Consider the following 72,089-nt stretch of genomic DNA (forward strand, 5'->3'; position numbering starts at 1 on the left):
TACATACAGTTATAAGGTGGTAATTGGATGGAGTTGAGATATTTTGGGGTACGCTATTTGCAATTGGTGGTCTTCCAATTATGTTCTTTGGTTCTGTGTGTCAAATTTAAGTGATCAACGGTACAAATATTAACTTTGCCATAACCGAATACCTGCTACTTTTGTCTACCAATAAATCACAAAATGAGAAGGGCACAAAAAGTGATAATTAAGGAGAAAAATATACAATCATGGACTTCAAAAACTAAAGAAGTGAGAGTACGATCGATCACTCCTCCATAGAAATAAAAATAAAAAGATGTAAGAGTTTGTATTCTTTTTATTTGATTTTGCAGTCAGTTTATCACAATGTGTATTAAATTCGTAATTTTGTAAGTGTCAGAAGTCATTCATGCGAATAAGCCTATTCTACTGTTGATAAGTGATAATCAATTAGAGGACACACGTATGACCGTTATGATTGCATCAAATTGTTAATGAAACTTGGTCGAGGACTCGAGGTCTGATGCATCTCACGCTTGAGAAATTAGTAGACACTGTTAGGTATCTTGCAGACGTGAACGAGTTACCCAAAGAGGAACGAATCTCCAATCTCATTGAGTTCAGGACCCAAATCAATAATAAAGACTCCCCCATTTAGTTTCATACAGATAAAGAGATGGCGTCATTGATATCGTAATCCTTTGCAAATTTATTTTTAATTTTATGTTTTTTTTTTTACAAAGGGAATTTATTTTAACACATTAAAAATCTGAAAATAACACACCAAAGATCTTTACAAAACCATTTTCTTGTTTTCACATTTCGAAGAACTATATTCACTCATTTACTCGCAACTAGCTGGGTTGGAGAAACCAATGAGTTACATTTGAGATAACAAAGTCAATTCAAGTTTAATTAAAATTCAATCCGTCGTCCTCCTCTGTCCGTGAGTAACTTGAGACCTCATAGTTCTCAAACTACTTCATTGGCCACAAAACCACACCCTTGAATGCTACACAATTTACTTATCAAAAATCAATTATAGGTAATTGTGTTGATAGTAAATACAGATTGGTAACAAAGAAAATTGTACGTAATATATTATAATCGACTAACCTACACCAATAAACAGTATGAAAAAATCTTACATACATAGTCTATATAATCTAATCCCTTGCAATCTAATATATTCAATTAGTTGCAAGCTTGTTTAGTTAGGGTAGGGATTAAAAAGTGGTTGTTTATAGAGGGACCGAGCATCTTATCTCCTTAATTACTCCTACTTAAGTCCTAATTAATAAGTGAAGGGCTATTTTTCAGTAGTGATGGCCAAAATTGAAATTCATTTACCAGCCAACTCTATCACAGCCCAGTCCCACGGAGCTTGGCCCCGCTCTAGCTAACTGTTAATGAAAGAGAGAGGTTGTTAAGGTTCCATCCATACGATGGAGAAGTTGTACATGACTCCAACCTGTATATTTATCAAAAATCATAATTACACGGAGGACGATGTAAACCTTAGCCTGCAAGACATTGTGAAAGTTGATTGTGTACTGACAAAGACTTTGAGGGCCCAAATTTAATGTAACAAGACTTCTAAAGATGTAATACTCCCTCTGGTTAAAAAAAGTGTTCACTTAAGAAAATACCAACTCTTAGGCAAAAAAAAAATAAAAAATTGACTAAATTAGCACTAATTAAATAGGTATTGAAATTTGATCGATTAACACTTAATAAGGGTAGATCTGAAAAAATAAAGTTAATTCTTTCTTAATTTGATAAGAAGACGCTCTTTTTCAATCGGAGGGAGTACCTTCCAAAATAAGTCATATAGTAATACTTGCTCCTTTTGTGAACTGTGAAATAATGATTAGGTCCAGAATAAGGTAGAGTTCAACCTAATCCGTTAAAAGTCTATCAGACTTTAGCTATTCAATTTAATTAATGTGCGGTAAAGACGCTGACAGTTTGGACAAAAATACACTGTTTAATAATAAAAACAAATCATATATATATATATATATATATATATATATATATATATATATATATATATAATGAAACCTCCGACAGAGTGAGAGCTGACAACACAGGAAAATTAAGGGTGATGGAGACCGAATTTGAACTTATATATTACGTTTTTTGTTAAGAAAATGATGGATGCAGAAGACATATCTACGCATGATATTCTTTGACGTAGAAGAAACATATAGTAAATGATAAAGTGCCATGAAAATTCATTTGGTGAATACTTAAGATTTCACTTCAATCATCAAAATAAATGTCATAAAATATGTATGAGGAAGCGACCACAAGTTATGACTAAGTTAACCAATATTAAGATGCGATGAGATTTCATTGAATATGCTATTTACAAAGTAGCATTATATTAATTGACAAAATTAATATAATATCAAAATGTAAAACTACTATGCAGAAGCGGTTCAGATAAAAGGATTTAGAATAAGTAGAACAAAGATTTAATACACACTCACACATTTAAATAAAGAAGTTCAAATATCTAGGCTTAGTCTTCTAGAAGACTGATAAGATATATGAGATAGCAGCTAGATTAAAATAAGGGGCTGACAGGAAGAGTATTATGATGTACTACGCCATAAGAAAGATACCTAACAAAGTAAACTTCAAGGTTTACAAGATTTATGTTAATGGAAGTGCAACAGTATATGAGAGTCTCATGATTTGAAATCATTACATGAAATTGCATGTCCAAACGCCTACTAAAGGTTGGCCCTCTAAGGTCCAATATTTCCACAAGATGAATGTTGTAGTACTAGGAAAGCTAAGATAAATGTGAGGTTATACAAGATCTTCATATGCCAGCAGGACCAGAGCACTGAAAGATTTTGGGACAATTTTTGAAGGGACCAAAACTTTTATTTTCTGAATTTACAGTATAATAAAAGTTGTGCATATTATTTTGGCGATTGGCCTGTCAATTATCTTTGCAGAAAGTTTTCAATGTCCCACCAGAAACGATTTGTAGCTTTCCAGCTTATGTTACAGCACGTCTGATCTTGAAAATTTTTAAGATACTACACATTTCATTTTCTAGCAAATACCTGATCATATCTATTTGTCAGAGCATAGCATCTACCATTGACAATGAAATGTATCCGCGAAAAACAAAAATTGAAAGCAATGGCTCTTCCAGAGTTCACATATACAGCATATACAAAATCTCTAGCTTGCAATTGACAAGGATTGGTTTCGTCGACTACTCAGTCAATTAAGGACCATTAGAACATGTGAAATATCTAAGGTTTGTGTTAAAGACAAACGCACACCTACTACCTGGAAATGTTTGTACATGTAAAACCAATAAAGGGTCAAAAATACCCCTTTACTTTGGGAAAAAGGCTAAAAATATCTGTCGTTACGAATTTGGGTCAAAAATACCCTTCATGTTATTAAAGTTTTCAAATATACCCTCGTCCCTCAAAACTTAATAAACCCATCTGCCACCGCCATCTCCACTTATCAACAATTTGTTCAAAAACGGAAATAAGAAACGCCAACCTCAGTTACCAACAAAAACAGTGGCTCTCAATCGCCGTTGATACTTATGCCACCACAGCCGCCGTTCATTTCCGCTGGCGATTTTGTTCGGATACGGAGCGCCCACAACTCCCGTTGCAGCTTGCCCGAGCTAGAAGACGTTGATGTTGAAGTTAAAATTCATTGTATTACAAATCAGGAGGGCAAACGAGTTGTATTAAAATACAATGATTTGTAACCCATACAAAATATGTTAAAAAATGGCTTTCACAAATTGGACACTATCCATGTCGATTGTCTCAATGCTACTGCATTTTTCTGTTCCTCATCAAAGCCATTTTTGGGGTTTCGTCCTGCTCCATCACCATCTTATTAAGTATAATTAGATTCTAATTTTCATTCTTTTTGCTTATGAATTTGGCGTTATAGTTGTATTACTCGTTTGGGGTTGTGTAAAGTGAACGAAATTCAGCTTGAACATGCATTCGGGATTGGCAATGGTGGGGAATTTTGAAGAGATGATGAAGGTTTGGTGTGGGTCCCACGTTTGCCAAGATGTGTTTGGTTGTTATTTATTAAGTTTTGGAGGACAAAAGTATATTTGAAAACTTTAATGACGAAAAGAGTATTTTTGACCCGAATTCGTAACGGCGGATATTTTTAGCCCTTTTCCCAATGTAGAGGGGTATTTTTAACCCTTTTCCCTTATCTTTGGTATATCCCTATGAAAGATACGATGCACATTCGTTTATGGTTTCAGTTCACAAATTCAAACTAATGGAACAACAATTTATTAACTCCAAATGTTGGTGGGAGGTAGCAGATATCCCATTAAATTAGTCAAGGTGCGTACAAGCTGGCCCAGACATCACGGTTATCAAAAAGAAAAAATTGATAAACTCCAAATCCAACAATACTACAAACAGAGGAATGAAAAGAGGCTCGACCATAAGCTAATTAAACAATTGACATGGATGGATTTTCTCGACTACACAGACAACTATTTTCATCAAGTAAGAAGCTTTATAATGGCATCAAGAAGATGCAAAAAATACAAAAGTGATTAAGAGCTCCAATAGAGAAAAGGCCCAAAATAGTCCTTTTAAGTATAGGCTGGGATCCAAAATCATCCCTTAAATATACATTGGAGCACTAATAGTCTTTCAGCTACGCGAAATTGGTGCACATTTGGTCCATACCTACTAGTTCTAACAGATTAGTGACATAAGGTGCATATACTGTTATATATGTGTGTATATTTTTTTAAAGAAAGGTCAGAGTGGTCACTCTCTCCCCAATCTGAAATCAGATAAAAATGTTCCTAATTGCAAAACGGAAACCCGAACACTGCTTATTCAAAATTATCCAGTACTATTCATGCATTTGCTGCTGAATGCAGCTATGACATGAATATGGGGTGCTGATCCAAGACAAGAAAATCTGCTCAACATCGCAGCATAACTACATAAGCATGTGGATGGGAGAAACCAACATAAAAGAATATTTCCATAAGTAAAAGAGTAAGTAAATATGCAAATTCCTGTATGCGAAGTAATTGGCTAAATCAAGTACAAATCCATCTAATTACCTAAACAATCACCTAATGATTAAATGTCAATTTGTGAAACCAATAGCCGTCTTTTGTGTTTAAGAGATGATCCACACGCATGACATTGTGAAATAACGAAGAAGATGTCAACTAGACTCTATAAGAGAAAGACACAATAGAGCTCACAGCAATCTTTCTGTTCTGACCATTATTTCTAAGACTCAGTAGAGCATAAACAAGGGAGATGATGGCACCAATCACTATCAAGGTGTTCATTCATAAAAAAACTTTTGAGGAACAAAGTTTTAATGGTATCATGGTAGACGGAACAAGCTTCTGATAGAGCTCAATTAGTGGAGCAAGTGCCGGAGTGAACAATTGCAGAATGTCACTTGGTCTAAACTCTAAGAGTATCATGAAGACAATTTGAATTGTACTGGGGACTCCCAGCAAATCCAAAGTACAGCAAATATAGCTAATAATAAATAAATAAATAAATAAAAACGCCTAAGTACAGCAAATGGAACGTGGACGGCAATTAGCATTCTTCTCTATTCCTACCTGTCCTGCTATGTGTCCAACTGTCCCCATTACAAATTTGCAAGCCTTAATTCCCAAACAGCTTGATCAGGTATAGATTATTTTTCACACGTGTCATTAAAATGGATTAAGCCATATTTGATTGTAGATGCCAAGAAACAATTTTACCTTATAACGCCTTAGTAACCTGTTGGAGTTGATTACAACTGCTGCTGAGATTGTGACCTACAGCTTCATGTCTCCAAATGAGATATGCTTATTCATTGAATAGGTATATGAGAAGCAAACAAAATTCTAGCTTGTTCTATAGCACAGGCGAAAGCTTACTCTTTTAACTCAAAGTCAAAGTCTGGTTGACTAAGATGGGGTTTATTTTACTGTGCAGCTGGGAAAAATTTTCGGTGTTTTACTGAATGTATAAAGAATCAGTGGTAGAAATAAATCTACTACAACTCAAGTGATCATTCCCCTAAAAGCAACACCATTTCTGAAATTGGAACATGGGGCCTTTATACTCCTAACATCAGCAAGATTTGAAGTGATAAATCTACATATAAAGAGGAACAAACAGAACTTCATAAAGAATTACAGTTATGCCAACACATTCTCTTTGCATTACCTTTTCCCCAAATTACTTCTCCAAAATACTTTCCAGAAAGTGTCCAAGCGCCTTAGTTTGATTGATCAAGCCATGGAACAGTTGTTGCCAATAGTCGAAAGAATTTTCTATTATTCACCACATATTCGTTCGTGTTCCAGTTTTTCCTCCTGGTTGAAAGCACCTTCGCGTCTTCTATCTGGAAACTGCATTGGCAATTATAAAATATATAGTTTGTCATGCATGATTTCGTCGACTGAGAAATAATAATAAAAGAGAAAAACATATGTTTGAAACTACTACTAACATGTTTAATTTCCACTATACTATCAGATGCATGAGTTCTCTCTCTCATATCCTAAAACTCTAACTTAGCCCAATCATACTCATCAGTCAGCGAGTTGTGCAGTGACATCACCAGCACAGCCCGTGTTGAAGGTCTGATGTGCCAAAAGTTGACGACCAAACTAAAACTAATCACAAAAACAGGAACTAGATATGACAAAAAGCCAAATGTAGTTTTTGAGTACCTCAATGAGTTTTGAGATGGAACCCAAAGTCAAGGACAAAGTCTTCAATCGGGGAAGAATCCAAGCAAAACCATCTATAATTTGTTGAGAAGTAGCAGTAGATGATTCAATTTGCAATTCCAGATTCTCAAGATCATTGATTGTTGGAAGTAATATATCAGTTATCTCGTTAGGAAAGATGATATCCTGAAAACCATAAAAAGCAACTCAAAACCATATAAAACCAAAGAATCATATCATTGAAAGCAACTCAAATGTTTTAGAAACCAAGTTCCAATAACCAAAAAAAGAAAAAAGACACCATCAAAAGGTAGTCCTTTTTTTTTTTTTTTCTTTTTCTTTTTCTTGTAAGGCATCAAAGGTATCCCACAAGTTAAAGGAAAAGTAAGCTACTATGCAAACCTTTGTTCCTATTACAGTAATCAAAGGTTTCATTATCTTTAATCCAATTAACCTATTCTTCATGTGTTGCCAAAGGTTATATTTGCAACCATTTTCTTAGCTCTGTCAGTATATACATCCTCTTGCAAGTGTTCGGGAGTTGGGGGCTGGGCAAAAAGAAAATGTAGTATGGCATGTGATCAAGGAACATTGTAAGCATATGGAGGATTGGACATACCCAAGAAAAGGGGGAAACGGTTTACCTGTTCATTTTTGCAAATCAACCTCAAATGCTTGGAATGAGCAAAAGACTCCAACATATCTCTTAAACAAATGTACCAATCATCATTGAGCATTTCGGGGTTTAAATGCAAATGAACAAATTCCAACTCTCGTGAAGCTTCAATTCCAGTAAACAACATAAGACCACCTGTGTACTCAAAGGATTTTAACTTAGGAGCGTCTATTCTTACCTCCTCTACTTCCTCTAGAACGTTCACCACAAAATTTGTCAGATGCTGATGAGAAACTTGTATACAACTACAAGTACCATTTGGCAACACGAGTTTCTCAAGTAGAGGGAATTTGTTTATATAATGCAACAATGTGCTTTCTAGGTTATAAGAATCCTGCAATGACAACTCTCTGACTGTTGTCGGGTAAGTAATCTCTACTTCACACATGCACTCGCACACGAAACTAAATTCAAGGGTTTCAAGATTCTTGGACTCTATTAGTACATTACTATCACAACAAGGAAAATGCAATCCAAAAAATTTCAACCTAGGATTCGAAAGCACCATAGTACACACCGTTGCGGGACACACAATCTCTAACTTTTCAATTCGAGGGCACCCCGCAATGAGATCATTAAAATCATCATCGTCAATACAGACATCATCTAAAAAGAGCGACTTTAAACTAGGAAGCATAAAAGAACAATCTATAATCTCACAATACTCTAGCTTTAACTCAACCAATGTAGCAGCTATAAATTCAATATTACACAACTCAAACCACTCACTATAAGTGGTTCTTAAAATAAGACGTAACGTTTTAACCTTATTTTGCAAGGCAAAATCAATCCAGTTTTCGACCAGGAATTCATCAATAGAATCCTCAACTGTAATTCGAAGATAGAGCGTATCAACTGCACAATCATATTCACACTTGTGACGATTTACCAAGGATTTTTGCAAGTAAATTAAGAAGGCATCTCTTTTATCTTTGTCTGTATCACTGTATTTGTAAAAGTTGGCCCCAAAATCAGTTTCATCCAAATGAATATTAGGGTTAGAAACCCAAATGTTACGCCATAAGTGGGATAAAATACTAATTCTGGCTGCATCTTTAAGTGGAAGGAGGGAGTGAATCTGACGGATAATTTCAATAGGCAAATTGGAAATTATATCTTGTCTTCCTCCAAATTCATGGGCTTTTGTTTTTGGGTCTTTTGGTGATTTCCTCTTTGGGTGGCTCGTTCTTCTTCTCCTTTTTGTCATTTTTTTTTTTTTTGGATAGATTGACAAATGATAGCTTCAATCTGTAGAGAGATTACTCAGTTCAACTTTAATTTGTTGGAAAAAAATTAAGAAGCAGCGGCAAATTAAAAAACCGCGGTTGTCATCTGAAAAGAGCGAACCTCCATATGGACATAATTTTTTTATTTCAATTGGTTTTATGTTATCCTATCTAATCAGCTGTTATTCATTTCCATATATTAATTAATAACTACACTAAACACTCATATAGTATAAGTTAATTACGGGTGGACCCCATGTATTTTAGACTCAAATACGTACATTTTGTTTCCTCCGTCTCATATTACTTGTTCATTTTCCATTTTGCTCCTTTAAGAAATTTTTTAGAAATCATAAATAAAAGATTTACTTTTATTATTTTACTCTTGTCTCTCTAATAAGTTACACTCTAATCAATATTAATTACTTTCAAGAACACTTAATGTTAAGGGTAAGATGAGAAAGATTTAATTAATTCTATTTTTATTTTGTAAGTTGACCAGTAATTTCGGATAAATATTTTAATAATGTGGACAAATAATATGAGATGGAAGCAAGGGCAGATTTAAAGGATAGATTTCTATGTACATATATAAGTTTTGAATATTGTGAATAAATGTAAAAAGTTAGCTCAAGTGCTTCAGGTATTCAAAATTCTCTCTAGCGTCCAAAGTTCAATTCCTAGGGATAAGGGTGTTCATGGTCCGGTTTGACTCGGTTTTTGATTAAAACCAAACCAAACCAATTAAGTCGGTTTTTTCTAATATTCAAACCAAACCATTAAAGTATAAATTCTATCGGTTTCGGTTTTGTCGATTTTATCGGTTTGGTTCGATTTTTGGGGTTTTTTCGGATTTTAAGAATGTATTAATACAGAGAACCTTTGAATCAAATGGTAACTAAATATGGCTTTGACAGTGATCCATTCAAATCTTAATTCATTAACTTTATTTAGGTATAGACGTATGGCCATGGGTATAGGAATTATAGAAGCATAACATTTACTTTTCATGATTGTAGTTACATCTCTATATATAACCTTTTGATATTATGCAGCCCCTTCGAAATTTTTGTTATCTAGATTCATCGTGTTTATGAAGCATTGAAAAGAAGCACAAAAAATTAAAATAAAAAATGATAAACAAAAAGACAAAGTCATCTACCAAATCTTTTTAAATTCCAATTGTGCCGTTTTCTTCCCTTTAATTTGTTACGGATAAAATTTAGCTTATTAGTAGTAATTCGGATCATGTAAATGAGGAATAAAAAAAGCTGAATAAGGGGGAAATTCTATTTTACCTTTAGCAAATTTCTTTTTATTTTACCTTAAACTTAAATGGGCTACACTTTTCTTACTAATTATTTGAATTTGTATTGGACTTAATATATATATATATATATGTATCGGTTTGATTCGGATTTTTTGGTTTAACACCAAACCAAACCAAATGTTATCGGTTTTTTAAAATTTAAAACCAAATCAAGTCAAATCAAGCCAGTTTTCGGTTTATCAAGTCGGTTTGATTGGGTTTATCGGTTCGGATCGATTTTCCGGTCTCATTTGAACACCCCTACCTAGGGACAACATTTTCTTATGTTTAGCTTCTATTATTTTTTTCGAACCTTGAGTGAAAATTTTGGTTCCGCCAATGGACGGAAGCGTATAATAAACGTCTACTTTCAAAGACAACTGCAGCAAAAATGGGGATAACTGATGAGAAACGGCGGCAACAACATCCAATTCGGTGCTCCATTGGGCGTAATTTGTCAATGCTGAGAACCTGGGAACTTATGACGAAGTTTGAGTAGGTCTTTTCGTTAATTTATATTTATGTATAAGCAGCTGCAACATATAGGTTCTATGGTCTAGTGGTCAGGACATTGGACTCTGAATCCAGTAACCCGAGTTCAAATCTCGGTAGAACCTTTTCTTTATGTTTTTACTCATTTTCAAAATGGGGAAAGGGTCAAATTTACCCTTATACTATTGTTTATGGTTTAAATTTACCCTCCGATAAAGCTTCGATTCATATTTACCCTTCCGATAAGAAACTTGTTAAAAATCCAAATAAACAAAAGAAAAAACCTACTCCTAAACTCCACCCCTACCCGTCTCCTAATTGTTCCTGCCATGGCAGTGGAACATTGAATCCCTCTTCTTCCCTCCACCCTCTCCCTTTCTTCTTCAATTTTCAGAGGACTTAACCTCTTCCCTTTTTTTCGATCTCAGTTCTCGGAAGAAAAATGTAAATTTTTTAAAGATTTCCTTTATTGTGTTCAATCACATTAACACATCTATGACGAAAAGAAACCAACCAGGCAGCCATGGAAACTTTAGCTACAGTAAACAAATGCACTAACAAAGTGGAATAAATCTGAGATTTTCTTAAAGATTAAATATTCTTAGCCAAAACTAAATGGAAATCATATCTTTGACATACAAAATCAAGATCATGATATAAGGACTTTGTTGCTGTGCTTCAATTGCAGTATGGACCGGGGCGTGGGGCGAGGGGGTGGGTTGTTCACTGACGGTGAAGGAAGGGAGAGGGAGGGCAGGTTGAGGGGGTTTAGAAATTAGGATTTTTCTTTTTTGTTTTTGCTAAAAGTTTATTTTATTTAACAAATGAGTTAAATGTCATGTGTTTTCATTTAACTGGTCACTTATCACGTCATTGCTTTACGTGTCCATTCCGTTAGTTATAAGGAAATTTTTAAAAAGTGTCTTAACAAGAGGGGTGAATATAAATCCAAACTTTAACGGAAGATAAATTCAAATCATAAACAATAGTATTGGGGTAAATTTGATCCTTTGCCCTTTTCAAAATTAAAATTTTGTCTCATAGAATCAAATTTATTATCAATCAACTTTAAATGCCACGAAATTTTGTAAAATAAAATGGAAAAGATAAAGGATGAAAGACTTATTTCCACTTGAAATGAAAGCAGGGAAGTATCGATTGACGTAAAGAATTTGGTAGATTTTTTTCTTCCAATCTCATCTTATAATAAATATAGATTTACATAACTCATAAATCGTTAAAGAGCTACTTTTTATTTTTCAAGATGTACCTAAACTAAAAGAATCACTTATTTTGTAACAGAGAAAGTACTTTTTAGGTGTTTTCAACTTACAACATCTTATGTGCATATATTTTAAAAAAAGCTGGGGTAAGAGAATTTACTCTAAGAGAGGGGGATTATAAAATGGGAATCGAACTGTCACCAATAAGTATGAGATGGAGTAAAATTTATGACTTACTTGGTTAAATATATAAATTTATACTTTCAATCAAATAATACATAAATTTTATCTCATATTTAACCTTGAAATATCCATCTTATCCCACATACCAAATGATCCTAATGCTTACAAAATGTGTTAATATTTGAGGGGGCTATTTAGATATTTAGCATTAATAACTTGACATGTCATTTTGGTGACCAAAGCTCCCAAAAGTCTCTTTTCTCCCGGAAAAATATACTTCCCTCCATCCCATTTTATATGAAGCCAATTTAAATAGAAGTTTTACGTCCGCGAGGTTCTCTTCTACTGTTTTGTTCTTCTCAGATGACAAGTACCGCCGTTTATATGCCGCTCCTTCTTTGACAGAGAAAGAGAGAGAGAGGTGAAGCTCCTTTTTTTAGTGTTCCAAAAATGCCAAAAAGAAGAAGAAGTCACAGAAAGAGGAAAACAAAAAGAATCCATGAAGTTGGAAATGCAGGAGAAGGTACAGCTTGTAGCGATAGAATTTCCAACTTGCCACTCGAAATCATCCATGTAATTCTTGTTAAGATTCCAACGAGAGATATGGCAAAAACTAGTGTTTTGTCCCAGAGATGGCGAAGAGTTTGGGCTTCTCGCCCAACTATTTATTTGGATGAATTGGTATTTGGGGCCAACTATTTCTCATACACTGAAAGAGACATACAGAAACGAGATGCCTTCTTAACTTACTTGAAAAAATCCTTGGAAATTCGTAAGGAGTATGAAAACAATTCTGCAGTGGACATACTCTTTCTTCAAATGACAGTTGAGAATTCTTCTGCTGCATCCCTGGTCCAAAAATGGATTTATTTTGTCTTAGAAAATAAGGCTAAAGCGTTATGTCTTCATTTAAAAACGACTTACGGTCTGCCTTTCAACTTGCTCGATATTGCTTTCTTTGCTGATACATTACTTTGGTTGGTCATCCATGACTGTGAGATTACAAATTGTTCTTTTATGCTTCCTAATCTAGAGGTACTATTTCTATCTGATGTGTGCATTGAGAATGACGATTTGGTGGATCTCATTGCCGGCTGCCCTCAAATTGAATATTTAAGCATTGATATTTATCCAGATTTAGAAAGGTTAAGCATTGTAGTTTCAAATCCTAACCTGAAATTTTTTACAGTGCATCGTCCTGGTTTTGATAGTAAAATACAAATACAATCCACGAATCTTAAATCTCTTGAATTTAGTTCCACATGTATGGACATGTGTGAAATAGAGATTACGTCCACGACAACAGTGAGAGATTTGACTTTGCGAAATGTTTATTATGACCTAGAAAGGACATCAATGCATTTTATAAACAAATTCCCTCTACTTGAGAAACTCGTAATAGATGGTTACAGTAACATATGTGAAGTTGAGATTACTTCTATGCCAACAGTACGGAATTTGACATTGTATAATGTTTATGACCAAGATACGCCATGGATGCATTTTATAGACAAATTCCCTCTACTTGAGAAACTCGTGATAGATGGTTGCTGTAATTTGCAAACACTTTATGTTTCTCATCAGCATGTGACGAGCTTTGTGGCTAAGGTGTACGATGCAGTAGAGGAGATAAGAATAGATGCTCCTAAGTTAAAATCATTTGAGTTCACGGGTGGCCTCACGTCTTTCACTGGCATAAAAGCTTCACGGGAGCTGAAATTTGTTAAACTCTATCTAAAACCCCATAAGCTTGATGCTCGGTGGTACACCTGGTTAAGAGACCTTTTGAATTCTTTTGCTCATTTCAAGCATTTGAGTTTGATTTGCCAGAATGAACAGGTAATAAACCCCTTTTTTCCCCCTTTTTCTGGGTGTAAAATCCACCATATGTTATGATGTTCCTTTATTGCATGCCATACTACAATTTCTTGATGCCCATGCCCAACTCCCGAACCCTTGCAATAGTATGTTGACAAAAGCTAAGAAAGTGCTTGCGAATAAAAGTTTAGTAACAATGAAGAATAATAGGTCAATTGGATCAAAGATGATAACACCTTTGATTCGAGAAGTGTAATATAGGAAGAAAGGGTTGCATATTAGCTTAATTTCCTTATATCTTATATATTACTTTTGATGGCCTTATAAGAAGAGAAGTTCGTGGTTGCTGTTTCTGTTACTACATATAACTTGGTTTCTAAAACTTTTTTAGTTGCTTTCAACTATGCAATTGTTTGGTTATAAATGATTCAGAGTTGATTTTTTTCCCTGAGAGATTACTTCCAATAATCAATAATCTCAAGAATAGGCCAATTGGATGAAAAATTATGCATAATTTCTTAGTTTTCCTTTTCTAATTTCTATTTGTTTCAACTATTAGATCTTCAAGACATTGTTGCTTTTTGATGGTTGTCAGGCTATTATCTTTCCCGATGAGCTAACTGATATATTACTCCCAACTATAAATGATCTCAAGAATTTGGAATTGAGAATTGATTCCTCTACTGCCACTTTTCAACAAATTTTAGATGGCTTTATTTGGATTCTTCCGGGTTTGAAGACTTTGTCCTTGACTTTGGGTTCCATCCCAAAACTCATTCAGGTACTCAAAAACCCCATTTGGCTTTCTCAGGTATCTAGTTCCTATTTTTGTGATTAACTTTAGTTTGGTCGTCAACTATGGGCACATTGAACCTACAAAACAAGTTGTGGTGGTGATGACTCAGATATGAGTAAGAGTTCATGGATTTGAAAGTATATGGTGAAATCATGTTAGTAGTTGTTTTAAACGTGCGTTTTTCTCTTAAATTATTATTTCTCAGTCTATTAAGCTTATATTTTACTATTGCAAATGCAGTTTCCACAGAGAGGATGATGTGAAGGTGCTTTCAGCCACCAGGAAGAATTGGACCACAAACCAAAAGTTAGAGAATATTAGAGAACTCTTGCGACTATATTGGCAAAACAATGCGCCTGGACACCTTTTTGGAAAATGTTTTTGGAGAAGTAACTTGAGGAAAAAAGGTAATGCAACGAGAATATGTAATTTCTTGGGGAATGTGTAGGGATAACTGTAATTTCCTTATGAAGTTCTGCTTGTTCCTAAATAGTTTTTCAGAGAAGTGCCTTAATTTCCTTCTGTTGATGTGCATAATGCTCTATTATGTCTATTAATATGTCCGATGATTTGCTGTGGCAAAATTGAGGAGAAAATTCGAGCTTGGGGATTGTAGCCTAAACGTGTCTCCATGATCTAGACAAAATACTCATTCTTGCAGCTTCGTCAATAGACAAGTTCTCCTGAATCTGGTGGTTGACATTAATGGGAAGATCGGTAAGTCTATTAATAAGTTCGTCCCCTTCAATTTTCAGTGTCTTAGACTTACAGCGATCCCGAGTTGATTTCATGAAAAGAATTTGAGAGTTATTTGGTAAGGCCATGTGTGTATATATATTTGTATATGAGAAGACTACTCGTGTAATAGGAATTTGACTTTGATTTGGAGAATCAGATCCACAGATGGTATATAATGGTATCAAAAGGAATCCTAGAGAGGGTTTTAGGAAGTTTTTAGGTGCAAGTTATGGTAACTTTATTAAGGGCCTGTTTGGAAAGTCACCCAGGTAATTGGAATTGGGTGTAATTACTGGATTTGCGCGTTTGTTTGTGAGGTAATTCACGAGTTAGGTAGGAATTGAGTGTAATTGAGAGGGTGTAATTACACTCTTCAATTCTCAAGGGGGGCTGAGAATTGGGTGTATTATTCTTCAATTAATTGATGAATGGTAATTACTATATATATATATATATATATATATATATATATGCTTTTTAGTTTATTTCTTTTTAGTTTTTTTTTAATTTCTTTTCCTTTTTAATTTATTTTTATTTTATTTTAATTTCTTTTCTTTTCTAATTTATTTTTTATTTATATATTTTTTTTATATTTACTTTTTAATTATTTGTATTTTTTAAAATATATTTTTCTTTTTATAGAATTTATATTTCAGTCCTTTCTTCTCATTCCCAACCTTTATTTCTTGTGGTTTCATGTAATTGCTCGCATTTTTTTAGTTTTTTTTAATTCATTTAGCATAAGCTGTTAATATTCTAATTTTTCAAACTACATCTCGTAATATTAGAAAGAATGAGTCATTATAGGTGACGTTATTAAAGTAGAATTTCGTTGTGAATGAAGTTATAGACTTATATTTTCCATTTCTTTTGAATTATGGGAGTATTTACTTATGTTGCTTTGAAACTTATTTAAGTAACGTTGGAATTTGATATAAGAGTATTATGTTAAAAAAAAAAAAAATTGGATTTTGAATTTAAGTTATATTTTCTATTTTTAAAATATTTGTTTTAATACTATTAACTTGTTATTTCACATTGCATGTTGTTTATTTTTCACTTACAGTTGATAGAATTATTGTCAAACATTTGAATAGTATGATATTATATTTATAAATATTCTTTTTTTATCAAACATGCAATCCCATGATGTTCTCAACAAAAATGTATGCTTTTAAGTTTTATAATGAATTAAAATTAAAATATTATTAATTTGAAAAAATATATCAATTAGTTTTTACAATATTAGTTACAAATAGATAATTATTAATTAACATATTTTCAAGAAACAATGTATTATTAAATAACTAATTTAATATCATTTATAAAAACATATATTTTTTAAATATTAATTTTAAATTTTTGATAATTAAATTTTGTTTTTAAATTAAACTAATTGTGTAATTACACTTGTGCAATCAAACAACACACTTGTAATTACACTGTAATTATATTATGATAAACAAACAAGTCGTTGTAATTACAGTACTGTGTAATTACTAAGCTGTGTAATTATTAGGGTAGTAATTACACCAATTCTAATTATCAGGTGGCTTTCCAAATAGGCTTTAACTTAATTACTCGATTATTTGAAGTTTTGTATGGTATTTGTAGCCATCTTTTAATGGTCTATTAAGTACCAAGAAACAGTATCAATGGGGTAGTATCTAGTTCTCTAATTTTTGTTTTGTTGTCACTTTCTAAGAAGTATGAAGCTTAGTAGCCAATAATTTGTTATAAAGTCATACGCTTTAACATAGTAATTATTTATTGCCTTGTTTTTGCCATAATCAATGAATATTTGGTTACTTCCTCTAATGTAATTGAATGCTGACGTTTGTAGTGTTGTACTTTAGAAGAAGGATCTACAATGTTTTAATAGAGGATTCCAAATCCTTGCTACAATGTATCAAGAATTTTAAGGTCTCTCTCGTTTTTGTTTGATTTTCTCAAGGTCATTTGCACGAATGCCCCTATCCTGGGGTGGTATTTAATATTTGCCCCTCGAATCAATCTTAATTCCCCAGTTTCACTTAAAACTTTCAATTTCCCTCTTTTAACCTGACCTGACCCACTAAACTAATTTAACCAATATGAAATGACACCCAAATCTCATCTCTCTCTCTCTTCTTTCTCACTTTTACACCAGCCATCACTGAAGCAATTCCCTTTTTTTCAAACGTATAATGGAAGACACCATCGTCAAAACGAAAATCAATTTCATTCAGAATCTTAACTGGTTGTGTCCAAAGGTGTCCTAAGATTGATCTGTGTCATCATTGACTTCTGGGGACTTTAAACTAAGTAAAAAGTTGCTCCTCATAATAGTAAGAATATGTGCCACAAATAGAAAGAAGAAAAAAGTATGCAGTATATGATTCAGTTGCAATATACATATCATCATCACTTGAGTCCAAGACTTTTGTAAGCCAAAAATAAATTTTTGGAACCAAAATAACCAATTAAAAAGAAAAAGAACCAAAATAGGCTTTACGCACAGAATTTGTACGTAAAAGGACCAAAGTGTAGTTTTACATTTAAGTCTTTTTATGTGCGTAAAAGCTCTTAAATATACTCCCATCTCCCCACATCTTGCTTTGGTCACACGATCAAAAAAAAAAAAAGCCATTAAAAGTGCGTTTCCGAGGTCCCATGCGATTAAAAACATCGTTTTCTTGTTGATTTTCAACCCAAAAGTCAATATTTTTTGTATATTGAAGTCGAGGAACAAGTTTCTTCACAATAAAGAAGCGTATAATTCAATTCAAAAATTCAAAATCAAAGCTTCAATCTAGGTATTTTTCTACGATTTTTCTATTACATTATTAATCTAGGCATTACTATTGTGTATTATCTGTGGATATCGACAAAAAAAAAAAACTTTCACGCACTTTTTTTGTGTGCAAAAGGGGGCTGTTTCTGCCCCTTTTTTTAAATTTGTTTATTATTTATTTAGTATTTTTTAATTGTTAGATTAGTTATTTCAATTGTTAGACTAGGTAATTATTTATTTAGTTTTTGTTAAGCCAATTGTTTATTTGTTAATTATTTGATTAGTTAGTTAATTGTTTATTAATTATATGCTAATAATTTGTTAATTGTTTATTTATTAATTATATGCTAATAATTTTTTAATTGTTTGATTAGTTAGTTAATTGTTTATTTATTAATTATATGCTAATTGTTTGCTAGCTACTTGTTAATTTTTTGATTTGTTAATTATTAATCTTTATATCTTTAATTGTTAATTTATTTATTTGCTAATTAGAAATGGAAAATCCTTAGTTAAGGATTCAATCATTTGTACAATTTCTCGGTAAAAGATTACATAACTAATACTACATAGTAGAGATTAATTAAAAAAATAATGATTAATTTAAAATGCGTAAAAAATATACCACTTTAATCCTTACTTCATGTATTAATGATTAACTTAAAATGCCTAAAATAGATAAGATACCTCCATGGAGCCGGGGCCCTTCGACAACAGAGGGGTACTTTATCTACAGCATAAGCATATGTCCCAGTATGTATGGGATGACTCGGTATCCTTTAGTAGAGTGGTCCGTACCCATTCGGGGGAGTCAGCATGGGATATTCTAAAAGCTATTCCCCTACATCCTCGTGTCTCTACGTCGGGGCGGTATCTATCGGTGCATCAAGGTTGGTCGGCTTGTGCATGATAGGGCTCTAGTGACGGCCATGATTGAGCGCTGGCGACCGGAGACCCATACATTTCATCTCCGCACTGGCGAGGCTACCATCACCTTGCAGGATGTTGAGGTGATTTATGGTCTACATATTGATGGATAGGCATTGTATAGAGTGGAGCCTCCACATCTGTCGTATCCTCAGGAGTTGACTGGGCTCACTGGTTTCGTGCCTTAGCAGAGGGATATGCGTGGACGGAGTCGGTTGTTGCGGTCCTCCCTCCGTGCTCACTTGCGCCTCGTACATCTGTAGCATCCGATTGGCGAGGCGACGCCTCAGACTGATGTTGACCGACGTGCTCGCTTATATCTTTTCATCATATTCGGGGGCATCATGTTCCTGAACACGTCGGGTGCGGATATGAGCATGAGGTATCTGCTCTTTATTGAGGATCTAGACCAGCTGGGATGTTACAGTTGGGGCGCCGCTGTCTTGGCTTACATGTACAAAGGATTTGATCGAGCCTCCATGGGCGAGAGGCTCGCGTCGGCTGCATTTAGCCCTCTTCGGGTAATATATTTAAGTGTGTGTAATAAAACACTAAATATATTTTTTCGAAAACGACGGCCCGATAAATAATTTTTTTGATGACTATGACAGATATGTGTGTGGACTAGGTTGAGACCTTTTTAGCCCATAGCTGCTCACCCTCCCGATGACTATGTTGCTGAGGATATGCCATACGCACGGAGATGATCGCGAGGCCGTATCAGAGGTGTAGAGACGCACCATGTCATTCTCCCGTTTAGGGATCAGTTAGACCGCATGACGGCGCCCGAGGTTAGTTTTTTTGATTTAACATTAGTTTGCTATTTTTGTTAGTCTTTTATTGTTAACTAGTTGAATTCTTTTTATAGGCTTTCATATGGACGCCGTATGATTAGATTTTGGGTCAGCTGCAGACGTTTTGTAGGGCTGGTGAGCACATGTGGATGGCACGCTGTCCATTGATCCGTATAGACATTGTTGAGCATCACGCGCCCGACCGCTTGTTACGGCAGTTTGGGCATGTACAGAACATCCCTGGGCTACACGTTGGGAGCACGCCCACTATGCCAGGGACAAGCGTTCGATCGACAATGCGGCATGGCGGGAGCGTATGCAGCAGAAAGTCGATGCATGGAACACGAGGATGACGACTCTAGCGGCGGTCGGACATGACACTCCGGTCCATGAGTACAGGACGTGGTACATGATATCACTCGCTCGTTGATTACCAACCCTTCGACGCCTCGTCCTGATGGCCGAGGATATGCATCACTCTCATGAGCGTATGAGGCGCTGATAAGTTTTATTAGTCTTAAACTTAATCCATCGTCTTATTATGTATTACTTTATGAATTTATTCAATTCTTAAAATTTGCAAATATATGCAGCTACGGATGACTCTGATGATACGCTATGAGAGCATTCCCCTTATGGAGTCCACCGACCACCTCGGTATAGCGGCATATGCAGCACGGATAGTTCAGTTTACTGACACTGGTATGACACGGGCACAGGAGTGGCATCGTGTCGATGAGCCTGCTCCAGAGCCTGTACCAGAGGGTATTCCAGAGGATGGTAGGGCTGATAGAGGTGGTCAAGTTGGCAGAGGTGGTCGGGCTGGCAGAGGTCTAGTTGATGAGCATGACGAGATAGCTCGTCAGGCTCCGTCGGCTACATACATCCCGTCAACTTCTTCTTCCAGGCCGTCGACTTCACAGAGACCTGGATATACGCCAGAGATGTTCGCATATTATGATCCTTGGTCATCATTTCCACAGGTGCCAGTTAGGGATCTACATATGAGAGACGGACATGAGGACTTAGACTTGGATATTATTTTCGATGACTACTTTCTTCGTTCTACAGCCAGGCTTACGGCACCATCTGCATCTCCGGCTCCGCGGGCCACTCAGGAGCCCGTCGACACACAGGTTTAATTTTTTACAATAAAATAATGTATTAATTAATTATTTTATTAATCTAAGCTAAATTATTTACATGTATTATAGGTTCATTATTCTGCGCCTGTGGACCCCTCTCCACCTCCAGCTACAGCTCCGGGTAGCGCTTAGGAGACCGTTGAGGAGCCAGCTAAGGAGCCCTCTGACCAGCCATCTCAGGAGGCAGTCGACACACAGGTTTATTTTTTTTACAAAGAAATAATTTATTAAATAATTGTTTATATGTTATTTTAGGTTCATTCTTCTACTCCTGTGGTCCAGTCTCCTTCGATTGAGTCATCTCCTGAGGCATCTAATGAGGCTACTCAGGTTTCAACAGCCGCCGTCTCCCACAGGAAGCATATTTTCACCCAGGGCCTGAAGAAGGGAAGAAAGGATGATCATGACATAAATCATCCTATCATTTAGAGGAGGAGAGAGGATCCTGATGATAGTGAGGGTGGTGGGGTTAGGAGGATCCTTAGGCCTTAGGAGATTGTGTATTTGTAAATAAAATGTACATTTTATGTTAATATTATATATATTTTTGGGTATTTTTTTTAATGATAATTAGTCATTTTAGTATTTATTGTGGATTAATAATAACTCGTGCAACATCCTATAATTAAATTAGAACTCTATAAAATATGACAATTAAACTTAAAGATAACAAGTTTTCAAACTTACTTCGGAGCACTTTACAACCCCTAAAACGACGATCCAAACATATATGTATACTTGATATAATGAAATGACATTATTGTACGCTAAAAAAAATATTAAGCTCTATATAAAATATTTATATTCCGGCGTTTTGAAACGTAACTAATCTTCGGTCAAAGTACGAAAAAAAAAACTTAAATATAATAAGTTTTCAAACTTACTTCAAAGCACTTTACAACCCCTAAAACGACGATCCAAATGTATATGTAAACCTGATGTAGTGAGCCGACATTATTGTACGCTAAAAAAGATATTAAGTTCTATATAAAATATTTATATTCCAAACGTGACTAATATTCGGTCAAAGTACAGAAAAAAGCTTAATTTTGAGTTTGATTTTCAAAGAATAAACATTGGGGTGGGGAGGGGGGGGGGGGGGGGGCTTCACGCACAAAATCTGTGCGTGAAAGGACGAAAGTGTAAATGTACACTTTGGCCCTTTCAAGCACAGATTTTGTGCGTGAAGCCTATTTTGGTTTTTTTTTTTTTTTTTTTTAGCGGGTTAGTTTGGTTCCCATTTTTTTTTTTTTTTGGGTTAAAAAAGTTTCGTACCCTCATCACTTGTATAATCAGTACAAGTGTTGGAATAAAAAGGAGGCATAATACATAAACAAGCCTTCAAACTTGGCTTCAGCAGGCAAGTATTCCCTCTAACTTTGGAAGTGCACAAGTAGGCACCTCAACTTACCTCAATTTTGTTAGTTGAACACTCTTAACTTACAAAATAATCATCTAGACACCTCCACTTGTATAAAGTACACCTCGAAAAGTTATGTGCCACGTCGACATTTGTGTTTACGTGTTCAATTTTATACAAGTTGAGCTGCCTACTTGTGCCACCCAAAGTTGGAGGGCATACTTGCTAGCTGAAGCCAAATTTGAGGACTTGTTTATGTTTTATGCCTAAAAAGTGTTGCTTCATCATCATCGCCAAAAACAGCAATATTGAACAATAGGTTCGATGGAGAAGATGAATTTGTGTGAGGCGGTTACTAGAGCTAGGATAGAGAAATGATGAAAGAGTTTTTCATTCATATGATCCTTTTCCGTATTTGTACATGCAAGTATATATATACACACTTGACAACTAACTTAGCTAAGACATTTACGACTAATTGCCAACTAATCATGTACAACTCATTAATACTAATAACTAAGTACAACCATGCACAACTCAACTTGTACACCTAAGCCTTTTTACACTCCCCCTCAAGTTGAATCCATGAACACATTTATAAGTCCCAGTTTAAGCAACAAATAATCATGTTGTTGTCGTCCCAAGCTTTTAGTTAATATGTCTGCAGTCTTGTAACACCTCGTGCATTCGGGCTAAGATTTGACTCGTAAGACGGGGGTATAATGAACCCAATTTGAGTAGTGTATAAATGGCGTTTGAAACCCAACCAAGACATGAGAAGAGTCCTTGCGCAAAGGAAAGTCGGAAGCTACCCTACGGAGCGTGTTTTCAAGTGAGTTTGCACCATATCTCAATTAAAATGAGTATACGGAAAAATTTGTAAGAAATTTGGGAAAATTTCCTTCTTGAAAGTTGTAGACCTTTGAAATAAATTTCGAACGGTATATTATGGAGGTCAAATAGACATTTGTACAAAAAGTTATGCCCGTTTTAATAAAATATTATTCTGCCGATTTATGGTTGAATCTACGGGCGGTAAAAATTATACGGCAATAGATTTGGGCCGTAAAACTGGTCCAGAAAGCCCAAATCACTGTAATTGATTTGCGGTGGAATCTAAGGTCCGTAAAAATTTTGCAGGCCGTAAAATAGGTCCGACGACAATTTTAAAACTTCGTTTTATCGTTTTAAGGCTGTTCAATTCATTTTTCACACCCTCAAGCCCTAGAACGACCTTCTATTCTCTCCCATCCTCAAGAACACCAAGGTAAGCAATCATTCCAAGTCAATTTTAATATATATCCTTGTAATCTAAACAAGAAATCATCATTCCTAACCTAGGGTTTTCAAGAAAACCCATCTCAAGGTTCAAGAATTCAAGATTTTGGAAATCTTCTTCAAAGTTCAAGTCTTTAATTCAATTTTTGGAGCATTACCAGGTATGTAGGGTTGCTATCTACGTGTGATAACATCATTGTTCTTCCCCACGCCTCTTAATCCATAGAGTATGAATCCTTACGAAAACTAGGGTTTCTTCTATACCATGCTCATGATAACCCTAGGTCCATGTCCATGATTATATTATGTATGAATTGTTATTATTCTATCATTATGTTCTTAATAACTCCATATGATTATTGAGGATCAGTCCGTAACCTATGAAAAACCCATACTTTGTATTCCATGGGTTCCTACATGCAAGTTATAAACTGTCATGTTATTTTCAAGAAAACACTCTACATGCTTTACACGTTTTCATGCAAGTGTATCATGTAACTATATTGTTCAAACCCATGTTTTACAAGCTATTTGATATGAAACCATGTTTATGTTATATCATGTCAGAACATGCCTATAAGTTATTTCATGAAACCATGCCTACAAGTTATTTCATGAAACCATGTTACAAGTTATTTCGTGAAATCATGATTACAAGTTATTTACAAGTTATTTCATGAAAATCATGGGCTTCTTAGCCATCATGTTCATGTTTTTGGGAGTTTCACAAGTTACTGAGAAGGCTCAGATAGCCTGAAACTACGTAGACAAGGATTGTTCCCCCCAGTTAGGACGATTCCTTAATTTACACTAAATGGATCCATCAGGCACGTTACCACCTTATACCCTGGAAAGGTATGGGGGCTCTGCTGGTCAGGCAAGGTACCAGACTCCACGTACCCACGTGGTGATATCATGTTGTCGGTTTATGAAATGCTCTCCCTACTTACCATGTTTTACTCATGTTTTATATTATATATGTATTCATATTCATGCTCATGACCAGGTTTCAGTTTCACGTTCAGTTCTTATCTTTGTTACTTCATGTCCCACATTTATTTCATTCAGTTGCTTTACATACCAATACATTCAATGTGCTGACGTCCCCTTTTATTGCCCGGGGGCCTGCATTTCAAGATGCAGGTATTGATTTACAGGACATCAAATTTGCTCGCTAGGACATTGCTCGTTTAGGATTTTGGTGAGCCCCATCTCATTCGGGGTTGTGTCATTACTTCTATTTATGACAGTTATGCATTTAAGGTATGCGGGGGGCCTTGTCCTGGTGAACAGTTTAGCAGTCAGATTCGTGTTAGAGGTTTCATAGACTAGTCGGTTGTCATGTTCGGTTGAGTTAGCCTCGATGGCTACATTACCTTAGTTCCGCGTTCATGATATAATAATAATATTTTCAGACTTATGATTACTGAACTCCATGTTTTCACAATTCATGCATGTTTACTTTATATTCCGCATCAATTTATGTCTCATGTAGACTCAGCAAGTCATGTGATTCACTCGGTCACATGCAGCAAGGCAGCGAGTGCCGTGTTACGCTTAGGCCATGGTTCGGGGCTTGACAAAGCTTGGTATCAGAGCACTAGGTTCAAATGTCTTAGGGAGTCTATGAAACCGTGTCCAGTGGGGTCACTTTTATATGTGTGTGCGCGCCACACATATAAACTGTTGACCACCAAGACACTTAAGATTGTCTCACTTTTTTTAATTCTAGATCGTGCAATAGAGCTATGTTAGCATAAATCGCTTGAACTCGTGTACTGTTCCCTATTCTACCGAATACGCCTCATCTTAATGGATGAGGAAGATGTAAATCTGATCATTATTGATATGTTACTTTTAGATGGAATCATCAGGAATTATTCTAGCTCGTGCTATGAAGCTTAGAGCAGTAAGTAACATTCTTTTTCCATCGAACCCTGAACATATCTAATGTGTAAGCGGCAAGAAGGAAATTCGAGACCCAAGACTTGCCAAATAGTACACGGTGTGTTTATCAGGTGATAATACTATTTGAAAGACAAGTTTCGATATGGTAGTACGCGTAGGTTATATACCCTATAGAATCAGTTTATTTGGACTCGTTGACTATGGAGTTTGTAACAGCCCGATATTTTTCGAGTGAATTTTAGAGTTATTTTCTTAATTATAGCCTACTAATTTTAACGAGTTCGATACCGTTGCAGGTACTAATTATATCCATATAACATGTATGTATATATATTTATTGTTGAAAATATTATTTTATGATATAATATATTAAATGGTGCATGAATTAGTTAAGTTAGTGAGTGGGCCAGGCCCACTACTCTTGTGACTGTGCACGTTATATTCCAAAGGGAGGAGAAAAAGTACAAGAAAATTATTAATCTGTTTCTAGTCTAAGGAGAGAGAAGAGACAAGAAGAGGGCATCGGTTACTGTGTTCAAAGTTTGACACAGTGCAGTGTATTTCCCACAATTACCAAGGCATGCAGGTATACATCTTGAGATTTATATTTTTTCCTTATAATTTAGTATGTAAGCCATGGATTGTGTTGCCAGGGTGTTAGGTTAAATAGGATTGGATAGCATGAATTATTAATAGGACGTAATCATGATCTAATGATTAGGGGAAACAAAGCATTATAATAATTGATGGTGAGTTGTGGAGTTAGAGATATAAATTGATTTAAAGGAATTAAATTGCTCATTTGTTTCTCTCAGAAATTCGTGCACTGCTACAGTGCTCACTTGTGGGTTTCCAATAAGACAAAATAGGTTTTCAAAGTGGCAAATTACTCTTCTTTGTTTCAAGTCACCAACTGTGCCGTTTTCTTTTTAATATTGTTTTTGCTTTCTTTCTTTATTTGATTACACACTGTCATTATTAGTATTTTGGTACTAAAACATATGTATACAGTCGGTTGGTAAAGTTATTAGGATACAGTTCTTTCATTTATAGAAATTGTGAAATTTTGGTACTGAATGTTAGAGGTTTAGTTTTAAACCTAATAATTTAGAAAATATGAGAATTGACCCATCAATTGACATCAATAGTGAAACTTTTATTATAGATTTAGACTCCATGGCTTATGGGTAATGTGTCTTATTTAATCAATTTTGAATAGATTGAGGTTGTTGGATATCGTTGAAGAGATATTGACGTTTCAAGAGAGGTTTGCGTTCCGGTTATAAGGCAAGTGAGGCTTAAACTCTTAGTTTACTTGCTTTTCATAAAAAGCATATGGTTTGTGTTGTATGTATGCATTTAAACCATTTAGTTCGTGTGAGTGGGCAAGCATGATCTAAATTGGATAATTTTCAAGTTTCTAAAGTGATGACCGTATGAGTCCTTTAGCGTAATTTTGCTTAAATAGATACTATTTATACAAATGTAAAGTTTAGAAGTGGTATTGAATGGATGTATGTTCCACTTATCATATCTTCAGAGGGGCATACTTTCACAGGTCCCATTGATGTTCGGTGAGAGATAGATGCTAGAATTTTAAGTAACCCGGGTAAGATGGGGGTAAATAATGCCCTCTCCGGAAGACGGGGTAAGATATAGACAAATACGTACTATGTCCCGTGAGCATAGATCCATATTCAGTGTAGTGCATCTATTGCTCGTCCGGGTAAGATGGGGGTAAATAATGCCCTCTCCGGAAGACGGGGTAAGATATAGACAAATACGTACTATGTCCCGTGAGCCTACATTCAGATTCAGTGTATTTCATGTATTGCTTGTCCGGGTAAGATGGGGGTAAATAATGCCCTCTCCGGAAAACGGGGTAAGACATAGATAAATACGTACTATGTCCCGTGAGCATAGATTCAGATTTAGAGTATTTCATGTTTTGCTTGTTTCTGCTTCATGACTTCAGCTTTAGCTTCAGTGTTTGTATATATTTAATATACTTGTACTGTGTAATTGCTTTTATGCACTATCAGAGATTTCAAAGACTTGCCCCAGGGGTAAGCTGAGAGTGTCAATGATCTTCTTTGGGTCTTTTAGACTCACACTTGTTGATGTTGTATGTGTGCAGGTGTGGTTAACGGTGACCAGATAGCCGATACTTGATTCATTCCAGCTTTGTTCAGTCCAGTTCAGTAGAGGTGAGCCACCATTAGATCATGGCGGCCTTTTCTTCTTTAGTTGACTTAGTAGTATTCCGAGCTACGTCTCGTACTTTTATATTTAGACTAGTAGTTCCATGACTTAGACATTTTTATGGGGTTTATGGGCAAGACTCAGTATTTGTATTTCGCTTCCGCACTTTTCTTTATATTATGAGACTTTGCGTATTATTCATTTTATTCGTTAATTTTCGCATGATTTGCTTAGAGGGTTCGCCTTATGGGTAGAAGCTCGAAAGGTGCCCGGTCACAGCCTGAGTGTCAGATTTGGGTCGTGACAAACTTGGTATCAGAGCACTAGGTTTCAATTTCCTTGAAGTCATGGAACGATGCCTAGTAGAGCCTTGTAGATCGGTACGGAGACGTCTGTACTTATCTTCGAGGGGCTGCTCGGGTATTTTAGGAAAAATTTCCCTTCTTTCTAATTCTTATCGTGCTATTAAAGTTGAATAAGGAATTAACCCTTTTCTTGTTCTGGAACAGATGACTAGGACTCGATCTTCTGCATCTGCGGGGCGAGGGGGTGCACCAGTAGCACGGGGGAGAGCCGGGTCACGAGGACGGGCTCCGGCACGACAGGCTGCTATGCCTAGAGGTAGACCCCCAGCCACCAGACAGGCACCACCCGAGCTTCCGGCAGAGGAGGATGTCATGGACATACCAGCAGCAGCCCCAGTAGAGGGAGTTACAGTTTCAGTACCACCAGAGCTATTGGTCAGGATGGTTTCAGTTATGGAGGCTATTGTTCCTCGTCTAGGTGGGGTTATGCCTCCAGCTACTTCTCAGACTCAGGAGGGTGTGGGTGGTCAGACACCGCCACTCTTACCACGAGCGGCGGGTTGCGGGGATTTTCGGACACCACCGCTTTGGTTTAGCTCCGCGCCACCGAGGTGGTAACACGGCCCGACGGTTCATCCAGGGGGTGCAACTTTGGTTACTGGTAGGAGGGCAAGTGCTACAGATGAGTTTAGAGCTTTCATGGGTTTTGGACCACCGAGCTTCGATGCGACCCCTGCGTCGGTGGGTCCCCAGAGGTTCATAGACAGGTGTGAGAAGATTTTGATGACTCAAGGTATCTTGCACACTCACGGGGTTGACTTCACAGTTTTCCAGCTTTCTGGATTGGCAGAGTCATGGTGGACTACTTTGAGTCGTAACGAGCGTGCGGGTTTTCCCCCACTTACTTGGGCCCGTTTCGTGACACTTTTTATGGACGGGTTCCTTCCTCTAGTCGGCGGGATGCTTTGCGCGATCGGTTTGAAAAACTTCGTCGAACGACATGAGCGTGGCACGGTATGATGCGAGTTCACCGAGTTGTCTCGTTATGGTCTTGAGATCATTCCCTGCGAGGAGGATCGGGTCGGGGGAGATTTGTGAATGGGTTGATAAGGTCCCACCGTACCGCCTTGGCTGCGAGGTGCGGAGGTCTACCTATGATCAAGTTCTAGATAGTGCTATGCGTCGAGAGGGATACTATCTAGAGGACAAGGGCGAGCGAGAAGGAAGAAATCGCGTACATCGGTGGTATCCGGTTTGGCTCCATACGGGAGCGGGGGTGCTCGGGGAGGGGTCATCTAGACCTCCTCAGTCAGCTTCACATAATCATTCTCAGGACTCACCTAGTTCTCAGTCAGCCCGGCAGGGGCAGGGGCAGCAACAACACCAGAGACGTAGTTCTTTTCAGAATAGGGCTTATCGTTGTTCTTCTTGTGGGAAGAACCATTCGAGCAGTGTGTGAGGGTTTTGTTTGGATGCTATACTTGTGGGAGCAGGGTCATTTGTCTTTTGCATGTCCTAGAGTTGTAGGCGCAGGCCAGCCGGCAGCCCAGCAGCAGGGTGCCATTGCGGCCCCACCTATAGCTGCAGTTCCAGCTAGAGCAGTACCACAGGCAGGTCGTGGAGCAGCTAGACAGGGTACTCAAGGTGCACAGGCAGTGGGTGGACAGCCCCGTTTCTTTGCTTTGGCCAGACAGGATGTTGATGCATGTGATGCAGTAGTCACAGGTATTCTCACAGTTTGTTCTCATCCAGCATTTACCTTGATGGATCCTGGATCCACTTATTCTTATGTGTCCCCATTCTATGCTACTTGTTTGGAGCGGGTACTCGATTACATAGATGCGCCTTTTCTAGTATCTACCCCAGTTGGGGAGTCTATAGTGGTAGATCGAGTATATCGTGATTGTATAGTATCTATTCAGAGTACAGAGACCTTGGTGAATCTTCACGAGCTTCAGATGGTCAGTTTTGATGTCATCATGGGTATGGATTGGTTGGCGACTGTTATGCTACACTTGATTGTCGTAACAAGCTAGTTAGATTTGATATACACGAGAGAGCCGAGATTAGAGTGGAAAGGTACCACAGCCGCTCCAGAGAAGCGGATCATTTCTTATTTCAGGCCCGCAAGTTGATTAGCCAGGGCTGTTTGGGATTCATAGCCACGGTTCGGGATACTCGAGCTGAGACAGTGACTATAGATAGCATTCCGGTTGTACGGGACTATCCAGATGTATTTCCTGAGGATTTGCCAGGATTGCCTCCCACTCGAGAGATTGAGTTTTGTATAGATACTTTACCGGGGACTCAGCCTATTTCTATTCCCCCGTATCGTATGGCACCTGCTGAGTTGAGGGAGCTGAAGGAACAGATTCAGGATTTGCTTGATAAGGGCTTCATCAGGCCCAGTGTGTCACCTTGGGGTGCTCCAGTATTATTTGTGAAGAAGAAGGATGGTTCTATGCGAATGTGCATTGACTACAGGCAATTGAACAAAGTCACCATCAAGAACAAGTATCCACTACCTCGTATAGATGATTTATTTGATCAGCTTCGAGGTGCGATGCTGTTTTTCAAGATTGACTTGAGATCGGGTTACCATCAGTTGAGGATCAAGAAAGAGGACATCTCTAAGACAGCATTTCGGACTCGTTATGGCCATTATGAGTTTTTGGTCATGTCTTTTGGGCTTACTAACGCTCTAGCAGCATTTATGGATCTTATGAATCGAGTGTTCAAGCCTTTTCTCGACACTTTTGTTATAGTATTCATTGATGACATATTGATCTACTCCGTAGCCGGTTGGAACATGAGGGTCATTTGAGAGGCGGTGTTAGAGAAGTTGCAAGAACACAAGCTTTATGCCAAATTCTCGAAGTGTGAGTTGGTTAGATACAGTGGCATTTTTAGGTCATGTGGTTTCTAAGGATGGTATTCTAGTCGATCCAAAGAAGATTGATGCAGTGCAGCAGTGGCCTAGACCTACTACTCCTACGAGATCGGGGAGTTTCACGGGCTTAGTCGGTTATTACGGACGCTTCGTGGCGGATTTTCGATCATAGCCTTGCATCGTTGACCAGATTGACGCAGAAGAATGTCCAGTTCAAGTGGACAGAGGAGTGTGAGTTGAGCTTTCGAAAGCTTAAGACAGCTTTGACTTCGGCTCCAGTATTGACTTTGCCTACTGGGGAGGGAGGCTATTCAGTGTATTGTGATGCCTCAAGAGTGGGTTTAGGTTGTGTTCTGATGCAGAGAGGCAAGGTGATTGCATATGCCTCTAGACAACTTAAGAACCACGAGAAGAACTACCCGACTCATGATTTAGAGCTAGCAGCAGTGGTCTTTGCCTTGAAGTTATGGCGGCATTATTTGTATGGCGAGCCATGTGAAATATTTACAGATCACAAGAGTCTTCAGTATATCTTTAAGCAGAAAGATTTGAATTTGAGGCGGCGAGAGATGGCTTGAGTTACTAAAGGATTATGATATGACAATTTTGTACCACCGGTGAAAGCTAATGTAGTGGCGGATGCTTTGAGTAGGAAGTCAATGGGTAGTTTGCTTCTATTTCGCCTCAATCGGACCTTTAGCTATAGATTTTCAGCGGTTGGCCAATAGTGGTGTTAGACTTGATGCCACGCCTTGTGGAGGATACTTGCTTGCGTAGTTGCACGGTCTTCTTTGATTGAGCGAGTCAAAGCTCATCGGTTCGAGGATCGCCGGTTTAAGCTCGAAGAGCAAGTGGAGTAGGGATAGACTAAGAGAGCGAATATTGACTCCGATGGAGTGTTATGGCATGATGGCAGGTTATGTGTACCGGATGTAGGAAACACAAGGCGGACTATTATGGAAGAAGCTCATAGTTCTCGCTATTCCATACATCCGGGAGCTACAAAGATGTATCAAGACTTGAAGAAACATTTCTGGTGGATGAGGATGAAGAGAAACATATCTGATTATGTGGCTCGTTGTTTGAATTGCCAACAGGTTAAGTATGAGCATCAGAAACCTGGAGGGTTAGCTCGAATACGGTTATTCCCCAAGTGAAAGTGGGAGAGAATCACTATGGACTTCGTGGTAGGCTTGACACGTACTCTGAGGAGACATGATTCAGTTTGGGTGATTGTGGACTTACCAAATTCGCGCATTTTATACCGGTTCAGACTACATTCACAGCAGAGCAGTTAGCACAGATCTATACTCGTGAGATAGTTCGATTGGATGGCGTGACCATTTCTATCATTTACGACGAGGGTCTGAGTTCACGGCTCGGTTTGGCAATCTTTTCGAAGGCTTTGGGTACTAAGGTTGAGCTCGGTACGGTATTCCATCCGCACCGATGGTCGGTCGGAAAGCGGGTTATTCAGATCTTGGAGGACATGTTGCGGGCATGTGCCATCGATTTTGGAGGTCATTGGGACGAGCAGTTGCCTTTGGTAGAGTTCGCCTATAATAATAGCTACCACTCAAGTATTGAGATGGATCCGTATGAGGCTTTGTACGGTGGCGGTGTCGTTCTCCGGTTGGTTGGTTCGAACCAGGTGAGAGAAGCTTTTGGGTCCGAGAGATGGTTCGAAGAAGCTTTGGACAAGGTAAAGGTAATCCAAGACCGGCTCGAGACGACTCAAGCAGCAAAAATCCTATTCGGATAAGAGAGTCCGGGATCTTGAGTTCATGGAGGGTGATTTGGTATTGTTGAAAGTATCGCCCATGAAGGGTGTCATGAGATTTGGCAAGAAGGGCAAGTTAAGCCCGAGATATATTGGTCCTTTCGAGATCCTAAAGCGGATAGGAGCATTGCGTATAGATTGGCTTTACCGCCGTCCTTAGCAGGAGTTCATTCGGTTTTTCATGTTTCTATGCTCCGAAAAATACTCTAGAGACCCGAACCATATTGTTCGAGGTTATTGACCATAGAGCGGTTCGACTTGATAAGAAGTTAGCCTATGAGGAGGCCCCCAATAGCTATTTTGGACGGCGGGTTCGCCACCGAGATCCAAGAGTATTCCTTCTCCGGAAAAGTCTTATGGAAGAACCATCCGAGTGAGGAAGCTACTTGGGAGCGAGTAGGACATTCGAGACAGATATCCCGAGCTTTTCTCTTGAGTCATGTTAGAGAAGAAGCTCCAATGCATATGTGCATTGATTACAGGTATACTCTTTATGTGTTTTCACGAGGATTAAACTAATAGATAATGCGTTTATATATTCGCATTTATGTGTTGACTTATTTGAGTTACATTGGTGTTATATTTTTATTGTAATTTTGCATGATGGTACGGGGTCGCCTGGTGCCCCATTTTTGCATGTGATTGACGGTATGGAGTCGCCCGGAACTCCCTAGTATATGTTGATTTATTTATGATGTTTGTTGGTGTTGCTATTAGTGGTTTTATACCAGATATATAAGTGACATTAGTCATAATTATAGGGGAAACTCTGCCCAAATTTTGGCAGGCTAAGAGATTTGTCAAGACAGTTAAGGTTGTCACCGTGTTCCTCATTGACCACGCGAAGAGATTTTCTTACGTTCGAGGACGAACGTTATTTTAAGGGAGGGAGAATGTAACAACCCGATATTTTTCGAGTGAATTTTAGAGTTATTTTCTTAATTATAGCCTACTAATTTTAACGAGTTCGATACCGTTGCAGGTACTAATTATATCCATATAACATGTATGTATATATATTTATTGTTGAAAATATTATTTTATGATATAATATATTAAATGGTGCATGAATTAGTTAAGGTTAGTGAGTGGGGTGCCCACTACTCTTGTGTGCACGTTATATTCCAAAGGGAGGAGAAAAAGTACAAGAAAAATTATTAATCTGTTTCTAGTCTAAGGAGAGAGAAGGGACAAGAAGAGGGCATCGGTTACTGTGTTCAAAGTTTGACACAGTGCAGTTTATTTCCCACAATTACCAAGGCATGCAGGTATACATCTTGAGATTTATATTTTTTTTTCCTTATAATTTAGTATGTAAGCCATGGATTGTGTTGCAAGGGTGTTAGGTTAAATAGGATTGGATAGCATGAATTATTAATAGGACGTAATCATGATCTAATGATTAGGGGAAACAAAGCATTATAGTAATTGATGGTGAGTTGTGGAGTTAGAGATATAAATTGGTTTAAAGGAATTAAATTGATTGTTTCTCTTAAATAGTGCATTTGAATGCTCACTTGTGGGTTTCCAATAAGACAAAATAGGTTTTCAAAGTGGCAAATTACTTTCTTTGTTTCAAGTCTGCGTGCCTTTTTTCTTTTTAATATTTGTTTTTGCTTTCTTTCTTTATTTATTTACACACTGTCATTATTAGTATTTTGTTACTAAAAACATATCTATATAGTCGGTTGGTAAAGTTATTAGGATACAGTTCTTTCATTTAAAGAAATTGTGAAATTTTGGTACTGAATGTTAGGGATTTAGTTTTAAACCTAATAATTTAGAAAATATGAGAATTGACCCATCAATTGACATCAATAGTGAAACTTTTATTATAGATTTAGACTCCATGGCTTATGGGTAATGTGTCTTATTTAATCAATTTTGAATAGATTGAGGGTGTTGGATATCATTGAAGAGATATTGACGTTTCAAGAGAGGTTTGCGTTCCGGTTATAAGGCAAGTGAGGCTTAAACTCTTAGTTTACTTGTTTTTCATAAAAAGCATATGGTTTGTGTTGTATGTATGCATTTAAACCATTTAGTTCGTGTGAGTGGGCAAGCATGATCTAAATTGGATAATTTTCAAGTTTCTAAAGTGATGATGACCGTATGAGTCCTTTAGCGTAAATTTGCTTAAATAGATACTATTTATATAAATGTAAAGTTTAGCAGTGGTATTGATTGGATGTATGTTCCACTTATCGTATCTTCAGAGGGGCACATTTCCGTAGGTCCCGTTGATGTTCAGTGAGAGATAGATGCTAGAATCTTAAGTGATCCGGGTAAGATAGGGGTAAATAATGTCCTCTCCGGAAGACGGGGTAAGAGATAGACAAATATGTACTATGTCCGTGAGCATAGATTATTCGATTAGTGCATCTATTGCTCGTCGGTAAGATGGGGTAAATAATGCCCTCTCCGGAAGACGGGGTAAGACATAGACAAATACGTACTATGTCCCGTGAGCCTACATTCAGATTCAGTGTATTTCATGTATTGCTCGTCCGGGTAAGATGGGGGTAAATAATGCCCTCTCCGAAAAATGGGGTAAGACATAGATAAATACGTACTATGTCCCGTGAGCATAGATTCAGATTTAGAGTATTTCATGTTTTTCTTGTTTATGCTTCATGATTCGACTTTAACTTTAGTGTTTGTATATATTTAATATACTTGTACTTGTGTAATTGCTTTTATGCATTATCAGAGATTTCAAAGACTTGCCCGGGGGTAAGGCTCGAGAGTGTCAATGATCTTCTTGGGTCTTTTAGACTCACACTTGTTGATGTTGTATGTGTGCAGGTGTGGTTAACAGTGACCAGATAGCCGATACTTGATTCATTCCAACTTTGTTCGGTCCGATTCGAAGAGAGGTGAGCCACCATTAGATCATGGCGGCCTCTTCTTCTTTAGTTGACTTAGTAGTATTCGAGCTATGTCTCGTACTTTTATATTTAGACTAGTAGTTCCATGACTTAGACATTTTTATGGGGTTTATGGGCAAGACTCAGTATTTGTATTTCGCTTCCGCACTTTTCTTTATATTATGAGACTTTGCATATTATTTATTTTATTCATTAATTTTCGCATGATTTGCTTAGAGGGTTCGCCTTATGGGTAGAAGCTCGTCAGGTGCCCGGTCACGGCCTGAGTGTCAGATTTGGGTCGTGACAGAGTTATAGTGTAAGGGTGATGGTTTAGATAATAATGAAGGTGAACCAAGATGGATGTCCTACCCATGATTCTACGTAATTCGTGCTTATGTTTCTTTGGCTAATGTTTTAAACCATCTCGTAGCTTGGCACAAAGGATACTTTATCTTTTCGAAGTACCTATGCCATTTTTATGTTCAAAGTGACTTTCTACCCATGTCTTAGATGCTCGAGGAACGAATTATACATGCCTATAATCTATTCTTTCATGAGCCTCATATATAACAAGGGCATTTACTCATGGTGATAAAAGTAAGCTATATTGAACCATGTCTTATCCTTTCGGTATATCTAAAATCGGAAGGTAATGTTTTATCCATGTCTTATGTCTCTGACCCAAGAGTGAGCCTACAATTGTACTCCACGCAAATCACACTTATGTCTTATTATTAGCTCAATACTCATGAAATTAGGTCCAGACGCCACGATATGCATCTATGATGTACTCGTATAAATGCATGTTGCTCATGGTCCCATGCTATGTCATGCTATTCACGTTTCATGCCATATGAATCACGTTCCCATGTACGCATGTTCCACGTTACGTCCTCCATGTACAATGCATCATGTCATGTCTGTTCTCTAAAGAAAAGTATCTCATGTGAATAGTACCAATCTAGTTATAATATAGGCAGAGGCAAGGACACACTCTCCCCAGAATTTTAATGATGTATAGGATTGAAATCTGAGAGCTCTAGCTACCTCAAGGAGGTGTCTATGCTTCCTTTCAGCTATTCCATTCTGTTGAGGGGTATGAACACAAGTGCTTTGGTGTATTATTCCAAGAGAAGTAAACAATTCTGAACATTGAGTGTTGAAAAATTCAAGCCATTATCAGTCCTAACAATCTTATCTGAAGTAGAAAATTGAGTGTGCACCATGTTAAGAAAAGTCTTAATGTAGAGAATAGAATCACTTTTGAATTTCATGAGAAATATCCAAGTCATTCTGGTGTAATCATCAACAATTGTAAGAAAGAATCTATAACCATTGTAAGTACACTGTTTGTGGGGACCCCATACATCCATGTGCACAATTTGAAAAGGGGATAAAGTTTTCTTAATACTATGAGGAAAAGGTAATCTAGTATGCCTTGATAAAGGACATACAAAAGTATTTTGGTGAAGTAACTGGTATTTTATTGAAGGTATTTGTTACAGAACTGAAGCAGGTGCATGTCCCAATATTTGGCGCCATGGAATTGTACTTGGGACTGGCCCTGTTCATTGGTGATCATGTACAGGTGAAGTTGTAGTAGTAGGTACTGTAATAGTAGATGCAGAGAATGAAACTGAAGAAGCAAAAGTTTGATTGTAGGCATTGGTATGTGATTGTGAGATGGATGGATCAAGGATGTAAAGTCCTCCTTTCTCCTCACCAATCCCCCTCACCTTGCCAGTACATAGATCCTGTAAAACAAAGAATTCAGTTTTAAAGGAAGCACAACAGTGTAGGCTCTTGGTTAGTTTTGAGATGGACAAAAGGTTATATGTGAAATGAGGAATATATAGAACATTGTCTAAATATAGGAACTCTGAAATAGTGGAACTCCCTATGTGAGAAACATTAGTGTAGGAGCCATCTGGTAAATGTACTTTGTTTGAGGTGGAAGAAGTAACAGCTTGAGGATTAGTAACAAGATCCAAACTAGAAGCTATGTGATCAGTTGCCCCAGTGTCAACCACCCAGGATTTAGAAGTCCTAGCTACAGTACAACAACTACAAGAATAAGAGTGGTCACAAGAGTTAAGTATGCCTGCCATAGTAGCATTGACTTCAGCAACTTTAGAATCCTTATGCATAATCTACAACATCTGTTAGTATTGAGTAGGACCAGGACTATTGGCTCAACTCCTTACTGTGGAATCCATCCATGATGTGATCCTCCAGATGAATTAAACACATTTGCCACACCATGATTAAGAGCAGAGTTCATGTTGTGTTGAGGAAAACGAAATCCAGCATTGACAGGTGCTTCATGACCAAACTCTCCACCCTGTGTTTTGTGAGGTGGTGGAGTATAACTAAATCTTTCTTCTCCATTAGGACTATGATAATGCTGCATAGGCTGATAACCAGCATTGTCAAAATACCCACCATAGTAAGCATGATGTGCAGATGGTGCCTTGTTTGCATAGAACCTTGGCTTGTCATTTCTGTCATCAGGTTTAGGCTTATAGAGTTTATGCCCTGGTGGATATCCTACCAACTTATAGCATTTCTCTTGTACATGTCCTGACCTATGACAAAAGTTACAGTACAAACCATTGTTATTTTTCTTGAACTTGTTATACTGTCCTGCAGCTAATGCAGTGGTATCATTCAACTGCATCTGCTCAATGTTCTTAGTAACATGCTGTGACATCAAACTTGACTGCACCCTTTGACTCTCATCTTGTAGTAGCCTACTATATGCTTGATTCAAAGTAGGTGCAGGAACTGTCATTAAGATCTGGCTACGAGCATTGCTATATGTCTCATTCAACCCTATGAGGAATTGCATTAGCCTTTGCTGTTCCATGTGTTCATAGTAAACTTTAGACTTATCACACCATTGTGGTATTGGTAACAGTGCTGAGCAATTTTCCCATGTTGTCTTCAATCTAGAGAAAAACTTAGATATGGATAGATTCCCTTGTTTTACTGTGCAAATCTCATGGTGAACTTGATATATCCTAGTGAGGTCTCTTTTAGCAAACCTCTCCCTTAGGTCTTTTCATACAGCAGCTGCATTTGTCGAATGCACCATACCACTTGCCAATTCTCTTGACATAGTGTTCATTATCCAAGACATAACAAAGGCATTGCATTGCTCCCACTCATACTCCAAATATCCTTTGAATTGAGATTTTTGACACTTTCCAGTTATGAAACCTATCTTATTCTTCGCTAATAACGCATTAATCATGAACTTACTCCAAACCACATAAGTCTCAATTTCAGTTAATTGTTGCATAATCAAAATACTACCAGGTGTATCAGCTGGATGAAGATATAAAGGATGCCTAGGTTGTATATCAGTAGGTTTATCAGTAATAACAACTTCAAATTGATCCAAATCTTCCATTGCATGCGATTGTTTTATCGATATCGAGAAGAGAAATCACAAACCAACACCCGCTTCTGCTTATAAAACTGTAAAATTGAAGTAAAAAGCTTGTTATTCAAGCAAAAATCGATCACAAAAACATATGAAAATGAGCTCTGTACCTTCGTCCTCGTTATTCAATCTTCACATCACATCGAATGTGATCTCGAACCGCCATTAGAGCTGTGCTCTGATACCATATTGAGCAATAGGATAGACGGAGAAGATGAATTTATGTGAGGTGGTTACTAGAGCTAGGATAGAGAAATGATGAAAGAGTTTTCATTCATGATCCTTAACCGTATCTGTACATGCAAGTATATATATATATATATATATATATATATATACACACACACACACACTTGATAACTAACTTAGCTAAGACATTTACAACTAATTGCCAACTAATCATGTACAACTCATTAATGCTAGTAACTAACTAAGTACAACCATGCACAACTCAACTTGTACACCTAAGCCTTTCTACATTATATAATCTAGCGAACGCTACTGAGGTTTACATGGGGGCCTAGAGGTGTGAGGATGGTGGGGATGGTTCGGAGTTGCGATGAGTATTAAATAATAAGTGCAAAATCCACTTATGGAATTTTTTTTCCTTAATTCTACTAGAGAAATCATTTTCTTCTATTGTAAGGAACTTTTTTGTCCGAAAGAAAAGGTTTTTTCAAATTTTTAACCAATCAAACAAAAAAAATTGAAAAACATTCTCCTTCATAAATGTGATCTTTGTTATTGAAGACAAAAAGAAAACCTGATTGGCGGTTTTAAATCCTCGAATTGAAGTACAAAAAGCTATAGACTACCCTTTAATCCAATGTCTAAATGGTTTTGCTTATGTTTCTAATTATATGCTTAAGGAATTGCCAAAATGAATTTCTTTTTCCTCTTTCCAAATATGGAAGGTTGGAAGAAGGAAGAAGGTTGGAAGAAGGAAAAAGACAACCTCCTGCTGTACTTATGGGCAATAAAATAAAATGGAGTAAATGAATAGAAATGAGAAGACTTTTGCTATTTTAACCCTTTGGCATGTCATCACATGTTTCCTTCATTCCTTCCTCTTCTCTCCCAATTCCTTATGTACCCTTCCCGCTTTTGCCTTTACAGTTTTTTTCCTTCTGTTGTATCATGTATGCCCCTTTTTCATATTATATATTCAATAGTTTTCTTTTCTTCTAATTTCTTGTGTTTTTATTCTTTCAGTATTCATCTAATTATCTTTTATCTCTCCTTAAATGTCTCACTTAATTAATTGAAACATTAAGAATAGAATTGGAAAGAAAAGTAAATAAATTAATGACTTCTTGTTTTAATAAAACGGCAAATATTTTGGAACAAATTTAGTTTGCCAAAATGACTAATATTTGGGATGAGATGTTCTAGTTTACTTTTAAGGAGTTGTAGCTGCTGATCAGATTGTAACTTTGTATCAATCTGTTAGCTGGTACTTTCTTGGTGTTTGTCAAGTTTTAATATAATATTTTTGTGAAACTTAATATATACTCCATCTTTTTATAAATTGCAATATGTCTGTTTAGATTTTGATAATTGTGTTTCTTCTGTTGGCAGTATCACTAAAGCCCTTGAAAGGTATGAACGCTGTTGCCTTAATCCTCAAGATAACTATGGTGAAAAAGAAACACAGGTTTGAGGCTTCATGTTCTATGTTAAACCATTCAATTGGCTTATTATGGTTCTTCCTAAGCATATTTTGTTTTTGTTTCAAACATAGAGCTGGTACCAGGAGGTGTCAAAATTAAAGGCCAAGTTTGAAGCCCTTCAAAGAACTCAAAGGCTATTTCAATTCAGACAAATCTTAGCACTTCTCTTTTTCTTTTATTACACATAAATGAACCACACTCGAGGTTTAGTGAAGATTTAAGGGGGGATAATGAAACATGAGAAAAATATGCAGAAAAGAAGAGTAAAAATATTTCAAGTTTTCTGATATGTTATTGCTAATGCATGAAGGCACTTGCTTGGTGAAGATCTTGGGCCACTGAGTGTGAAGGAGTTTCAAAATCTTGAAAAACAACTTGAAGGTGCACTTGCACAAGCTAGGCAAAGAAAGGTATATTAAATTGTTTTCAACAATTAATCTTGTGTGTTTTCTTTTTTCTTTCTCTTCCTCTTTGTCGCTTCATTTCGTTCTTAACTACCAGATCTTATAAATATTTTTATGATAACACAAGTGTCTCTACAAAAAACTTTATTACGTGTCTCATGACACAACTGACATTAGTTAGTGAGACTTCTTTTTGTTTCAAAAAAAAAAAAAAAAACCCTAAATCTTACACTTTTTGGTCCCACTAATTTGGAATCCACTTTTTTCATAGGTAGAAATATTTACTTTGGTACTAAGCATTGGTTTCTGCAAGTAAGCATTGGTTTCTGCATTGTGTAGACACAAGTAATGATGGAACAGATGGAGGAGCTCCGTAGAAAGGTAAGATAAAATATGCAGAAAAAAAAATATTACTTCCTCCGTTCCGTCCCAATTTAATTGCCTTATATTGACTGAGCACAAAATTTAAGAAATAAAAAGAGGTTTTTAAATCTCGTGATCCTAAATTAAAAATGTGTATAATGTATTAAAATGTTTGAATCTTGTGATTGTAAACTTGTCATGCAAAATGTTTAATTATCTACTTACTAAATATAGAAAGATCACACTCTGTTCGGGACAGACCAAAAAAGAAAGCAAGACTCTTAAATTGGGATGGAAGAAGTAGTTTACTTTTGAGGTTCTGATCAGTACAAATTAATTAGAATGTATATATATGATATTAATTCCTGATTATCACAATTATAAATTCGTTATAAAAGGTGAACGGATGCAAAAGATTGGTGATTAGCTCCCGTTTGGACATAGATTCTTTTACTTTTTTCCAAAAAAGAAAATTTGAAAGTATTATTTGTTCATGGAATTTTTAAGTTTTTGGAAAAAAAATTCAAGTTTCAAAAACTAATTTGGACGCCAATTTTTGGGTGAAATTTTTTCTTTCACTCACAGAACGTCAACTTTTTTTTCAAGTAAAATGCATATTCAAACACAACTTCAACTTCCAAAATTATTTCAACACAATTTCAAAAACTCATTTTTTTTTTTCAATTTTCAATCAAATGGCTAAGAGTTGCAAGGGATCTGAAGGCCCTAGAATCTTAAGAAAATATGTTGTAAAGAGCAGTACACTTCAGTAGGAGTGTACAAGTTTGTGCCCATTATAAAGGACTTACTGAGCCTTTTGCCGTCTTTTTGTGTCATGCATGCTGATTGATAAGTCCCAACTATATTGTGACAACAGCCTTTCATTTAGTTGGTGGCACATATTTTCAGGTCGATAGTCTTTGATCCGAGATCTCTTTTAATAAAAAATAGTTAAATTTGTGAAATGGCTGTCCGTTACTTGTCTAGTTTCTTCCACCTATTCTTACAGGAAACTAGTCAGTCGGGAAATCACCTAAATAACTCGGTCATAGAGTCAAATAGGTCAGGCAGGAAGAGTTTGAGGTAGGTAAAATGAATATCACACATCTTGGTAATTTGTTCTATTGATATATGGACATATATTTAATCTTTCTCAAGTTCAATGCTAGCTTATGAATTCCGAATAAGCAAGGGGCGAGGAACCACAATTGGTGTTAAAATAAAACAAGAACTACAGTATAATTATCTAGTTGGACTTGATAATAATGGGTTATTTTGGCAGGAGCGCCATCTTGGTGATGTGAACAAGCAACTGAAGATTAAGGTTTCTCAAGAACTATCATCGGTACTTATTCAAACCTGAAAAAAATTCTGTTATGTAAGTGCACCTATATATATATAGAGTTACATATTCAAGAATTTGTTTTTCTATGTTGGCAGCAATTTGAGGGTGAAGGACAAGGACTGAGAGCTCTTCCATTTCCATGGGGTTGTAATGCATCAGCAGAAGCAGGAAGCAGCACCTTTCATGTCCACCATTCTCAATCAAATCACATGGACTGTGATCAACCTGATCCAGTACTTCAAATAGAGTATATCTACTTGATCTCCTTCTTCGCAGAAAATTATAATGTGCATAGTTAATTTGTTTTATGTATATCGCTAACGTTATGAAAGCTTCCAGTGTGGTGGTAAAAGGGTTTAAAAGAAAATGTTTCCAGTCATGATTTCAAGTTTTCAACTCCTAACGGTGACATTTTAACATTTTTTGGATCCCTTGTCACTGATCCTGCCTTCGCCCCTGGGTGGTAGCGGTTGACATATAATTAGGGGCAGAGCTAGAAGGGCGGAAGGGAAGGGAGTTTATCTGAACCCTTTCACCGGAAATCACACTGGATATACAAAGTCAATTATTTTTAATGTTAATATTGTAAACTCCTTGGTGAAAATTGTCTATGCCAATGGCCCAATGCATTAACGCCGATTCAATGCTTTGTATCATCTTCAGGATCTTGTCAATTTGAAGGGAATTATTTTAATGAAGAATGTGTTGTTTCCCAACAGGTATCATCACTATATGGCTGAAGATGGAGCCTCAGGGTCAAGGAGCATGGCTGTTGAGAGCAACATCATCCATGGCTGGGGCCTTTGATTTCTAATTAATTCTATTTAATTCTCGATATAGGACAAGGTTTTGTTTAAGTTTTTCGAGACTAAAAACTCAGTGACATCTTTATGATTTGAAGTGTTTGTTATATAATGTATAATTTTGAGTAAGTGTTATGTACGCTCCTGTTTAACTTATATGCTTTTCCATTTTCTCACCAAATTAATTGGTTTATTGACCAAAGAAAAGCAAATGACCTGTAGTATCTAATGATAAAGTCAAATTCAAAACGTTAAGGAATCGTTTCTTGAACGAGCTAGTGGGGTTGTGTTACAAATATGAATTTTTAATAATGAAGGCCACTTCGACAATTTAAGAATATCATAATAATATTATTATTTATAAAATAACTACAAAAAATGATACTTGTAATGACAAACTAAAATAAGAGTGGTAAACTTAATATCACAAATCACAAGTAATATTAATTTTATGAGATCAAACTACAAAATAAGTCATGAAATTTTTTCCCTAAATAAATTTCCATATAAGACATGATCTACCATTATTTTATTTTAGGGTGAAAATGATTTTCACCCCAACTTTGCTTTAAAAATTAAACTCCCCCTCAACTTTGAACAATAGTCATTCTCCCACCTTTATCCTAATTGACTTTCTTAAATTCCTATTCTACCCTTACATCCTAATTGACTTTCTTAAATTCCTATTCCACCCTTACTTTATCAACTTGGCCTTTTTTTTTTTTTTTTTTTTTTTTTTTTTCTTTAAAATCATGATTTTTTTAATCTCTTTAATCTTTGTAACAAATTTTCTTTAAGAAATTGAATATTATTTCGAGATAGAAAAAAAAAAGTGAGAAATACTAGTTAAGTATATAATTTAATGTCATTCTGTAATGAAATAAATGAGAAGAACAAGAATTTTTTATTAATCATAATCAAAATTCTGATATCTTTTGGTAGAGTGGATCACTGGAAAGTCGAAACCTCCATGGACTTTATTGGACATGGTGGAACTGATTCAACGCAATCTAGAATCTATTCAAGACAAATCACTTCATCACATCTACAAAGAATGCAACAAGCCAGCGGACAGCCTTGCCAATTGGGGACTGAGCTGTAGACACACCATATGGATGTACAACTTTCAAGATCTACCAAGAGAAACAAGAGGACAGCTGAAAGTTGACAAAATGCAAATACCTTCTTTTAGGAATTCCATAGTTAAAAACTCTTTCTGCATGTATAGATCAATGTATAGGAATTTCCTTTTTGATGTTCCTTGAACAACTCAATTAGAATGGGAGGTCCATACCTCTCATAGTAGCTAGATCTTTTTGGAAGCGTACATGAAATCCTACAAATTTTTTTACATGGAATGTTTTCCATAGAAAAGAGGTGGGGCGACCTCAAATCCCCTGAATGCTGTAACTTTTTGAGGGAGATGAATAAAATGGAAGCCAGGCTCCAGCAGTGGAGACGGTTTATTAAAAAAAAAAAAAGTACAAATAACAGGCAATAATAACTTTATAAATATATTGCAATGCAGGTAATACAAAATAATTAATAAAAATAGAGGTATATTGTCACACCCCAACGAGGGGCATGACGGGCTCCGACCAATAGGCCGGGAACCACCTGACTTAACGTGTTTACCTTGAACAACATATAACATAACTCAAAGAATACCTGCACGCAGAAAGGGCCCAACATAAAAATATCCGGTAATCGAACATATATGTGCATATGCGAACCAACAAGGTCGCTACAACATCACGAGTATCATGGAGCCGGCAAGGCTACATAACTTGCTAACTATATATGTACAAATGTCTACGGACCTCTATGGAATATAAACTGTAGGAAGAACGGGACAAGGCTTCGTCGTACCCATATGTACAAATCAAAATATCATACCAAAATAGACTGCGGCTCAGAACCAAGGGGAGCACACTGACTGTAGTTGAGGGAAGATCCTACTGCGCTGGGCTGCTCGCCTGACTACTGTTACACCCCGCACTTTCAGTGTTACACCCCGTACCTCAGAGAAGCACTGGTTAAATTTGAATGTAAGTATGTCGAGCTATGGCTAGGTAAAACAACTTTGGAGTGTGAGGAACGAAGCATTATTAAGTATATTGTTTAAGTAAAGGATGAATTATGATCTTGTAAGTCGTAACCGGGAAGGACAACCTTGAAACATGAGAACATGCCCATTATCAAGTACAATGAATGATAAATAGTAAGTAGGGGGAGTTTTGGAAGATTCCAGGACCAAACAAATCAAAGAAAATAAGTTTGTCGAAAATTTGGAAAAAGTTGGCAGAATTAAGGACAAAATTTTGGGTCAAATTTGGAGGGGTATATCTCCAGGTATATGAGGAGTTTTAAGGTGTTTTAAAAGCCTAAAATGAAGTTCGTCAAGTCTAGTTTCTAACGCAATAAACCGCTCAGAGTAGAGAATTATGGACGTTACAAGTTAGGCTAACAGAGCAGAAACGTGCGCTACAAGAATGCTTTAACGGTGCACCGACTTTACCCCCCCCCCCCCCACCATAAAAGAGTTAAAGTCCCTCTTATTGGTCATAATAATCTCCCAGATATTCCAGAAAAATCAGCAAGCAAAAGAGAGCATATTTACCTCATAAAAGTGTGGATTTTGAGTAATTTCAAGTGACGGAATATTAATCGAGGTCCAGGTAACGTGTAGTCGCGATTATAGTTTTGTCTTGATTTGGAATTGGCTTGGATTCAGAGTAGATATTAAAGATATTTCTACTCTAGCAAGAATAAGGTATGAATCTCTCCTTATTAATATTAATTTCAGTTTATTTACGGAGATAAAGTTATTAAATAGTCGTATAACAAGTTGGATAGTTGAGAAACTTGGAAAACATCGTGTGGGATGTTTTATGGAGCCTATGGGTGTTGATAATGTTGTTGTGATGTTGGTATTGTTGTTGTTGTTGTTGGTCATTGGATTATGATTTCGGGCTAGGCATATAAGAGAGAGAGGGAGATATATATATAATTTATATATTCTAAATGAATTTAAATTGAAGGCTTAAGATAAGCATGTGACAATGATATATATAACAATAGTATGAATGGTTTACATGTAGATTTATGAGCTTGTAAGGATAAACGTTGAGTAGTTAAGGAGACCAAAAGGTATGTTAAGGCTATTCCTCTTTCTTTAATAGGCATGATTCTTTTCCTACCAACCCATGCATGAATTCCATAAAAATCCTCATTCCAAGAATGTTAGATATTCATGACTCTTAAAGTTTTTATGATGCTAAAGATGAATAATATTTTTATGATAACCATGACGATGACTATGAGGGATTTATTTATCAAAGCTTCAAGGCATATGGATTTCATGATATTATGAGATGATTTTATTCATAGAGATTTCCAAGTACATGAGCTTTATATTATTATGAGGTGATTGAGCTTACTTTGCAATTTCTTAATTTCCTTCATTGTTGGTAATCTCACCTTATGACCCTTGTTCCTTCAAGGTGGGATAAACGATGATGATTGATCCATAATATAATCGGAGGCTACCAACCTTACGTCACTCCGATATAGTTGTGGCTTTTGATTGGGCTCTCATGCATGCTTTATATATATGTATGTATTTTCTCACACCGCGCCGCGCTATAGTCCGCCGGGCATGGCACGTAGATGTGCACACCACTGCAGTGGGCATGTTATGATATTGCCCCGAACGCGGGCTAATGAAGATAACACCGAGCCTTAGTGACTAGGCATGATACTATATATATAACACCGAGCCTTAATGGCCGGGCATGATGCTATGTATATATGACACCGAGCTTTAATGGTCGGGCATGGTACTACATATATGTATAAAAATATTTTTTTTTAAAAGGCTAAGCATGCATGACACCGCGTTATGAGGCATCCAGATGTACATGTTATCTCTCATATTCCATGTTACCTTTCATATCTATATTATGTTGTTATTCATGCCTTACATACTCAGTACATTATTCGTACTGACGTCCCTTCTTGTGGATGCTGCGCTCATGCCCGCAGGTAGGCAGGGAGACGGATCAGACCCGTAGGTGTTCTATCAGCGAATTCTCAGGAGCACTCCACTTACTTCGGAGCTGCAGTCTATTTGGTATTGTCCTTATGATCATTTGTATTCTATGTAGAGGCTCGTAGACGTGTGTGTACAGTTAAATGTTTTATAGCTCTACTGGTTCATATTGTTGTATAATATATTGGTCGCCTTGTCGGCCTTATTTTGAGCTCTTGATACTTTACTGTCAGCCTTGTCGCCTTTATGATATACGTTATGTTGTGGCGACCTTGTCAGTCCGCATATGAACATATGTGCTGAATGATCGGATATTCCTATATTGGGCCTTTTCTGCGTGCAGGTGTTCTTTGAGTTATGGTTTATAATGTTCAAAGTAACGAATAAATCAAGTGGTTCCCGGCCTAGGGGTCGGAGCCCGTTATACTCCTGGTAGGGGTGTGATAACTACCTAAACCTGCGGGCATGAACACAGCGTCCACAAGAAGGGACGTCAGTACGAACAATGTACTGAGTATGTAACGCATGGATAACAACATAATACACATATGAAAAGTAACATGAAATAAGAGAGAGATAGCCTGTACGTCTGGATGCCTTTTGAGGCGGATGTCATGCATGCTTAACGTTTTTTTTAAAAACATTTTTATACATATATACAGTACCGTGCCCGGCCATTAAGGCTCAGTGTTATATAATAATATCATGCCCGGCCATTAAGGCTTGGTGTTATATATATAGTATCATGCCCGGCCATTAAGGCTCGGTGTCATCATCATTAGCCCGCATCCGGGCCATATCATAACATGCCCACTGCAGTGGTGTGCACATCTACGTGCCATGCCCAGCCGACTATAGCGCGGGGCGGTGTGAGAAAATACATACATATACATAAAGCATGCATGAGAGCCCAATCAAAAGCCACAACTATATCGGAGTGACGTAAGGTCGGTAGCCTCCGATTATATTATGGACCAATCATCATCGTTTATCCCACCTTGAAAAAGCAAGGGTCATAAGGTGAGATTACCAACAATGAAGGAAATTAAGAAATTGTAAAGCAAGCTCAATCATCTCATAATAATATAAAGCTCGTGTACTTGGAAATCTCTATGAATAAAATCATCTCATAATAACATGAAATCCGTATGCCTTGGAGCTTTGATAATTAAATCCCTCATAATCATCGTCATGGTTATCATAAAAAAATTTATTCATCTTTAGCATCATAAAAACTCTAAGAGTCATGAATCTCTAACATTCTTGGAAATGAGGATTTTTATGGGATTCATGCATGGGTTGGTAGGAAAAGAATCATGCCTTTAGAAGCTCATTAACATCATAAGGATCATGAGATTCGTGGACTTCTAGCATTTGTGGAACCAAGGATATTATGCGTATGACACAAAGGTTTATAACAAAAGGATCATGCCTTTAGAAAAAAAGGGACTAGCCTTAACATACCTGGAGGCCTATTTCTCGACTTTCCAACTTACTTCCTGTCTTGAAATTTATTTAAGATCGTTCACAATCCCGTAATCTACATATAAAACAATTCACACTATTATTAGACTCATCCTCACATGTTCATCTTAAGTCTTTAATTCGAATCCATTTAGAATGTCAAATTCAAAAGCATCTCCCCTGTATATATGCCTAGCCCGAAATCACAATACCAACAACCAACAACAACAACAACCATACCAACATCAACAACAATATCATCAAGATTCTACAAGATAAATATGCACAATTTCATCCAAAACTTTCTTCAAACCTCAATCCATACGCCAACAATACCAATGCAATAATTATAACTCTTATTCTCGTAAATATTCCTGAAACAATATTAATAAAAAGAGATTCATACCTTACTTTTGCTAGAATAGCAAAATCTTCAATGTTTACTTGAATCCAAGTCAACTCCAACACAAAACAAAACTATAATCGCGACTATATGTTACTCGGACCTCGATTAATACTCCGTCACTTGAAAATTATGTAAAATCCTCATTTTGTGGTGTATATAAGCTCTCCTATGTTGGATGAGCTTTCTAGAGTATTTGGGAAGTTTATTATGGAGAAAAAGATGGATTTTAGCCCTTATATAGTGGATTAAAGTCGGTTGGCACTGTAGCACTGTAGCAGCGCGCGACAGTGTATGTTCACGTAGTGCAGTCCCCTGCTCTGCCTGCCTAACTTGCAACGTCCATAATTCTCTACTCCGATGTCGCATCCATGAGCGATTTGTTGCGTTGGAAACTAGACTTCATGAACTTCAATTTAGGCTTTTGCTTTTCTTCAAAACTCCTCATATACTAAAAGATATTCTTCCTCAAAGTTGGGCCAAAATTGCCCTTGATATTTTTCTCCAAAATTCCAAAAACTTAATTCCCTTAATTTACTTGCTCTCCAATCCTCCCATAGCTTACTATATGAACTTAAACCCTCATAACCAAAAAAAATTGGTGCACATGTTCTTGTATATCCTTGAAAGTAACTCCAGTATCCAGACTTAAAACATCCAACACTTATAAATCTTAACGTACGAAACTACGGGGTGTAACATATATTCTATAACGAATCCCTAAAAGATTATCTATTTATATTATAAATGAATTTTAAATTATAATTTAAAATATTCCATTAATGACAACCAAACCTCGTTTGCATATTGACAACAGAGAATAAGAGAGAAGTGAAACTTAAGTGTGTGTGTGTGTGTGTGTATATATATATATATATATATATATATATATATATATATATATATAGGTAATATGTGTGCGCGCGCGCGCATGCATGCACATACATAATATATACTTAATCCATGTAATATTAAAATATCAAGCATAAAAAATAACATTAGATTTTGTGATAAATTCATAAAAGGATTATTCTACTTATAATATGAATTTCAATAAATAAAAAAACTATACATACCTAGGTTAAAATAATAAATTTTATATAATATAAAAGATATTACATAGATGGAGGAGTGAAATGTCAAGGGTAAGCATAGGAGGAGGGGGGGGGGGGAGGTGTTTTGATTTTTAAAATAAAGTTGGGGGTGAAAATGATTCTCACCCTTTTATTTTATTTTTCTTTGGAGTTAGGAGTAGAACTAAAAATTAGGGCATGTTTGACCAAGCTTATAAAATATTATTTCGAAAGAATTCGGGGCCGAAAATTCTAACTCTTAAATTATACTTGCGACTTCCTTTTCATTTGGTAGGGGATCTCATGAAAGCTATGAATTTCTTAATAAGTAAGCTCATAATTTAGGATTTAATTAACGCCAATTTTGGGGAAGGGAATTGCTTTTGAGATACTTAATAAATTACGGAAAACATATTAGGGTTAGGAACTTGGCCAAATAGGCTATTAGTATAAATATTTTATTTTAAGCCAACCAGATTTTATGAAGTTTATGTTAAGCAATAATTGGATCATTTTCATCAAACAATTCGAAACATATCTTATAGAGTATCTATTACTGTACTACTTTAGATCGGTAATGTGTCCCTTCGTCATGTATCTTTTCTTTTGTTCGCACGGCTGGACAAATCTCCTTCAGAAGGTAAATAATTGTATGAAAAATGTCTTAAATACCTTTTCCCTTAAAACAAAAGGTGTTGGTTTCAGTTGGTGAGACACGTTACTTTCAACCAATTGGCTATGGAGGTGTGGGGGTTCAGTGAAAGTAGTAATCAAATCAACTTTTACTAATGTTTATGCATTATTATATGACTATCTTTTCCACCCAAGTCTTAAGCTTTTGCTGGTAACTGAAGGGGGAGTGGGCTGCATTTACTAACAGTAAGTATCATTTGCAACTTGGGCTGAAAATCAATACTAGTAGGTGTAATACTTTGAGAGCTTCACTTCTTATATTGTTACCACAAATCATATACGTGAAAGATTTGTCTTGACTAGTGGTTTCGCTATTCTGTTTCCAGAATGAAGCTGGCAGGGAACATATATTTTTGCAGGAATTTCAAGGAAATTGAGTTAAAGTTAGAGGCAAGGGGATTAACCTAACCTCCTCATTAAGTCGTTTTCTTGCTTTTGTACCAGCTCATGATCTAAACAAGTTGTACACACACTCTAGTACATGTCCAGAAAGTTGACTGATTTATATGGTTTTGATGTATTTGATATTAAGCAATATTATAACAAAATGAACAAGAGGCAAGCAGGAAAGTCAATAGCCATGATGCTTAAGATTTTCCTGATATATACCATAAACAACTATTAGAATATTGTTAAGTGTTGTTATAGCTGTCCTACAAATATGAAAGCAGCAAGCAGGTGCTTAACATCATAAATAGAGGAGTTCATTACTAAGAGTGTCAAAGGAAATATAAGTTCCATCAGATGCGCCAAAGAGACATAAGCCTAATTAGTTTGCTTGCTCAAATGCACATTTATTTAGCATAACGACTATTTGACAATTGATTATACACCCTTAAATGCAGATAGGGCAGAATATGTTTAACCGGTCAATTCTGTAATGGATGCCTTATTCTGCACTCTGGTGGTCCTATAAACAATTCAGTCTCCACATCTGATTTTTCGCTACTCTCTGTACAAAGAGCTTCTCCTTCCTTCTCCCCACTTGGTGTTTGTCTCTGTTGAAAGCCACCAAACTATAACATAGGCACCAGACAATTATAAATTAGAGTCGACGAGTTGGAAAAAAAGAAGACAAAGAAGACTATACTAAGGTTGCTCTAAGGAAAAGATAGTATACCTTCTCCCTCAGCATTGCATTTTCAGCATCAAGGATTTTCTCCTGGATTTGTTAGAAAGGAAAACATTAAGCAAACAAGTAGTAAAGCAGTTAGAAATTCTCGGATAGAGACATTGACTATTCGACAAAGTCATGCCTATAGATAGGTTGTTTAGACTTTGCAATCCTAGTTATCTTGAATTCACTGTTTAAATGATTGCATTATTCATGCTTTGTAACTCATATTATTGTGTACCTTTATAGGAATTGAAGCTCAAAATAAATCAGTCAATGTGGCCTTACCTTTTCTTTTAGTCGCTGAACCTGTTCCTTGAAAACTTGAATCTGAAAAGAACAAGAAAAGATAAATGTCAAGGTCCCAAGACTTCATAAGATGAACAAATCATTTCCTGGTCTTTAATCAAGTAACCTTTCGTGCCCGGATGGTGCTGACACTCCGTTCCAACTGTTTTTCTATCTGTTGTAGTTCTTGAAGGGTACAGGAATGCAGACCTTCTCCCAAGAGTTTCCTGAAATTTCATTTGTTTTGGAAGGCTTTCTCAAAGGAAAGGGAGACAAATGACAGTGAAACAACTTTCGGAGTAAGGTTTATTTGAACCTTTTTGATGTTTCAAGAAGCTCTATCTTCTTCATTAAACTTGCTGCCTCATGCTGCAAATACTGCATTGTTGTATAAGCTACAGTAAGACTTTACCCAATTGTTTGCAAGAAACTAATTGCTTTCCAATTCATCCCAAAGAGGAAACACAAAACCAAGGCTCTACCTGCAGATTCTGTGCCACAGTTTCGTTTTCAGGTTGAATTCTGTCTTTAGTATGCCTCTTATAACGCTCCATTATATCGTGCATGCTGCAAAATCCTTCATGTTAGTCTTTTCCCCTTTCTTTTGAACAGCAGCAAATAGCAAAACCGAACTTTGAATGACAAACTATTCTAATAAGAACATAAGCAACTCTGGAACTCTTCAAGTAGTTGAGAGTGGGTTAAAATTGGAACATCTTTCATAACTAGGAAGGACAATATCACATGTTGCCATAACAATGGAATACAACAATACCCTTGGTACAATAGATAATTATCATGTCTTAAGCTATGCACTTTTTTTTTTTTTTGCTTCCTTTGCTTTATCAGCGGAGAGGAGGATGAAAAAGATTAGTAGAACAGGTTGAATCATCATGCTCCAAACGTTTACAGCAGCTTAGTGTCATTGGCCTAGACTCGTTATAGCATCACCTAGCAAGAGTATCCCCTTGATAAACGCTAGGTTACTCAAAAGTGTGGCTTGACTCTCGCAATCGTCAACACCCATAACAAGCTCGCTATGTTTGTGTGAAGATGGCAATACATATTTTTTTTGATAAGTGTGGTATCCGTTCCAGCTTGCGCGCACCTCGACTAATTTCACGGGATACATGCCACCTCCCACCAGATACCAGATAACTCTGTCCACCAAGGCTAGAACAGATGGGAAGAAATCACCTAGTGTTTCGTCTCTGCTGGGAATCGAACCTGACACCTCATGGTGCTCAACCCACTTCATTGACTACTAAGCCGCACCCTTAGGTGCAAGATGACAATATATCTAGTAGAGAAGTTTCCAAGGTGTGGAGAAGCAAGTGTGTTTCGATTTACAACTATTTAACACAAGACTCACTAGATTCGCTACACACTTGAAACACCTCAGTAGTACACTCACCTTTCTAGTTGGACTTGCTGACTAGATCGTTTAAAAATGGGGAGTCCCCCTCCTATTTAAGGAATCTTCAAGAACCCCTAAACTCGTTTGTGGCATTCCTTAAGTCAGTGGCCGTGGACTGGCCGCCATGGCGCTCTTTAGAACCTCCCGTCGCCTAAATCCAGCATGCCTTGAAGACCTCCAGGGTGGGGTACCAGGTCCTTCTCGGCGTCTTTGTCAGCCTTTAGAGCCTTCCATGGAGCATTTTTTTCCCCATTCAAGCCAGTAACCTGGGGCATTGCCTTTCATTATGGAAGGTTTGGCTTGACCCCTACCATGTCTATATATTCCACAAAAACTTACAACATTGAAGGGGAACATGGACCTGTCCTCCAAAAAAACGATTGAACAAATCAATCTTTTCCAGAAAAGAAAGAGATTCTACTATACTGGTTTCCTTGCTACTATACTAAGAGCAAGTTCAACTAACAAAAAAATTAGCTTTGTTGAATCTCCTTCTAATACTTGGCAGCTGCCATCTATCAAGTTGAACTAGTCCCTTCACCTCTCTAGGAAACTGATTAAAGAGGTAAAGAAGGTTCTTTTTCTACTTTGAGATGCAAGTTCGCAAGGTAGTTGGCCACTTGAGTTGCTTCTCTAAACCAATGTAAAATCTGAACATCCGCTTGAGAAGTGATTTGAACAGTGTCCCCTATCAACCTCTTGAGCTTAGGATTGTTGGTGTGTCCATTGCTGTAAATATTGGCTGAGATCCTTAGTTGCAGAATTGGTACTTTTCTTCTATTTCGTTACTCATGCAGCAGACTCTGGCTTAGACGTTCAAGAAGACACTTGCAACTTAAGAAGAAACAATATCTATCCTTGGATAGCAAGTTGATACTCATTAATTGTTTGTCAGACAATCAACCAATGCAACCGATAAGATATCCCTATTTCCTTTGGTGACAAGAATGGACATATGGATAGCGGCTAGTAGAAGGAACTTTCTACAGTGAGGAGAGAGTTATACAGGAAATTCTTCCAATTAAAGGGAAAATGAGGGTGCATGGACTAGGGATAAGGAACTTATGGCCTATGATCTTTAAAAACTGCTGTCACACCAGTATCCTTTTGGAGGATCCTGAGTCCTGACTGCATTTTTGAAGGATTTGAACCATAATATATGGCTACAAAGCAAAAACCTCTTATGCAAAATGACTGTGGAGACAGAATCAAGAGCACCATTTAGTTTGGCATGCAAATATATTAATTCCAAAAACACAATTCAAGATTAATGCTGTGCCACAGATTTTGCTCCTCCTCATGATGCAATGTTATGAGATGTAGTAGCTGTTGTTATGAAATGTAGTAGCTGAATTAGCATTTTATTAGTTGTATTAGTTAATTAGCTAATGTGGCAAAGTTAGTTAAAGTCCCAAAGTCAGTTACAAGTCCAGAAATCAGTTACAGGTTAGCATAGCAGTTGACAGCTGTGTAATTGATTAGATTCACTTTATAAATACCTTGTAACTCATACAATCAAACATCAATGAATATACATTTTCTCATAACTCTCTCAATATTCCTCTCTCTAGCTAAATATCTCGGTTGAACCCTGAACTTAGCTTACAGTTCTTCAAGTTCCCAACTTCTAGATCTGTTAGTTCGAATTTGATTGCACTTTGTGCATCACCTCACGATGGGGATATTTTGAAATATATACATGTGAGATGCCCGTGGGATGAGTTCGCATACACACATGAAGATACTTGGTAGGTGTTTGGCCATACAAACCAAATATTTTCACTTTTGTTTGGAATTTTTGAAGTTGGACTTGTGTTTTATTATAGTTTTTGCAAAAAAAATATTTGATCGTTTGAATGTACTAAAAGTGAAATAAGTGAAAACATGATTTTGGGTGTTTTCCAAAAGTTGCATTTGAAATTTTCATGGCCAAACATTGATTCAAATAAATTGAAAAAAAAGCTCCGGAAAAAAGTGAATAATTCTCATGGCCAAACTAGTCTCTATAAGATTATGTACAGATCTTTGAAATATTAAACTTGTTCAAATTTTATTTAATTTAATTTACGAACTAGTGTTTTAATTACTTAAGTATTTTAATTTTTGAAATATATGTATTAGAGTATGGATTTGTTCATGTACTTTGGAAGAGCTGAAGTATAGAATAAAATAATGAAGATACATGTATACTAGTCTAGATACATGGTGTAGACTTATAAACACCCATGTATGCTAGTCATTTCATGCAAGCGAAGTAGTGAAAAACTATCCATCCTCACTTCTCTTCTTGTGAGGTCCTTTAAGTGTGTGATATTGTTGTCTTCCTCTCTAAAATTTTCTAACATTTGGTATCAGAGCTGGTGTGCTTGGGAGATAACTGAATGTAGAGTTTGACTAACACTAATGAAACTCCATTTTAAGTTCCGATGCTGACTAAACAAAAGTATGAAAATTGGTACATTCGAATGAAGGCCCCGCTTGGTGCCTAAGATGTTTGGAAACTGGTGGAAAACGGAGTTAATGAAACGAAAGATGTCGTTGCTACAAAGAAGAAAGGTCGTGAAGGGGCTTAATCTCATACATCAAAGTTTGGATGAAAAGGTGTTCGAGGAGGTTGCATATGCAACCACCTCCAAGCAAATATGAGATATTCTTCCAACCATTAGAGGTTTGGACAACATGAAAAGGTTCGTCTCCAAACCATAAGAGGAGAGTTTGAATCATTGTAAATGAAGGAATCCAAATCAATTTCGAATTACACTTCAACAGTCATGAATTTTGTTATGTTGTGGTTGTCATTGAAGAGTCCAAGAACTGTGACACCATAACCATAGAAGAGTTCATGGGTTCTTTCAAGCTCATGACGAAAAATTGAAGTAATTGAGACAAGAAATGGTTGAACAAGTTTTGCAAGCAAAGCTTTCTTTGAAGGAGAAAGATGAATGGTGAGGCTCTCAACAAAGACATTGTGGACGGAAGAGGTGGTAATCAACCACAAACAAATAAAGTAAAAAAGTAACAGTCCAACCAAGGAAGAGGTCGTGGAAGAGGTAGAGGATGAAGGCCATATCAAGGAAGATATAATAAGTCAAATACTGAACGTTATACTTGTCACAAAATTTAGTTATTTTTTTGGGAAGTGTAAAAATAATGTGGAGCAGAAAAATAATTTTATGGAGATGAAAATTGCACTTTACTTCTTACATCCAAAGGAGAAGAAAGTGAAGAAACAAACCAGTGGTACATTGATTTTGATGCAACATTTTTGTGGAAGTATCACTTTTGGGGACTCATTGCGAGTTGCAATAAGAGGAAAATGTGCGGTTTTAATTCGAAAGATAAAAGTCATCAATTAATTTCTAATGTCTTGTATGTACTCGAGATGAAAAGTAATATTTGAGTTTGGAAAAACTTTTGGACAAAAAATATAACATTCTTTTGAAAGATAAAAAGTTGATTATGAAAGATGAAAAATAAGAGATTAGCCAAGGTTCCAATGATTAAAATAAAATGTTTGTTTTGAATCTTCAAATTGATGTGCCGAGTTACTTATATCCACATGTCAAAGATTCATCTTGATTTTGGCAAATAAGATTTGGTCATTTAAATTTTCATAGTCTAAGGTTAGTGAAAAGGTTGCCAACTATCGATCATCTTAATCAACTTGGTGAAAGATGTCTCTTCCGAAAGCTAGCAAGGAAAAGCTTTGCTAAAGAGTCTTTGACAAGAGCACGATAGCCTTTGGAATTGATTCACAATGTATGTGGACCAATCAATCCGTCATCACTTGGTAGAAGTAATTATTTTCTTCTCCTCATTAATGATTTTTCTCAAAAAACTTGGATTTTTTTTTTAAAAAAAAAAAAAAAAAACCTGAGTTGTTTTGAAACCTTAAGAAATTTCATGTCGGTTCGATAATAGTGGATAATACACTTCAAATGAACTCAAGTTTTTTTGTAGGAAGGATGAAATTCATCATTCTTTGACTGATTCAAGATCACCTCAAACAAATGATGTCGTTGAAAGAAAGAATTGCACTATTCTAAACATGGCAAAAGGTATGTTGAAGAGCAAAAATATGCCTAAGAAACTTTAGGCTGAAGCAATTGCTTGTGTGGTGTATTTATCAAATCAATTTCACATCAGAAGTGTTCGTGAGAAAATACGGCAAGACGCTCGGAGTGGTTTAAACAAAAAAATTGCTCACTTACGAGCATCTGAAAGCATTGCTTATATGTATGTACCAGATGAGAAGAGATCTAAGCTTGATGGCAAAAGTGAGATGTGTGTTTTTATTAGTTAGGATCAAAGTTCTAAAGGGTAATAAGCTTTATAACACAAGAAATGATGAAGTTATCATAGGAGATGTTAAATTTGATGAAGGTCGTGTGTGAGAATGAAAAATTAAAGAAAATTACTACTTTAGTCCATTTTATGATAAGGAAGATGATGAAGAAGTAGTGGAGTAGCCTACTACACAACCTACAATACCTTCACCGGGAGTTCAAGAAGTTGGGGAATTAAGTTCAAGCAGAGTACCTAGAAAGATTATAAGTCTTCGTGAATTTTATGATGCACCGAAGAGTTAATAGAAAATTTAAGTGCTTTTTAACTCATTTTTGTTTGTTAGTGGATAGTGAGCCTCTAAGTTATGAAGATGCTGCCAAAAAATTAAAATGGAGATATGTTATGGACGACAAAATCAAGACAATCAAGAAGAATGATACATGAGAGCTGATTACACTTCCACAAAACAAAGCAATATTGAAGTCAAATGAGTTAACAAGCTAAAGAAAATTCTAAAAACAAAAAGTGGAGAGGTACAAAGCAAGATTGGTAGTTAAGGGGTACAAACAAAAGGCCAGTATTACTATGATGAAGTTTTTGCTTCAGTAGCTCGATTGATAACAATCTGTTTGATAATTTCCTTGTCAGCCCAAAATCAATAGAAGATTCATCACGTGGATGTGAAGTCAGCTTTCTTAAATGGAGTTTTGGAGGAAGAAGTCTACATCGATCAACCTTTGGGTAATAAGGGTGAACGACATGAAGTTAAACTCTTGACATTAAAAAGGCTCTTTATAACTTGAAGCAAACTCTACAAGCTTGGAATTATAGAATTGACAAATACTTCCAAACACTCAACATGCACTTTATCTAAAAGTTAACAATAAAGGCGACATATCTTTGTTTGTTTGTATGTGGATAATTTTATCTTGACAGAAAATAATCCAAAGATGTTTGAATAATTCAAGGGAGCAATGACAAGAACATTTGGGATGATGAACATTGGCTTAAATGTCGTACTATTTTTACATTACAAAGGAAAGATGAAATTTTTATTACTCAAGAAAAATATGCAAAGGAGATTCTAAAGAAACTTGAGATGGAGAATTGCAAGTTTGTTAGCACCCCGTGGAATGTGAAGGTAATTTTTCAAGTATGGATATAGAGACAAGATTAATTCCACACATTTCAAGAGTCTTGTTGAAAGCTTGAGATATTTAATTTGTATGAGACTCGATATTCTTTTTGGTGTTGGACTTGTGAGTCATTTTATTAACACTCAAATGACTTCTCATGAAAATTAGCCAAAAGAATACTTCGGTGCATCAAAGGTACCGTTGAATATGACACTTTTTGTTCATCTTCTAAAGGTTTCAAGCTTGTTGGCTATTACGATAGTGATTAGGCTAGTGATGTTGATGATAAAAAAAGAAAAAAAAAAGTACTACTAGATTTATGTGTTTGCGTGAAATTTTAAGAAGCAAACGATTGTGACTTTATCAACTTGTGAAGCAGAGTGTGTGACAGCTTCTTCTTGTACTTGCCTTGCAATTTGGCTAAGGAACTTGTTGGAAAAACTTTACCAACCCCAAGAAGAAGCAACTAAGATTTGTGTCGGTAACATATCGGCTATTACATTGACCAAGAACTCAGTGTTTCATGAAAGGAGCAACCATATTGATACTAAGTACCATTTTATTAGGGATTGCATATCGAAGAAGGAAGCGGAGCTAGACTTCGTGAAATCGCAAAATCAAGTTGTCAACATTTTCACCAAGCCGTTGAAGATTGATATTTCGTAAAAGCTAAGAATGACTCTTGGAGTAATGAATCAAGTTTAAGGGGGGATTTTGAAATACTCCCTCCGTTTCAATTTATATGAACCCATTTGACTGGGCACGACATTTAAGAAAGAGAGAAGACTTTTGAAACTTGTGGTTCAAAATAAGTTTTGAAAATTTGTGTGGGGAAATTCATAAAGTGAATTTGTTTCCAAATTAGGAAAGAGGTCATTCATTTTGGCACGGACTAAAAAGGAAATAGGTTCAAACAAATTGAAACAGAGGGAGTATTAAACTTATTCACATGTTTTTTAATTTACTTCATGATCACTAGAGTATTAATAAGTATCTTGACTTTTGAAATGCATGTATTAGAGTATGGTTTTGTTAATGTGCTTTAGAAGAAGCATAGTCTAGTGGTGTTATTCATGTCCTTTGGAAGAGGTGAAGTGTAGACTAAATTAATGAAGATACATGTACACTAGTGTAGATACATGGTGTAGTTCACCTCTAAATACCTATGTATGCTAGTCATTTTATGCAAACCAAATAGTGAAAGAACACTCCTTCCTCCAATGCCCTTCTAGTGAGGTCTTTTGAGTGTGTGATTTTGATGTCTTCCTCTCTCAAATTTTCTAACACTTGGTATCAAAGTCGGTGTGTTTGGAAGACAACTAAACGTAGAGAAAATATTACTAATTAATGCTAATGAAACTCCATTTCATGTTTCGATAATCGCTAAAGAAAATTATGAAAATTGATGCTGTGATGTTTTGGAACTGGTGGAGAACGGAGTTAATGAAGTGAATGATGTCACTGCAGCCACAAAGAAGAAAGAGCAAAAGGCGCTCACTCTTATACATCAAAGTTTGGATGAAAAGGTGTTCAAGAAGGTTGCAAATGCAACCACCTCCTACCAAGCATAGGATATTCTTCAAACTTCCTTTAAAGGTTTAGACAAAGGCAAAAAGGTTCATCTCCGAACCTTAGGAGGAGAGTTTGAATTGCTGCGAATGAACAAATTCGAATCAGTTTTGAATTATATTTCAAGAGTTTTGACAGTTGTCAATCAAATAAAGAGATGTGGTGAAGAATTGAATGATGATAGGATCGTTGTAAAATAACTATGATCCCTAGATTTAGAGCTCAATTACGTTGTTGTCATTCCAAGGACTTGAATAGCTTGACTATAGAAGAACTCAAAAGTTCTTTACAAACACATAAAGAAAATTTGAAGAAACCAAGACAAGAATCGGTTGACCAAGTTTCAGAAATGAGCTTAGCGGCTCAATGCGAGCATTTCATTTAGAAGAAATCCATATATGTGTAGAACAAATTGGGAAACACTAAAGAATAAAAAGAAGGTAGAATTTCATTACATGTCTTGAGATTATATTAAAGTCGCTTTTTCTTTGATGTTTATGAAAGACATAATTGTATAATTTTCATGTCCTACTTTGCTATTTTCTTTCTTTTTGAATTTGACCTCTTTGGTGAAAAATTGTTTCATCAAGTAGTGGCCAAGGAGGAGTGGGAAGAAGGGGAAAAGAGCAAGAAAAAAAAAAGAACCAGAAACAATTTTAGAATAAGGAGCAAGAAATAAATAATGAAGTATATATAGGGATGTTATAAAGGTCATTTTACTTTGGAAATCTAAAGAAGACGAAAGTAGAAGAGATATCTATTTACTTCAATTTATTATAGAGTAACTTATAAACACTTTATGCAAAGAAAATAAATAGATTAGAGATGGTGTAAGAGAATGGAGATTGTGTACAATTAAGTGTATATAGTCTATTTTTGTTATTTTTAGTATTTGAATATCGCGTGAAGCACAATAAGTTCACTATTAAAATAAAATAGCTAATCAAAATTGAGTCTTCAAAATGAAGATGACTTTAAATTTGAAATGTTATGCATCGAAAAGTTTATATGATCAGTTCACTTATTAAGTAGCAATTACAAGTAACTCTTTTGATAAGCATTAATATGGTAAAAATAATAACTAATATGTTATCATATGTTAAAACTCACTAATAAGGTGAAAAAAGATCTTTGCACTTATATCCACAGAAGAATATGTTAATCTTTTCAATCGGATCAGTGCAATCCCTCTTTCTTATATCAAAAGATTAACTAAAACAATCATAAAATAAAATGAAACTCAACTTGCCTTCTCAAAAAATAAAAAATGAAATGCAACTTGGAATACAAAACTAGGCAAGTGGACTATCAAGTCTACTTAAAGCTCACTCAGACATGAATAGTGAATCAAATATTAGAGAAAAGAGTGAGGAAAAAATCAATGATAATGTTAGGATTATGCATAATGTCGACAATTAGTTGTTACTTAAGAAATATGAACACTCAACACTCAAAGGTGAAATTGAAATAATACCAAAAAACATTAAGCTAATCATTGAGTAGCTTAAGACCTTAATAATAGATCTCTTTGGAAATCCTCGCATAACCCTTGTAAGACAATAATATAACTCAATTTTTGAAAGGAGGGGCGCTTTCGATTCTGTCGGTGCTTGAAACAATTTTGTCTTCTCTATATTACTATTCCCTTGGTTAGCAATAATTGTTGTTTTTCCGATATTTGCGGGTTCTTTAAAGTACACCAAATCAGTATAGCTATCCTTCTTATGACACATCAACACAATTTGAATTAGTATCGAAATAAGTACTAAATAATTTCTTTTTTCATTTACTTGTTGATGTAAAATCATCTTCCATTCAATAGAAAATTCTTTCGTTTTGAAGAAATTACCTACTGATTGTGTCTCTGACCTTATAGTTCTCTACCCACTTCATTGACCACTAGGCCCACACCCTTGAGTGTATCGACTCAAATATCATGCAAATAATTTAAACATCCAATCCAAAACAAGGGTGGAATAGCTGGAAACCTACTTTATAATCCTGTTTGAATGTTTTTTCACAATTTCATGTGAAACAATTATATAACTCTAAAGTGAAGAGCATTATATGTATGTAAGCTAAACTTAGTATGCATATAACATTGGCACAAATTATAAACTATTCTAGCAGTTTATCTTCTGAAGTGTTTTTTTTTTTTTTTTTTTTTGGTCTGAATATCCATATCTCTTACTTCTATATATCTCAATAAAATTAAAACTGCATCTTTAATTAAGTGTATGTGGTCCTGATCTTCCTCATAACTTATTTAATTTGCATTTCAAATGTAAAGGGATTGTCACATTAGTATGAAATGATATGAGGAAAGCACTTGCATGTGAGGAAGGAGGTTTAGAAGAGGGGGGGGGGGGGGGGGGGGCTGAGGAAGCTTTTCAATTTGTAGTACATATTAAAGAAGGAATCTACAACAACAAAATGATAAATTGACCAAAAGATAGTTGACTTAAAAGAATGAAAAAGGGTCAAAAATGTCCTTAAAATATGCAAATTTTATTAAAGTTGTCCTCGGTTAATAGTTTGGCCCAGAAATACCCCATGTCGTTAATAGTTTGGCTAAAAAATGCTCCTATTGTTACTTAATTGGGTAAAATTGCCTTTATTTCACAAAAACTTAACCGAACATAACTGAAAAACAATAACGACATATTTGGAGCTACACGCATACATTGAAGGCATATTTGATCCAATTTAATTGCTAACTGCAATTATTCCACAACTTGTGAAATATCATTTGTTAAGCAACTTGGTTAAATTCTAGGAAATTCTCTCACCAATTTAAGGCATCACATATGCACATACTATTCCTGATAAAAATAATAGACCCCTTTTCTTGTTTCTTTTCCTTTTAACTCTCTCTTTAACTTGTAACAACCCGCTAGGTTGTGTGTGTGTGGGTTTTTTTTGGGGGGGGGGGGGGGAACTAGACTTCCGTTGGGAATTTTCGAGGCCGCGGGTGAGTTCGTACCGTGTTTTTATGTATATGTGCATGTGTTGTTTGCGTCTGCAGGGCCTCAGATTGGTGTTGGGATCTTTGGGTGAAAAACTGGTGGAAAAACTGAGCTACTGGTCAAAATGGACCGCTACAGCGGGTACGGTACCGCTGTAGCGGGTCCGTCATAGCAATGATAGGCTCGTCGCTATGGTGAGCCGGGGATTAATGAGGTCCGCCATAGCGGGAGGGTTCCCGCTATAGCGAGACCGCTGCAATGAGATTTTGACAGCTGCATTGGTCAACGGGAGGCAGAAATCGTGTTTTATATCCTTTCCGAACACATTCCTACCACAACTCTAAAATAGTCTTCAAGAACTCCTGTGGCGAAATTCTAAGGCTAGGGCTAAAATACTCTTGAAAAGTAAGTCTCAACCCTTAGACTTTGTTCATTCCATCATCATGTTAGATTCCATGATTAGTTAAAGGTCCGTAAATGGTGAATGGAAGGGCTAAAACCCTGGAACTTAAGAAACCCTTGATTAATGAATGCGTTATTGTTGTTTAATCATCTAGAAGTATAGATTATCACTTCCTAGGATGAGAATTGATTATTACATGATGGGAATGATGTATTGAGACTTAGGGTTTCATAAAGATGATAACTTTGGCATAAAAACTGCTTGTAAAAGGGTTGGAATGATTAGAAAACCTATGAGCGGATAGAATATGATTATTGGGGTTGATATTATGATGAATTCACACTTAGTTATAGTTCACCCATTTAAAAAGGGTAGAAGTAGTTGGGTTGTTTTCCCAAAATTATTGTATTGATTGAATAGATGATTCGAATACTCATGTAGCGCTATATTTCTAGACTTTGAACATTCGGAAGCTTTGCGAAATGGGAAAGCTATCGCGGAGTAATTACATTGTCTCAAATCTGCTTTGAGGTAGGTTACGGTCTACTTGAGTTAGACTTTGATTAGTTGATTGCATATGTTATGAAATGGATAGAAAAAGCATGATTAGGGCTTCGGACATAAAGTGTGGTTGGAAATTCCCTTATTTGATAATTGATTGATTGATTATGTGATTAACTATTATGATATGGTAAAGAAGGAGTTAATGAATATTCTTCTTGTTGACTTGAAGTAATCGCTTACTCATGATATTGATGAATTGATTCTTGAGTCTTGATATGACTTGTGACATGGTGACTTGTGTTCCTTGATATTGATTTATTGATTGTTCACATTCCTTAATTGATTGTGGAATGGAAATACATTGTGATAAGAAAGATATTATAAATATGAAAAGGCATATTTGACAAGGGGGTGAGGATGTGCCTAGTTATGGGCTCGTGATCCGAGGTCAGTTTCGGAGCGAGTGGTACATGGACACTATGGGTCCCCTGCAGGTCATGACTATCTGGGAAAAACAATACCATTTAGCATGTGTGTACACGGTTGAGATACTTTCATTATTTATTGCATTGCATCGGACTCATGGCTACTTGCCCAAACACTACCATTTAGCATGTGTATACATATATATGACATAGTTGAGATAATTCGTGAGATACACTACCATTTATGTTGGTGATTACATGATTGAGTTACTTTTATTGATTGTTGCTTGTGTGGGCTTATCTTAATTCAGTGGGATGATTCTTGTTGATAACTTCTTGTGGTTATGTGTTGTTGTGCATATATGTTATTTTATTGATTTCGTAATTTATGTATGATACTAATCTTAGTCGGCTATAATACGTACCGGTACATAGTGTTTGTACTGATACTACCTTGCTGCATTCTTTTGAGTGCAGATTGTGATCCAGATACATTTACGAGACCTCATATTTAGCATGAGGCTAGTTTCCGACAGATTCGAGGGTGAGCTCCTATCCATGCCAGGCCGCCTGAAGATCTTTCCTATTTTAGATGTCTACTTCACTTCAGACATTTATGTTTATTTCAGACAGTTGTTCATTCTTTAGACAGTTATGTTTTAGAGTCCTTGTATGATGACTTTTGAATTTTGGGGTTGTAATAGCTAGACTTCCGCACTTTCATTTATTTACGGCATGACTAGACGTTTGAATGATTATTACTTTGTTTATATTCTTGATACATCTAAAAATGTCTAGGTAATTGGTAATCGTTAGATGGTTTGTTAAGAGGATTGGTTTGCCACTAGGTGAATTAGTGTGGGTGCCACTCACGGCTATTGGGTCATGACAAAGTTGGTATCAGAGCTTTAGGTTCGTCGATCTCGCTATGGGACATGTCTAGTAGAGTCTTGCGGATCGGTACGGAGACATTTGTACTTATCTTCGAGAGGCTATGGGACACTAGGAAAATTCAATTTCTTCTTCTTTCGTGCTACGTGATTCCAATTGGTATCTGGATGATTCAAATTGGTATCTGAATTTTCTTTCTATTCTCTCACAAATGGTGAGGACTCGTGCGACAGAACCAAATGAGGCGCCTGTGCCGGCCGCTGGGGCCACAGTTCGTGGAGGAGGCCAGGACAAAAGGCGTGGTCGTGGTAAAGGCAGGGGAGCAGCAGCACCAGCCAGGGGCGGGGCACCCATGGCTGCTCAGCACCGCATTAGTCCCCTGAGCCTCAGGTAGTTCCAGATGAGACAACAGAGATTGAAGCAGCACCAGCTCAGCCAGATACTATAGCTCCTCCTCAGTGTTGTCAGATGTGATGGTCCGAGTGTTGAACCTGCTAAATGGTTTGACAGAGGAAGGTGTGTTACCAGCTGTTCCAGGTGCTCAGGGTGCCAGAGTGGGTGATCCGTTTCCAAGCGAAGTTCATGCTCTGGGGTTACAGCATGCTGTAGCTGTGGCTCCTCGTTTGGATAAGGCTCCGGATTGGAGGTATTTCCTAGACCAGTGGGAGGTTCGGTGTTGATCGAGGATGAGCATATAATTTATTTTGGAGGTTCACTAAGATGAAGCCTCCAGAGTTCTTCAGCACTGAGGTTGAGAATGCTTACGAGTTCATTATGGACTGTCATGAGAGTCTCCATAAGATGGGGGCAGTAGAGAAGTATGGTGTGGAGTTTGTGACCTTCTAGCTCTTGGGTGATGCCAAGTTATGGTGGAGGGCTTTTGTAGAGTATAGGACAGCGGGGTCACCTCTGTTGACATGGACTCAGTTTTATCATGTGTTCTTAGACAAGTATGCTCCTCATACTTTGATGGACTGCAGGCTTGATGAGTTCAATAATATTGAGCAGGGTAATTTGTCTGTAGCTGCTTATGAGGCTCGATTCCATTCGTTGTCTCATTATTCCCTCCACCTTGTGCCTACTGAGGAGGAGAGGGGGTTAGGAGATTTATGAAGGGATTGAACACCGCCCTTCAGTTGTCAGCTTTTCAGCTTGCAACAACAAGTGCTTCCTTTCAGGAAGTAGTGGATCACGTTAGGACCATTGAGGGTGTGAGGCAGGACGGTTATAATAAGTACGCAGAGAAGAAGGCCTGAAAGGATAGTAGTTTCAGTGGCTCTTTCTCAAAAGGCCAGGGTTCCTGGGTCTTTTCGGGACGCCCTTTTCAGTCAGCCATACAAGCTATAGCTGGGGGCCCATCGGGTGCCAGTCAGCACTATTTCAGTCAGCCAGGGGGTTCGCAAACCAGAGCCCCAGATTATGGTGGTTACTCGCCTTCGTCCGTTTCTGTTCAGCGCCCGACACTAGACAGCGGATGCTTCGAGTGCGGTGATACGGGGCATTTCAAGAGAAATTGTCCCAGCCAGGGTACTCAGTTTCAGGCTCCCAGAGCTCCAGCATCAGGTAGAGAGAGAGGATCTTATGGGGGTAACTGCGCTCAGTCTGGGCGTGGCGTTCACACGGCAGGTATGGCAACCAGCCTAATCGAGGCAGGTTTCAGATTGGTAGAGGTGGACATCAGCCAGGCAGGAGCGGAGCCCTGACAGGATAGGTTGATCGCGATGGTTCGCAAGCTACTGGCGGACAGGTTCATTGTTATGCCTTTCCTGACAAGACAGAGGCTGAGGGCTCAGATGCAGTTATTATAGGTAACATCTCAGTCTGTCACCGGATGGCTTCTGTATTGTTTGACCTGGGTTTTATATTTTCTTATGTGTCTACATATTTATCTATGGGTCTTGATATGGTCTGTGATTTACTTGATGCCCCTATATATATATCTACTCCAGTTGGAGATTATGTGGTTGTAGATAGAGTTTTTCGATCTTGTACTGTCACACTTACAGGGTCTGGCACCTGGGTTGACTTAGTGATTTTAGACATGATAGACTTTGATGTCATCCTGGGTATGAGTTGGCTAGCTCATTATCACGCAATCCTAGACTGTCATGCCAAGACAGTCACCTTAGCTATGCTCAGGGTGCCTAGACTTGAGTGGAAGGGTAACTTTAGTCCCTCACCGAAGAAAATCATTTCCTTTATTCTTGCAAAGAAATTAGTGGATAGGTGGTGTTTGGCTTATTTGGCACATATCTATGACACCAGTGTTGACGGTCCATCTATTAAGTCAGTTCCTGTAGTGCGTGAGTTTGCGAAGGTGTTTCCCGCAGATTTTTCGGGCATGCCACCGGACCGTGACATTTATTTTTGCATTGACTTAGAGCAAGGAACTTGCCCTATTTCCATCTCGCCATATCGGATGGCACCAGTAGAGTTGAAGGAATTAAAAAACAACATCAGGATCTTCTTAGTAAGGGTTTCATCCGTCCGAGTGTCTCCCCGTATGGCGCTCCTGTTCTGTTTGTGAAAAAGAAAGATGGGACTATGCGGATGTGCATTGATTACCGCCAATTAAATAAAGTCATCATCCGGAATAAATATCCCATCCTTTGTATTGATGACTTGTTTGACTAGCTTCAGGGGGGTTCTGTGTTTTCGAAAATTGACTTGAGATTAGGATATCATCAGTTAAAAATTCGGGCAGAGGTATTCCTAAGACAGCTTTCCGGATCAGGTATGGGCATTATGAGTTTCTGGTTATGTCTTTCGGGCTTACTAATGCCCCAGCTGCTTTGAAGTAATCGCTTACTCATGGTATTGATGAATTGATTCTTGAGTCTTGATATGACTTGTGACATGGTGACTTGTGTTCCTTGATATTGACTTATTGATTGTTCACATTCCTTAATTGATTGTGGAACGGAAATACATTGCGATGAGAAAGATATTATAAATATGAAAAGGCACATTTGACAAGGGGGTGAGGATGTGGCTTAGTTATGGGCTCGTGATCCGAGGTCAGTTTCAGAGCGAGTGGTACATGGACACCATGGGTACTCTGCAGGTCATGACTATATGGGGAAAACAATACCATTTAGCATGTGTGTACACGGTTGAGATACTTTCATTATTTATTGCATTGCATCGGACTCATGGCTACTTGGCCAAACACTACCATTTAGCATATGTGTACATATACGTGACATAGTTGAGATAATTTGTGAGATACAGCTGTGTTGGTGATTACATGATTGAGTTACTTTTATTGATTGTTGGTTGTGTGGGCTTATCTTAATTCAGTGGGATGATTCTTGTTGATAACTTCTTGTGGTTATGTGTTGTTGTGCCTATATGTTATTTTATTGATTTTGTGATTTATGTATGATACTAGTCTTAGTCTGCCTATGATATCTACCGGTACATAGTGTTTGTACTGATACTACCTTGCTGCATTCTTTTAAGTGCAGATTGTGATCCAGAGGCATCTACGAGACCTCATATTTAGTGTGAGGCCAATTTCCGACAGATTTGAGGGTGAGTTCCTATCCATGCCAGGCCGCCTGAAGATCTTTCTTATTTTAGATGTCTACTTCACTTCAGACATTTATGTTTATTTCAGACAGTTGTTCATTCTTTAGACAGTTATGTTTTAGAGTCCTTATACGATGACTTTCGGATTTTGGTGTTGTAATAGTTAGACTTCCGCACCTTTATTTATTTATGGCATGACAAGACGTTTGAATGATTATTACTTTGTTTATATTCTTGATATGTCTAAAAATGGCTAGGTAATTGGTAATCGTTGGATGGTTTGTTAAGAGGATTGGTTCGCCAGTAGGTGAATTAGTGTGGGTGCCACTCACGGCTATTTGGGTCGTGACATAACTAATAAAAAGTGAGAAGTAATATTTTTTGCTTCTTAATATTGTTTTATCAATTAAAATAAAATAACGTCATGTACTTTTTAATCTCATAATATAGGTCATATATATAAGATCATAATTACCTCGTCATCAATTTTCATTAGATAACGATAAAACTCTTTTTTTCTAAAAAAAATGGGAAATATTTTTATTTCTTAATCTTCCGAATTGAAGTACGATAAGCATTTACTAATATAATCATTGATTAAGTTCAAACGAAAAAAAAGGGGTCAACAGTAACTCCATCGACGATATTTTACAGATATTTTGTGATTTGAATCAATGTAATGAATTTTCTTATTTTATGACATTATGGTTGTTATATCTTTACCTAGATCTCTAATTTAAATTGTACAAAATGGCTCAATTGTGTGCTCTAGGTGATACCTTAAAGTGGTGAGAAAATTCACTGCAATTTAGTCAAGGTGCTTCATATAAATGCAACTTCACAAGTTATTGAATAAAAATTAGGAATTAAATTGGACCAACCATGTCCTTTGTATGCGTGTAGGTCTAAATATGCCCTTATTAGTCTTCTATGTATATTCGGTTAAGTTCTGTGTGAAATAAGAGCATTTTTTTCCAAATTAAGTAACAATAGAAGCATTTTTTACCAAACTAATAATAGCACGGCATCTTTAGGCCAAACTATTAACGGAGAAAAATTTGATGAATTTCGCATACTTTAAGGGCATTTTCGATCATTTTCCGATAAAAGAAAGAAGAATATGGAAACCTATAAACAAAAATAAAAGGACTGAGAATGTAACAAAGCTGTTAATTTACTACAGCTATCTAAATGTAATTTCCTTGCATATTTTATTACATCAAATCTGTAGGGACTAGGGAGTTATAGGATTTATCTTCCTTAGTTAGAATCATCTTTTCTTGTATTTAAACATTGATTTTTTGAGTAGTATACATGGAAAATTCTTCCATCACTTCGCTACATTACATGATACCAGAACAAGATCAGTCGCTTCGCTGAAGGAGTAGTCTACTAGTCTTACTGTCTCGCCAGAATTTCTTGTCCAATCATAAAATATTAAACTGTGTGGCTATCTCATCTAAAAGCGTAAGCTTATAAAGAGTTCAAAATTTTAATTACTTAAATATTATCTTTGACACGCCCTTCACGTGATCAGGGCGTAATTTTCTTTTTTCATGAGCCAAGAATGTGAAAATTCCCTTTTAATAATAGGAGGCAATAAAACTTGAACTCAAGACATATATGCGTGCTCTAATACCATATTTGAAATGTTTGATCATCTCATCTAAAAGCTTAAGCCTTTTAGAGTAAGCATAATTTTATTTACTTTTTCATTAATAATCACTTTCATATTACAAACTATTCAACTGGATCTCAAGCTCCACTTTAGTAAACTATTGTAATGGAAAGATAAGGATTCAAAGGTTTTAACACATTATTTTACACATTTTTACACATGAAGGAATGTGCCATTCGAAGTGGTGGAGTGATGTATTAGAATGTTTATGTATTAGGTGATGGATAGATGTACTAAGGTTTTCACATATGAGGTACTCCACACAACATAATATAAAGTTCAAAAGTACATTGAGCAACATTGAACAAAATGAGTTGCGGCAGTGGTCCATATCTGATGCATAATTTTAGTTAATAATGAGGCAATTTCTGAAAGGGAAAAAAAAAAAAAAAAAAAAGAATCCAATATACAAAAATGATACAGTATATAACAAGTTTATGCATAAAGATAAAGTCTCGTTGGCCAAGAAGCAATCCAAGAGCCGGAAATACAATTTTCGATACTTATTTAATAACGTGATGGTTATAAGTTTTTGGGGAAATATTTTAAAAGATCAGTACCTGGATTTATTTAAAACCCAACCCACCTTAAAATCGACCCAATCCCTAAACCGACCCTCTAAAAAAGTTTGGGCGCCCATTTAGCATTTACGTAATTATAGTACTGATCCTATTGTTGAAATTAAATTCGTGAATCTAAAGCATAAAGGTCCAAATGTATTCAACAATGTTCCAATGACACCTCAATATGGGTTG

At 36.6% G+C, this 72,089-nt stretch overlaps 5 protein-coding genes and 1 non-coding gene across 9 annotated transcripts in view; 3 read left to right on the plus strand and 3 right to left on the minus strand.

Annotated features, from left to right (window-relative positions):
• LOC132063974 (indole-3-acetic acid-amido synthetase GH3.10-like) overlaps window positions 1-176 on the minus strand; it is an 8,596-nt gene extending 8,420 nt beyond the window's left edge. The window contains exon 1 of the mRNA XM_059456778.1: window positions 8-176. The gene's annotated coding sequence lies outside the window, so the exon portion shown is untranslated. The remainder of the gene's footprint in view (window positions 1-7) is intronic.
• Window positions 177-5,976: 5,800 nt separating this feature from the next.
• On the minus strand, window positions 5,977-8,810 carry LOC132063975 (putative F-box/FBD/LRR-repeat protein At4g00315). The gene is made up of 3 exons (XM_059456779.1): window positions 7,363-8,810; window positions 6,719-6,904; window positions 5,977-6,394 (listed from the first exon to the last, which is right to left on the minus strand). The coding sequence occupies exons 1-3, from the start codon at window positions 8,599-8,601 to the stop codon at window positions 6,320-6,322; spliced, it is 1,500 nt and encodes a 499-aa protein (XP_059312762.1). The 5' UTR covers window positions 8,602-8,810; the 3' UTR covers window positions 5,977-6,319.
• Window positions 8,811-10,474: 1,664 nt separating this feature from the next.
• Window positions 10,475-10,546, plus strand: TRNAQ-CUG (transfer RNA glutamine (anticodon CUG)). The gene has a single exon. It is a non-coding gene; the product is annotated as a tRNA-Gln (tRNA).
• Window positions 10,547-12,081: 1,535 nt separating this feature from the next.
• On the plus strand, window positions 12,082-14,083 carry LOC132062617 (F-box/FBD/LRR-repeat protein At5g44980-like). Its single transcript, XM_059455152.1, has one exon. It carries the CDS (start codon window positions 12,278-12,280, stop codon window positions 13,721-13,723), a length of 1,446 nt encoding a protein of 481 aa, XP_059311135.1. The 5' UTR covers window positions 12,082-12,277; the 3' UTR covers window positions 13,724-14,083.
• Window positions 14,084-39,763: 25,680 nt separating this feature from the next.
• Window positions 39,764-43,570, plus strand: LOC132062047 (agamous-like MADS-box protein MADS3). Its single transcript, XM_059454697.1, has 8 exons — window positions 39,764-39,819; window positions 40,378-40,510; window positions 40,598-40,659; window positions 40,837-40,936; window positions 41,270-41,311; window positions 42,576-42,638; window positions 42,734-42,885; window positions 43,358-43,570. Exons 1-8 carry the CDS (start codon window positions 39,764-39,766, stop codon window positions 43,443-43,445), a joined length of 696 nt encoding a protein of 231 aa, XP_059310680.1. The 3' UTR covers window positions 43,446-43,570.
• An 8,139-nt stretch (window positions 43,571-51,709) lies between these two features.
• The window catches only part of LOC132063976 (MADS-box protein SOC1-like), a 23,119-nt gene continuing 2,739 nt past the window's right edge, over window positions 51,710-72,089 (minus strand). For 3 of the 4 annotated variants that reach the window (XM_059456782.1, XM_059456781.1, XM_059456780.1), the window contains 6 exons: window positions 53,010-53,094; window positions 52,844-52,905; window positions 52,655-52,754; window positions 52,528-52,569; window positions 52,246-52,287; window positions 51,710-52,141 (listed from right to left, as the gene is read on the minus strand). In XM_059456782.1, coding sequence (XP_059312765.1) covers window positions 51,995-52,141; window positions 52,246-52,287; window positions 52,528-52,569; window positions 52,655-52,754; window positions 52,844-52,905; window positions 53,010-53,094 — 478 coding nt within the window. In that variant the 3' untranslated portion in view covers window positions 51,710-51,994. The remainder of the gene's footprint in view (window positions 52,142-52,245; window positions 52,288-52,527; window positions 52,570-52,654; window positions 52,755-52,843; window positions 52,906-53,009; window positions 53,095-72,089) is intronic. The other variant, XM_059456783.1, reaches the window with a different exon arrangement.

Source organism: Lycium ferocissimum, chromosome 7 (assembly GCF_029784015.1).
Source record: "Lycium ferocissimum isolate CSIRO_LF1 chromosome 7, AGI_CSIRO_Lferr_CH_V1, whole genome shotgun sequence".
Taxonomy (NCBI): domain Eukaryota; kingdom Viridiplantae; phylum Streptophyta; class Magnoliopsida; order Solanales; family Solanaceae; genus Lycium; species Lycium ferocissimum.

Coding starts and splice junctions, on each gene's coding strand:
- LOC132063975 (XM_059456779.1), bottom strand. CDS start 8,601: ATGACAAAAAGGAGAAGAAGAACGAGCCACCCAAAGAGGAAATCACCA. Junction 6,905..7,362: donor TGATTTGCAAAAATGAACAG/GTAAACCGTTTC, acceptor TATGGTTTTCAG/GATATCATCTTTCCTAACGA. Junction 6,395..6,718: donor CCATCTCAAAACTCATTGAG/GTACTCAAAAAC, acceptor TTGCCAATGCAG/TTTCCAGATAGAAGACGCGA.
- LOC132062617 (XM_059455152.1), top strand. CDS start 12,278: ATGCCAAAAAGAAGAAGAAGTCACAGAAAGAGGAAAACAAAAAGAATC.
- LOC132062047 (XM_059454697.1), top strand. CDS start 39,764: ATGGAAGGTTGGAAGAAGGAAGAAGGTTGGAAGAAGGAAAAAGACAAC. Junction 41,312..42,575: donor TGGAGGAGCTCCGTAGAAAG/GTAAGATAAAAT, acceptor TTATTTTGGCAG/GAGCGCCATCTTGGTGATGT. Junction 42,886..43,357: donor GATCCAGTACTTCAAATAGA/GTATATCTACTT, acceptor GTTTCCCAACAG/GTATCATCACTATATGGCTG.